This window comes from Myxocyprinus asiaticus, chromosome 3, assembly GCF_019703515.2.
Source record: "Myxocyprinus asiaticus isolate MX2 ecotype Aquarium Trade chromosome 3, UBuf_Myxa_2, whole genome shotgun sequence".
NCBI lineage: Eukaryota > Metazoa > Chordata > Actinopteri > Cypriniformes > Catostomidae > Myxocyprinus > Myxocyprinus asiaticus.
In genome coordinates this window covers 6,369,770-6,441,456 of record NC_059346.1, presented here as the reverse complement: position 1 = coordinate 6,441,456, position 71,687 = coordinate 6,369,770, and the positions used below count along the sequence as shown (strand labels likewise).

Genomic DNA, 71,687 nt, shown 5'->3' with positions numbered 1-71,687 from the left:
ACCGCGGCCGGGTGTCTGTCATTGCTCACACCTGGGTCTCGTTATGTTTCCCCATTTAGTCTCTCGTTTCATTCTGTCTTTGTGTCGGATTCTGTCAGTGCAGTTCTGAGGAATTCCCAGTTTAATCCTCTCTCTCTCTGCTATCCCGGTGTGTGTGCCTCTGATTGCCTCCTCCAGAGCACATGAATCCCGTGGTCCCTGCCCATTTCTCTTCTCACCTGAGTTGGAGCAGTATCCGACTCGCTGTCTCTTCTCTCATGGAGGGACGCCTTGCACCGTGAGCCCTCCACCGAGTTCCAGTGATCATCTGTCCTTTGTGTGTCTGTCTGCTTATTTCCCCCATACTGTGGATGCAGTGTTTTTTGAATGACTTTGCCTGCTTTTTCTGTCCTTCAATAAACCAGATTTTGAGTTCATCCAGCTTTTGGCTCCCGACTTGTGAATCCTGACATTTCAATCCAATCATTATGGATCCAGTGGATGAGAATCTTGTACGGACGGCACACTCCCAACAAGGAGCATTGCTGAGCAGGCATTCAGATCAATTGAAAGCCATAAGTCAAACACTGGAGGCTCTTGGAACTCAGATGGCAAATCTGTCCATGCAGGTTCAACAACTTCACCAGCCTCCAGAACCAACTGCACCAGAACCCCTGCCTCCGCCTCTGCTACCCATATCCATTTTTGAATCTGGCGATTAAACCTGCTATCTCCCTATGATGGTAACTCTGATACTTGTAGAGCCTTCCTATCACAGTGTTCACTAGTGCTGTCTCTCCAACCCTATTCTTATCTATCAGAGGAAGCCACAGTGACGTTCATCATTACGCTACTCACTGGGCGTGCCCGCGACTGGGGAACTGCAGGCTGGGAGAACAAACTACCCTTCTGTGCCACACTTCAGAACTTCTCCGCTGAGATGCGCAAGGTATTAGACTGCTTTGTGCAAGGACGGGAGGTGGCCCGTCTACTGTCAGAATTACACCAGGGCAGCAGAGCGGTGTCTGATTACGCCATAGACTTTCGCAACTTGGCTACTTCATGTGGATGGAACGAGCAGGCCATGTGGGATCACTTCTTCCACGGGTTATCCGAGGAGACTCTTGACGAAATCTATGCTCTGGACTTACACAAGGCATTCAACGCTCTGGTTGAGCTTTCCATTAAAGTGGATTACCCTTCGTCGATGGCCCAGACTAGTTCCCCGGGAATGCGGTGCAGATCACGCTGTTCCTGCTCCCCTGGTCCTGCTAGAGTATCTTTGGAGGAGGAGCCAGTGCAAGTCAATCGCACCCACTTGTCCAGATAGGAGAGAGAGAGAAGAATGCTTCAGGGACTTTGCTTGTACTGCAGTAGCACCGGACACTTACTGGCAACATGCCCAGTAAAAGAGCGGCGCTCATCGGTTAAGCGAAGACTGCTGATGAGTGCCACTAACCACACCAAGTCCTCCGCCATGGAAACAGGTCTCCCAGTTACCATCACCTGGGGAGAATTGGGGAGGATTTTCACCCATGTTGATTCAGGAGCTGAAGGTAGTATCATGGACTCGGAAGCGGCCGCTTTATGGGGCATCCAGCTGAGACCCATGGAACCTCCCATTCCCATCTTCTCTCTGATGGAGGACACTCTTTTCACCATCACTCAAGCCACAGTCCCGGTTAGTCTGAGGGTTTCAGGCAATCATGAGGAGAAGATTGTTTTTTTTTATTTTTCTTACCAAAAAAATTATTCATTTGATGTAATTACAGGACAGTTGTCCAGCATCTGTGAAGAGCATCAAAACTAGCATGGTTGCAATAACATGCAGTATTTTCACAAAGTTTAATTGCATAAGTTAAATTTAAATGTATAGGCTTATAATTGTAGATATAGGCTTATAAATATAGGCAATATTTTCATTTAGCAGGGAAATAAATTTACAGCGCAAATTATGATTACTTCAGGGATGCTTGTGCACCAGCAGATGCCGGAAATGTCCTGCCCCTTACTGAAATGGAAAATATGATTGGAATTATTCAATGGCATCTGAAATGAACGTTCTGATTGGTGGATCAGCTCATTTTTTTCCCACCTGTTTTCCGGCAACTCCAGCTATTGATATTATGTAATTAGACATCAAATGATTGGACGACAGTTGTCTATATGTCACCAGATTGACGATGCCTTCTGATTGGATGGTTATCTTATCCACCTTCAGGATAAGGCATTTGGGTGATTCTAACTTCTGACACTTTGCCATTCCGACAGTTGAAAAACTATTTGTGTTTTTTCATTTTATTAATAGTAAATGGCTGAATAAATGTACTGGAAAGAAAATAATTAGTTATATGTGACATCACTTTGTCCTGAAAATTAATGAGTGATATGAATGAGATTTTTTTTCCTATGACAAACCGATTTTGCCTGGCTCCCATATCTACAGTATGGTTTCACTTTATGCCAAATATTAGAATGTAAAATATCAAGGTAACTATCACTTCCCATGAGAGAATAGGCCTATGTATTTTTTTGTAATTAACTATTTCAGACTTTTCTAAGAATGCTGTGGAAAAGAAATACATTTTTATGTAGATATGGAATGTGAACAAATTCAGTTTTAGATAAAAAGAGTACAAGAAGAATACATGTATGGAAATTTTTATTTACTGAAATCAAATTAATTGTAATTGTAAATCAAATCAAATCAAATCAAATCAAATCAAATCAAATCATTATTGTATAGACCTACAGAGCTGAAATATTCTTCTATAAAAATCTTCATTTGTGTTCTGGTGAAGAAAGAAAGTCATACACATCTGGGATGACATGAGGGTGAGTAAATGATGAGAGAATTTTTATTTTTGGGTGAACTATTCCTTTGTTCTAATTGTTAATTTGAAATAATATTATTTTTAATAAAAAAAATAAAAAAAAAACGAATTGCAGAATTAATTAATGATAATAACTTATAGAAAAGAAGTGAAAAATTATGTCACATATCGTATATTTAGCTATATGGAATATACTGTATAGTAAATAGGTCTATCAGTTGTATAGGACAGAAGAGGTTAAAAACACACTCACGTTCATACACTGGAAGCTGCAATGTTACAAAGCAGTAAACAGCTGATTTAAATGCATGTGATAGTTTTGTCTTGTTTAATATTAACCATTTAAAATTCACACTGAACTTCAAACTTAGTGGCTGTTTGTTTGAAACGACTTCTCAGCTGCTCAATCGCAGACCGATTGTGAGTAGCTCTTAGTAGCCAATCCGAATACAGAAAATGGGTGGGGAAAATAATAACGCATCTGTCTTGCCTGTGCCATCTAGGGATGGGCGATACCACTTATTTTCTTTTCAATCCGATATCAATAATTTCAAGTCCAATATCGTCGATACCGATACCAATACCGATATCGATACTTCTATTAATATTTTTTTTTTTTAAATTCTCGTGATTTCTTGGGATAAAATGGGTCATAATTCAAGTCATTTTAAAAAGTCATTTTTTTTCATTTGTGAGCCTAAACAGAAAATTATTAGACTTCTGTTTTGTTTACCCCTACAAAATTGAACCATGGTTTTACTACAGTAACTATAGTTGAGTGGTGGTGGCGAGGTGGGCTAGAACACATAACTGGTAATCAGAAGGTTGTTGGTTCGATCCCCACAGCCATCAACATTGTGTCCTTGAGCAAGGCACTTAACTCCAGGTTGCTCCAGGGGGATTGTCCCTGTAATAAGTGCAATGTAAGTCGCTTTGGATAAAAGCATCTGCCAAATGCATAAATGTATAGTTTAACCAAGGTATTTAGTTAAAACATGGTTACCACACAATTAACTACAATATTACTGTAGTAATTACTTATTAACAACAATTACACACAATTATAAAATTATAACAAATAAGAAATGTTACCTTTAGATATGTTGTTATTTTAGTGTGAATTTACTCCAGAAGTTGTTTCTCTGATTTTCTATCATTACCTCTACATGGCACTGATCCCTCTTTTTTGAACGAGCATTGTGACGGCACAAGCACTTGTCTGTTTGTGTCTTTCAGCATGCATGTTAAGATGAGCGGAAGAAGAAATAGTTCCCATCCTGCATTTGCTAATATAGCCTAAACCTTTTATTTCACTTTGAAGCTTATGATTATTGTTCATGTTCATGGTAACCAAATAATAATATCCCTAGATTAAAAATGTTTTTTAGAATCAATATTTTTGTGTGAGATCGATTTTTTTGATACAACATCATTATCGTAAGTATCGATATTTTAGGATCGATCCACCCATCCCTAGCTGCGCTCCCACCTCCCGCAGCTAAGTGCGCGTTTAGAGAGAATCTCTGTACACTTAAAAACGAAAAACACAATTCACTCAGTGGTGCTCGCGTTAGTAGATTGAAAAAGTTCCGGGTCAAAATCCTACTCGTTGTTCTGGTGGCCATACGTATCATCACTTATTTTAGGTGGGCATACATAAAATTCTAAGAAAGATAGGTGGGCATACAGCATATAGAGGGCATACTAGACTACACTACTGAACCTGTTATGTCCACTAGAGGCAGCAAAGTATTGCTTACTGATCATGCATAATCAGAACTAGAGCACAATTATGGTTATTTTTAAGTTCTTAAAAGTAATATACAGCTGAATGTTCAGTCTCGTGTTTTAATCAAGCATGTAAAACTATTTAGCACACAGAATGTTCAAAGAAGAAAGAAGTCTAATCACTCTTTTTTGCTTTTATGCTTTGATCTAAAACAGCAACGCATTATGAAGTATTTACACATTTTATAGAAGATATAGAGGACTACAGTCACTATAGTGATGAGAAAAGCAAACACATCCAGACAGTGGTACTGGTACCAGGTAAGGTTATGGGCCTCCACACGCAGGTGTTTAGCACCCTTATTACGCATGACAAACTCTATCCAGAACACGGCCTCATCCAAAGGCTTAATTGGTCTGTCATGATGAATCCTGGACAAACGCATGGCATTCTTTTTATACCTGTGGAATAAAGAGCAAGAAAGATATTGTAATATGTCTGTGTACACATTGCTACCACATAATGCTAAGCATTAAACTTCATCTCATTCTCGGAGAGAACTCAAAATATCTATTGAAGTTCATAGTACTGTTGTACAATGATACCACAGTCAACTCACGAGGGGTCCTTAATGACAGCGTTGAGTCCGTCCACCAGGTCTTGAGTCTGCATGCTGTTGAAGTCCATGATAACAGCAGCCCCCTTGGCCTTCATATGGACCAAGTTATCTGGCTGGTCCGCAAACAAGGGAATCCCGACCATTGGAACACCATGATATATGGCCTCATAGATGCCATTTGTGCCACCGTGAGTGATGAAAGCTCTAGTTTTGGGGTGACCTGAATCAGGAAACAAACATGGATAAATAGAGAGCATTCTTTTGCTTGGGTAGAAAAAGCACCATCAAGACATTCGTTTATCTGAGACCTGAATCGTACTCTACTCAAGTACATAAAAGCAGGCACAAATGCTTGGTCAGCACGTAGTCTCATTAGTACACCCTAAGCATGTATTCTTGTGTACTCAAGGGGGCGATAGTTACTTTCAAATGCATTCTTGTGTTGTGATAAGAATGCCATTTCTGAGGGCAATGCTTGAAATTGAGTTTGCTTAGCTAGACGCATTTGCGTTCACATACTGTACTCACATAGATTATATTTTGATTCTGATACAGAATATTACAGTTATACTGTACAATATATATTTTAAATATAAAAATGTATATACTCTCATAAATTGAAACACAAACCCAATAAGTCATTCTGAGGGATCCAGTCATAGATTCTGGTGTTCTCACTAAGAGTCTCTGGCTTCTCTCCAGCGTATCTCCATAAGACCTGCACATGTACAGAGCCTCAATCTCAGCTGTTTAGCATACAGATGACAAGTGCATTTTAGAGAATTATTACCTGACTTAGGAGTTTTATTAAAGCACACCAAAATTAATCAAGATGATCTGTGAAATGTATTTGACTGGAGTGTTCCACTCTTACACATTACAATGAAATCATCAAGAAACAGGGTTCATTTGTTCATACAAAAATGGAAGGAAAAGAAGAAAGCATGTAAGAAGCCAAGTGACCTTTTGAGGTATCTGTGCCAGTGCAGAGGCGATTATATTGCTCCTCTCTTTGGTAATGTTGTTTATCATGGATCCAAGAGTGAACACCACTATCCCATCATCACCTGAACTCTGCACAAACACCTCCATATCCTATGCACATGAAAGAAAAAAAGAAAAAGAAAAAAGAAAGACTACTATTAAAATGCGCACAAATACATGATTACACACAGGACAGATAGGGGAATGATCATTTCTAATACATACACTTACCTATATGGAGCTTTTGAGGCATTTGCTTAAGACACTGAAACATTCTTAAAGGAATATTCCAGGTTCAATAGAAGTTAAGATCAATGGACAGCATTTGTGGCATAATATTAATTACAACAAAAAGTTTTTTGACTTGCTCCTCCTTTTCTTTAAAAAAAGCGAAAATATGGGTTACAGTAAGGCACTTACAATGGAAGTGAATAGGGCCAATCTGTAAACTTAAAAAATACTCACTGTTTCAAAGATATAGCCACAAGACAAACAATACATGTGCTAATATGATTTTTGTGTAATAAAATCACGTAATAAACTTTTCTTTGTAAAGTTATAGCCAGTTTTACAACTTCATTGCCATGATGATGTAATGTCAATGAATCCTAAAATGACTGTAAAAAATTACAATTTAAAACATTTTACAGCTCAAATAGTACATGAGTTTTAACAGAAGAATTAACGTAAGTGCATTTATATAATTATAAGCTTTACATTTCTGCCTTTAAAGCCTCCAAAAATTGGCCTAAGTCCTCGTGGTGGCATAGTGACTCGCCTCAATATGGGTGGCAGAGGACAAATCTCAGTTGCCTTCGCGTCTGAGACGTCAATCCAGCATTTTATCACGTGGCTTGTTGAGCGCGTTACCGCGGAGATGTAGCACGTGTGGAGGCTTCACGCTATTCTCCGCGGCATCCACGCACAACCCACCACGCGCCCCACCGAGAGCGAGAACCACATTATAGGGACCACGAGGAGGTTACCCCATGTGACTCTACCCTCCCTAGCAACCGGGCCAATTTGGTTGCTTAGGAGACCTGGCTGGAGTTACTCAGCACGCCCTGGATTCGAACTCACAACTCCAGGGGTGGTTACTCGCTGAGCTACCCAGGAACCTGATTTTTGCTTTTTTAAAGAAAAGATGGGACAAGTCGAAATTATTTTTTTGTGGTAATCATAATTATGCCACAAATGCTGTTGATTGAGCTTAACTTGCATTGAACCTGGAATATTCCTTTAATAAGCACTGACAAAAGTTGGATCTGACACAGGTTATACTACAACTCACTTTTTGAATAATTTTTGACTTGTGATTCAAAGCACGTAAATGTCGAAAATTCTAAGATTATGAAATTCATTTCTCTGGTGGGATTTTAACAGGACAGATGTACCTTGGGTAAAGGTTTGGCAGGGGTACAGTGAATCCCTCCAATGTATTTGAAGTTGGGCAAGAATGGCCGTGGAAACTCAAAGTCCCAGTAAGTTCTGATTAACCAGATATCGGCTTTCGCCATCATTTCACAATATGAAGTGGGTCGTCCTGGAATGATGATGATATAGATTTTAAACATAGTAAATTAAAATGATAGTATAGTATATTGTGCACCAATGTACATGTACACGATCATTTGTCTTTCAGAGTTTTGAACTCACCTAAATATTCAGTATAGTAGTTGTCAAATTTCTTCCACAGACTAATGGCCAAAGCATCTTGAGAAAGGTAGAAGAGCATGTTGATGATTCGCTCAGTAAAGCTCATCTTGTCCGTGAGTTTACTCATGGCTCCAGGAACAAATGATGGTGGAGCCGGTATCTGACCACACATCCGCTCTACAGTGTGAGCAATAAAGAATCGTAATGTGTACACCAAGGGAATGTTCAGCTGTTCAGCTAAAATCTCACTGCAAGCGTAGATTGGGTCAGCCAGCATGACGTCGAACTTCCCATGCTGCAATTTGTCCATCAAGCCTGAAGATTTCAAAATTCCATCGCAGTATAAAAGACAGATGTCCTGATCTTTGGAGAAAATCTCATAAAACTTGATATGAATCTGCAGAAGGTTTAACTGATCCATCTCGTACATGGTGAAGTGCAGAATCTTTTCAAAATGATCATGAAGTTCATTTGCAGACATGGACACATTAAAATGCTGGTAGGAAAAGCGATCCGTTTCTCTGACATCCATGTAAAGAGTGGCGTTTGGCATCAGTACTGTAACAATGTGTCCTTTGTCCATCAGTGTTTCCAACACAATTTTCAGATTAATCCAATGACTTGCCTCAGTAAACCAGACTAAAATATTCCCACATTTTGCAGGACCAAACACAGTTAGCAGGGAAAGGAGACAGGCTATGGACCTCATGGTTATCAGCGACAGAATGTGTGTTCACTCAGTCTGTCTCAACTATATACTATCAGGTATAATCATTAACGCGCATACAAATGAGAACAAGAGCAAAGTCATGTGGGGAAAAAATCTATAATTTGTTCAGGTAAACTGTAAAGGACAAAGAGAGAGGTAGAGCAGGTTCATGCTTTACTGAAATCTGTCTGTCTGTCTATCTATCTATTCCTATCTGCAATTGTTCAGAAAAACAGGTAGTCCCACCCCAAACTCACACCACTGGTTGATCCAATGTGGTTATGTAGGCGCCACAGAGGCACAGTGTTTAAACATTTATCAAGAAGTCAACCTAGAAATGGCTTACTGATAGTTATTGCTGCACATTAAAGGCCAAGTGTCTAATATCTGCACCAGTTGCAGGATCAAACAGAATTCCAAAAACAAAGACCGTTTCTAAATAGGTTGTAACAATCTGCCTCTTCGGCAAAGTCACACTAACTAAGGGGGTCTAAGATTTGCAGATAAAAGAATAAATAAACACTGGTGTAAGAACGCCACTCTCTTCTGTGTCCTTACAACAGTGAATACAACACATTCAGAAAGCAAAACTCACACACGACAATATACACAATAATGCTGTCCATAGAATAAAAGTGTCTTTTGTCTCGATATCCAACAGTCTAATGGTTGTGAGAGAGTGTCACCAAATCCTTAGATAGTTCTCACCGTTCCTATAATAAGTCCTTTTTCAAAGAGTATATCCCCAGTGTACAATGTCCTTGAGATGCATACTTTCCAGGGATACATCCACAAGTTAGACGAACAATCCAACGATCATTTGTTTGTAAGGAAATACCTCCCTAGAGTGTCTTGCTGGCCCCTTCCCACTTCCTGTTTTTGTGTCCTGTGAGGTCTGGTGACTGGAAAATCTTACTGCTGTTTCAAGTATAATAATCTGACCCATGCATACAGTAAGAGAAAGGATGAAAAAACAAGAGATGTACATAAGGCAACATTATTTACATCATATGGAGCCATTCACACCAAATGTGTCCTTGTGCTAAAAAATCTAAATGCAGCATAACGAATATAACAGAACACAGAAGATATGTTTTTAACAGCTGAAGCACTTCTTAACATGGCGCTTCAGAATGAGACCCTGAACGCCACGGTCAAAGATGTCCATCTAGCACATTTTTACATAGAAAAACGATTGAACAAAGCAAGGAGGAGCACAAAAGCGTGTTTTGCGTGAACAGCCAACAAAATTACAAAATTAATTGGTCTGTATATTTAAACGTATAACTGTTCTGACAAAAAGGCAGTCCCGCTCCAATCTCAGGGCACTGGATGAGCCAATGTCGGGCTGCTCAAACAGCCACCAATGTAGTAAGCGAACAATGTTTACAGTTTTTTTTTAGAAAGTCAATCCACGAATAGCTGGCTTACAATGTAGCCGTCTTTGGGCATTGAAGGTGAAGTGTCTTCTTGCTGTGGCACTAGCATCACAACACAAGAACTGCAAATATAATGATGACTGTTTTCAAACAGGTTTTCTAAACACTCCCCCATCATCCATTGGACAATTCAACAAATAGTCCTGTCCCAAAGCCACACCATTGCCTGATGTTACTGTGTGGGGTGCTTACATAAAGCGACGCTGAATGCGCAACAAAGCCACAGTGTTTACACTTTGGGAGAATTCATTCTAAGAGTGAATGTTTTACAGTTGTTTCTGCACATTAAACTGGGATAGGAGAAAGTATTTTAACATAGAAAAAATACACCCACTGATCCTACAGTTTGATTCTGTGCTTATAAAAAGCCAGATGTTTCAGACGGTTGCCACTTTTCTCCTTATCCAAAATGTCTTGCTTTTCTTCCTCTCTTTCTCAGTGAGTTACAGAATGTTGCTTTTTGAAGTATAGATTTGCCTAATCTGATTACAGATCATTGGATTGTCAGTGTGCCATGAAAAAGTGCTCTAGACGAGAGGGCCGCTGTCCAGCCAACAATGGGCATCCCTCCATCAAGCTATGCACCTGCCTGCTCTCTAACCAGCTCTCCTGTCTCGCACAGATAGCACTTTCTACCCTCTCTCTTTCCCTCAGCATCTCTCTCTCTCTTTTCCATCCTTTATTTTTTGAGGACAAATATAAGGATTTATGACCCCTCCAGCCATTTTTTGGAGACAGGGGCTCAAGACAGAGTGGGAAAATTTTAACATGCAGCATGTGAATTGGTTTAGACGTATAAAGAGATCAGGTCTAATCGGTTGGCAACAGAGACACTTCTGCATTCAGTCGCTTTTCGGGGAGGGCAATGGAGCGCAGGAGTGAATGCATGTGAGAAAGGGAGGGGGGGGAGAAGCCCATGATCTGCTCCATTGTGATAACAGATTTAGGCAGAGTGTGGGGCTCCGATAAGGAAAAGCACACTCAATAGAAGATTAGCCGCATACTTGGAGTAGAACAGTGCAGGAGAGGAGGACACTTGGAACGAAGAGGAGCATGATGTGCTAGTGAAGCTGAAATGTATTCTGTTTATTTATTGTTGATAATTATTCTGTTTATTTCATCATACTATCTTTTGCCTTAAAGAAGTTGCTGTTTATGCATAGAGCTTGAGTGTAATCTGAAAGCTTGTTTTTTTTTTTTTTTTTAGCAGATTTATCCATTAAAAGCAGGGCGCATCACAATATATCAATGGAGAAATTCTTAGATGCAGTGGAGAAATATATTAGGTAGTTGATGCATAACGTGTCCGTGCACTTAAAACATTTTAAGATTAGAATTTATATGAATGTACAGTATAAGGGATGACATATATTGTTTTGGTTAGTAACTACAGTAGTTACAACTTCATACCATTTTAATTACCATTTTGTCTTCACTAGTTCATATCAACTGGGCCTACAGTGTGACAAATTCATTTTTAAAAGTACAAATATTCCATGTAGTCTCTCAATTAATATGAGGACACAAATGCTAAACATTGTAAAATAGTTATTTCAACTACTCATATTCTTCTAATTTTAGCACAATATTTAGCAGATCTTGATTTGAGAGCGTATGGAGTGTATTTTCCATTTGCATTATGTAATTATCTTTACTGATACTTCTCGGAATATTGTAAGCCTACCAGTACTTCTGGGTTTTTGGGTGAAGTATTTAAATATTAATTTGAGGTATTTAAGGTCATGATGCATTATGAGTGTTTTTTGGAGAACTGAACTCAGAGGGTGAAGGGTACCAGTTTTCTAACTAAGCATTAGTAAACACTGACACATTCACCAGATAAGCTTTTGTTTTCTGTGTTTGGTTTAAGGATCAAAGTTGCCATGTTTGTGTTTGTGATTGTATGCTGTGTTAAATGGTGATTAGTACAGCGGGTGGTCAGCTGCAGATTTTAAAACGGAGGTAAAGTAGTATGAACAGCTGTCCACAAACCCTCTTTTCCTCTGTAATAATGACTCTAAAACAGCTATACGAGATTTAGATATAATTTTACACTTTATAAGCAGTAGCCTATGGACTAAGTTGATCTGAACACAAATGAGTGATATGTTCCTTTAGTTTTAAATACTGTATACTTAGCCCAAATCATGTCATATAATTTTTAGGATTGTGATATTTTCATGACATTTACCCCCAAAATGTGAATTACTGCAGTACAGTAATGAAAATGACCCTAAAATCATGCTAAATTGTCATGAAAATAATGTCACAGTGCTAAACATTTTAATTGCCTTAAAAAAATGCTTCTTTATGCCTTTGTTTTCTTTATGGGGTGAAAAATGTGTATCAACATCAACTGTGTATAAACCAATCGTTTTTTTTTTCTTTTTTCATTTTTTTATTATCTCAAACTAAAATCAGTTACAATAGATTTTCTATAGGCTACTGATGTTTGATCGTAACACAAACATACACACTCTCTCTTTGTTTGCCTGATTGGTCACTGGCGAGTGTGGATTTTGACTCCAAGATGACCTCTGGCATTAGACCAAAAGTTAAGCTGTGTCCACAATCCCCTCTCTCATGTAGCCTGGACACTACAGAGGTCACCGCTATGGTCACACTGCTCTTAAACAGTCTCTGCAGTGGACAATTCTCTGACCACTGCAGAATAGCCAATCAGAGAGCTTAGAATGGACCAATAGGCACATGGACCAATAAGCCATTTTGATTAATCTGACGAAGGCTGATTAAATATTCTAGTCAATTTTCAGAAGGTCTAAATTAGTTTTTTTTTATTAATAAATTAATACAATAAATAAAGATTTTCATGTAAAACAATGAATGAGGACAAACATTCTACAATTCTGAATAACGAATGCACAAAAACTATCTTTGGCAAAACGTTACTGAATGCAGAGTAGTTTAAAAGATAGTATTTTCCATCAAATAAATTAGAATATAGATTTTTTTAGGATTTACACATTTCAATTTCATAACAAAATTCATCAAATTAAACTGAGTAATCTTAAAAACTAAATATTTTAGGTTTCATTAATTTAATTTAGGTAAAAATTCCACAATTCCATTTAATGGAATTTTGTTATGACATTGATATGTGTAAACCTTAAAAAATGTTACAATATTTTTTGAGTGTAGCATAAATATTAAATAAAAAATAAAATTAAATACAATCAAATATATTTAAGTTTCAAATCTAGAGAGGTTTTTCAATCAGGAACATGTTCATTCAGACAAAGAAATTAAATTATATAAATACTAAAAAGTACTGGGGAGATGCTTATAAAGTGCATCCTTGACAATGCATATGTTGCTCAGGGTCTCCGCTCAATTACAAATGGCAACAGTTTTGAAGCATTGGCAAATAATGCCAATACATTTATATTTAAGTCTCTGGGTTTCCGCAAATCAATTGTTTCCAAACGACATTGAAGGAACGAGTGATTGTGATGTCACAATGATCTCTGCAGAGTCACAATGAACAATCCCAGAATCTGGAATGTCCTTCAGCTCTGTGTCTCCATGGAAATGGCACTTTGATTTCACCACATTGACAATGTCACAATCATAAAATCTTCCAATAAACATTCTATTAAGGAGGAATTACAATCCTTAAGTTCTATTCATGCAACCATCAATTTACACCAGTCTACCATGCTTCTGAACTGTCGCAGCTGGATCCAGGCGAGGGTGGGTCAGTGTCGCTGTGCCAGGTGCGGTCAGTGCGCAGGTTTTGCATGTTCCCCGTAAGCAGTGTGAGAAGTGCGGCTTGAGAGTGAGCTGATGTTTCTCCGTCCTGATTTCCCAACAGAGTTACCAGAAAATTGATGTAGCGCATTGCCAGCCGTAGAATCTCGTTCTTACTGAGTTTTTTCTCAGGTGGGTGAGTGGGTATGAGTTTCCGTAGCTCTGCAAAGGCAGTATTGACATTATGTTGGCGCCAGCGCTCACGAGTGTTGGTGAACACCTTCCTGGTCATGATACTGCGGCACTTCTGCAAAAACAGAGATATGGTCATATCACTGGTCTGAATATTACAAGCATGGGTCAAATTAAAAGCAAGATGCCTTAAACATTCTATTAATAATTTTTTTTTAATTAATTTTTTTAAAAGATTATTTAATAATGTAGTTAAATACATTTGAATTGGTATATAAATACATAAATACATATATATATATATATATATATATATATATATATATATATATATATAGATAGATAGATAGATAGATAGATAGAAAGAAAGATAGATAGATAGATAGATAGATAGAACAAAACAGAGAACAATCAAAAACCGAGCAAGAAATGCAACAAGATAGAAAAAAATGTATCTTACCACTTTCCGTTTTCTTTAATCTTTATGAGCGTTGGAGCATCGGGCAGGAAATTTAGAGGATGAAAATTCAAAAAAACAATCCTGGTCACAGGTGAAATCGGCAGTTTTTTTAATAATTAAAAAGTGCTGTAAGGTAATTATATTGATGAGAAGTAATATGCCAGTATGTATCCTCTCCCTCTCAGCTCTCTGACATTCGCTAAGCCCTTTAACAATCTCCTTAGACCGACACGAGGGTGAAAGAGATCGGATATGAGGGAGGGGTGGGGTTTGGCTTGTGCCTCTTATTTTTATAGTCATGCGGTTGTGTGACGTTGCAGTGGGAGGGCTGGGGGCTGAGTACCCCCTGAATTATTTTTACATCTGCCATTAATGCACTTAAATCGATTAACATAATAGATCATGTTGACATTCACAGCTACAGCATTTGGGGACTAAATACTAAGAAAATCCAGTTTGTAACAAACCACACATGTAAAACAAATTGTGGTGTAGTGTAGAAACCAAGTGAATTATATTAAATAGACTAGAAAGTGTATGTCTCATACATTAAGTCTTCAACTAAAGAATTAATTTAACATTTTTTCAACTATACTGTATATCCCAGTACCAACATTTTTATGTCTTGCTTTTAACAGGGATGCAAACTCATGAGGGATGAGCAAGTCATAGCAGGGATCCCAGTTGTAGATTTGATTGTTGTACTGTAAGTTATTTTGTTGTATTTAAAGCTTTTAAGTGTCTAAGCTTAAAGGAACCCTTTCAAGTGATTTTAATAGGAAAAATGTAGAAAATTTTACCAAATAATTTGGGCAAATTAGCTTCAGAAAAGGTGACTATAGTTGAGTAGTTTGCATCCCTGTTTTAAATAGTTTCAAACAGACACATATTTCCCTTTTTGATGTACTCATTCTAACCCATGATTTAGAATAGTATATTTTAATGCGTTTAATATATTTACCCCTTTCTTTAAATGTCAGCTTTTATTTTTTTCACATTACAGATATTTTCTGGCAAACTTTAATGCTGTCGATTTACTGAAAATAACGTTGACTGTAAAAACAGACCAAAAACACACATTGACAGAAATCCATTTACAAAGTGTAAGGGGTAATATGGGGTACTATAAAATATAAATGCATAACTCAAGACAAATTTTAGAGTCAAAATTATTTTGTGATAATCGACCGCATGCCACTGATGCTGCCAATCGAAGTCAGAGCATTCCTTTAATATGAATAAAGAAAACATATAAAGATGTTATTGTTATTATTGTGATTTATTCATTATTATTTTAATCTTAATAGCTTGCACAAATCCAAATTCACCCTATTGAGCAACAACACATATGACTAACTTTTTAAAGCAGACCTATTGTTTATGAACTCTAACAAAATGTGTTTCTTTCTTTTGTTGGGATGCTGGACATCCACCTGCTAACAGATCTATTACAGGGACTCTATCCAATAGCAAAGTGACATCATAATGAAAGCCATTTCTCTGATTGGACAACACAGTTAAAAAAGTCTCAGCATATTCACCCTGACAGAGTAATAATAAGGGTTTTGTCTGAACGATGGTAATCTTATTTAGCATGTCTTGAGGCTCCACATAAATTACACTAGGTTATGACAGAGGCAAGCTTGTGGATCAGCAAATTCTTTGGGGCCAAGGTCCCCGAGGTCCCCAAAGTCTCCTCGCTCTCTCACTCTCTCTACCCCCCTTGTTTCCCTCTTACACTTTCAACCTCCCTTCAGATCAAAGCTGGTGTCTCGCTGCAGCAATTGTTGCCGTTCTCCTCCAAACCTACGAGTGTTGTTTTAGAGACACGACGCTGCGTTAAAAGTCTCTCTGCGAATTGTGGGGGATTTGCATAATGGGATTATGTAGGGATTAGGAGTCAGGCAGAGGACAGACCAGCTCTGAAGGGTTCCATAGGACGAAGTTGAATTCACGACCCCATTCATACAGACCCGACTGCAAAACACACCCTGCACCTGCAGAACTGCCTTTCAGAGCTGCCAAAACTACAGCGGAGAAGACCTGCCCTAAACTAAACCAATCTAAACGCAAATATTTGACCTACCTGTGCTTGCACTCACCTTGCTTCCTGTATGAAAGACAATTAACAAATGAGATCTCTTTAATATCTTAATTTTTAAATCCCCTAGACAGCAATGAAGATAAATGGACACTTTTGCTCAAGTCTCCAGCTTCTCAGATTTTTCTTCGAAGCAATAAAACCCTTTAATATCACAAGTGTCTCCTTTAGAGTTTCAGACCGTCTCAAAATTTGCTAAGATACAAAAGTCTGCATTTAAAAGTGAGAGATTTTAATATAAAGATTTCTCATCAAATTCTTCAAAATCAGGGCCTTGCTATCCACATTACTATTATAGCTCAATTCTCTTCCTGTGTCAACAAATGTATCATTTGTGTCTAGTTTTATTTCTCCCAGGAAATTTTAGGAGAAACATCTGAAAAAAAGTTGACACCTAAGAACTAATTTAGTCTCCTGTAAATGATGAAACTTTTCTAGGATAATAAAACGGGGATTTTTCACCCATTTTAAGGTCCGCTCACAAAAGTAATAGCATATGCACTGAAGATTAACACTTAGAGTTAGAGGTTTGTTCAAATCCCTAACTCTAATTAGGAGTAATATTGCCTAAGCATGCACTACTAAGTATCACAAGCACCACCAAAAAATGTAATTAAATTAACAGTGAGAACCTTAGCAAATGGTTCCTTTTTGAGTATTTAATACATTGTTGACAGTCCAGTAAGGATGTTAGCAATAAGGTAAAAACTAAAAAAGGGTCAGATTTGAACAGCATGCTCTTTTCTCACATTTTTATCCACATCTGAAAGAGCGGTGTGATTATAGAGGCTATTACCTTCCCATTGCCAATGTGTTTATTTAAAGCAGTGTTTTACTGCCTTAGACTAGACACACGTCAACCCCTTCACGCCCTTAATTGTGTCCAAAAACTGCTGTTTTCAGTGCTATTGTTTGTGAAGGCAAACAGAGAGTTTAGCCAAGTGAATAGGGAGCGTGTTAAGAGTTATTTATGAAGGCTATTTGCCATTTTATGGAGGCTGATGCACACAGGGGTGCAGAGAGAGTGAAAGGGAGAGTGATGGAGAGAGGAAAATGCCCTATGGGAGCGTTTTTTCACGAGCTCATTCCAACGAGGGGCTGAAGTCAGACTGCTGGCGTGCTGAGATAAGCCCCTCCGACCCCCATTACTCTCCCTCTTTTCCTCTTCTCTCTGCTCTGACTATCAATGATAAGAAGATCGTTCTGTAATTGAATGACTATCTTTCTATCACACTCGTTTAAAAAAATAGCAAATGGCTAGAAATGTGCATCTGGGGTGGGAGATTAATAGCCACTGTTACTGTGGCATACCTCATCATCCACATCAGTAATTTGGAAAATATTTTTTACTGCTAATCAATTCAGCTTCATGTAACAAATGATTTATACACGGATAACACGGATGCACAGCCACATCTTGACTTCCTGTAAATGAGTAGTAACGTACAACTGTAAACGAACGCCTGTTTGTCAATACAGTGTTGTTGCATATGAATAGAAGTCTTTCATCAGCATTCAGATGCATTCTTTTCACCTGTTCCTGTTTGCATACTATAAAGCTAACGCACACACGTGTACACATGTTCCCTCTCAACTGTAGGACAGAGGTCATTTGATAAAGGAGCTGTAGGAAACTGCATGTTTTTACAATTAGTAGTGAAAAAACAACTCTGCACTAAATACATTTAAACAACCAAATATCAAACCCACTGCTGTGTTCTTAGAAGTACAGTACATTATAAAAACGTGTTAAATCTAGTGAACCTGTTATTCTAATAAAAAGATAAATATAATAAACTCATTCTAAAACACCTTTAATAAAAATCTGCAATACCAAAGACTCAATTCTAATAAAAATATTATTCTAAAAAGTCAAATGTAAAAGTGTTGAAACTAGTTAAATCTAATAAAAATCAGTAATTCTAATAGCAAGTTAAATCAACCTAAATCTAATAAAGCCTGTTATTTTAATAAAAAGAAATCTAGTTTATTGCTTTATAATCATGTTAATTTAATATGTACGTATACATATAATCAGTTACAGGGTTCCCACTCTTCTCAAGGCAGTTTTCCAGGACATTTTATGTGCCCAACGGGTGTAATATTTCAGCAAATACAAGAGAGCTTAATAAAATTTTATCATCAAAATGGTGTCTAATCAAAATAATTCATTAAAACTTTATTCAAATAAAATATAATTATCTAAAATATTTATTTTTTAATACAGCATTGCATTATTGTTTATAAATAATGATTTTGTAATGCAAAAAAATCTGAAACAGCATTGTAGATATTTTTGTCAAATGAAGTGCTGCACAACAGAACATCACAGATGTAAGATATTTCTTTAAAACTGTGTTGTTATTATTATTGTTATTTAATTACAGTAAACATTACATTACTATACAGTAGTAAAATATTTTTGTATACTTTTCCCCCATGTCACGCATCCATTTAAATCAAGATTTTATTTTGGTGTTTCTGTGTGTATTTGACGGTAGTTTCTCACCTCCATATAAGCAGTTCTCTACAGTACATGGCCAAGTGTGATTATTAAACCCCAAAAAGCTGAGATTTAATTAAACAAATATAGTCTGTATTTGCTGCTTGCTTCAGAGCACTCTGCTCTCTGTCATCTACTACACACACAGAGCCCACATGATGATCACGATGCAGTGTTTACAGTGTGTGAGCGACCGGCTTCACACATTCATTTTGAAGAGCACAGCACATGCAGATTATATATTTATTTCATTAAATCGTAGCCGTTTGTGGTTTAATGGACCTTTTTCACAGACTGTGATGACATGCTTTCAGCCTTATTTAGTAGTGTTCCAACCACTGTCATTATCTAACATTTACAATTTAAATGTTTTGTTTGTAGTTAACAGCCATCAAATCCAAAATAATCAGATTTTGCACTATATCGATACTTAAACTATTTAGTCGGAGCAAAGCAGAGATGACAGCAGATAAGCAGAGATGAGAGTAGATGAGCAGAGAATGTATGTAAGAGGGCTTTGTTTATTATAGTAAACCAATAATGTTGTTTTACAATGCGCAGCCGGTAACAGTGACAAAATGATAGGTATTTGTGTGTTTGACACCAATCCCGAATCTCGATCGCTACTATGTTTTTGTATATGTAACAAAAACCTTTTTAGCGACACAGTCAAACAGTTTTATTACACTAAAATATTTTCCAGGACAAATAATAATTTTCCAGGACAGTTAGGTATTTTTCTCATTTTCCATGACATTTCCATGACTGGAAAACTGCATTGCAAAATTCCAGGTTTTCCAGGATGCAAACTGACCAGATTTTTTTTCTTCTTTCCTTTATTGTAATTTCAATCAATTGTAAACTGAACAGAAAATATGGTTACTATTGAGTAGCTTAGGGGTGTTAGTTTAAACATTAATATGAACTGATTAATGAAATTATATCTATATCTATGAATATAAATATATATAAATATTTCATAGAACATTTAAATGAACTATATGAATATATACATCATATTACACTATACATGTATACATAAACTTGAGAAATATTAAGAATCAATCAACAGAAAACTTATGAGAGGGTGTGGATCAAAAACTTTATCAGAAAAATCTCAGTCTAGTCTGTCCGTCATTCCTGCCTGGAACTCTCTCACAAAGCAGTTTACCTCTCTTACACTGCGGAAGCACTGGGAATAGATAAATAGACACATTCCATTGGACCAATCTCACAAGTCAAACATCAGAAAATTTTGAAAATAGTATTGCTGGAGTCTCCTGGATCTCACTAATTATTTTGTGATTAATTTGTGAATCCATTGAATTAATAAATACTACTGTATGTAAAATGCACTGCAAATAATTCTTTAAAGAAAATGTGAGTGGTGCTTGCCCATGAAAAACGATGCTAGTGTGCTATGTGGTTGCAAGGCTGTTCTGGATGATTACTAGGTGGTTGCTTACTGGCCCACCCCCAAGTTTCTACAACATTCTGAATGCCCATGCTGAAGTTTAACACTTTTTTTTTTTGTTTTTTCCACCCAATTTGGAATCCCCAATTCCCAGTGCGCTTTTTTTTAAGTCCTTGTGATCGCGTAGTGATTCGCCTCAGTCCGGGTAGTGGAGGATGAATCCCAGTTGCCTCCGCGTCTGAGACCATCAACCCACGTATCTTATCACGTGGCTTGTTGAGCGTGTTGCCATGGAGTCATAGTGCCTGTGGAGGCTTCACGCCATCCACCGCGGCATCCGCGCTCAACTCACCACGCGCCCCACCGAGAACGAACCACATTATAGTGACCACGAGGAGGTTACCCCATGTGACTCTACCCTCCCTAGCAACCGGGCCAATTTGGTTGCTTAGGAGACCTGGCTGGAGTCACTCAGCACGCCCTGGGATTCGAACTAGCGAACTCCAGGTTGGTAGCCAGCGTCTTTTACCACTGAACAACCCAGGCCCCCAAAGTTTAACACTTTTTAGTTTCTTCAAATTTCTAACTCTCAGTATTAGCAAAAGTAATAGTGATGTTTTCTTTAGAAAACACCACTAAAACATACAATGAGGGTTTTTCTGTATGTTATGCATGGTCTGAAAGATCTGTAACTTTGTATGTTGCATGAAAATGTTTATCATTGCATACGTATGTGTGTACCACTGTGCAGGTCTTCTCCTTGTCTCTTCCTCTCCTCTCCTGTCTCTTGGGACAGACAGCTCTCAGGTGAGCTCCAGAGAGCCTGCAGTCCAGACCCGAACCCAAAGACACTGTTGCTGCAGCCCAGCACTTCAGGGGTAAGTAGAGGTTTCATGGATACTTGTGGAACAGCTTGCCCTAACACTGGATTTGGGTTTGAATTCATGTGTTCTTCACGCTGTGGCTGCCAGACACTCATTGTAGCTGAACTTTGGCTGAACTGACTTGATGTTAACAGGTTGCATGAGTGGGTTAAAGAATGATCTGGAAGAGATAATTTGTTTCTTTGCCATGATTCCTCTCCTCTTCTTCTAAAATGACCTGCTGTAATAAAGAAGTAATTTAAGCCAATGCTCTTTAAAAATATTTATACATTTTTATCTGTGAACAGGGTCCAAAACTGGAAATTGTGGGTGAAAGGAGAAAATGTTTACATGAATATAAATATTTATTTATTTCTTAAACACAATTATTTCTCACTGGCCATTATATTTGATATATTAAAAAAACTGTCCTTATGAGAATGTGTATGCGTGTCATTTTGTCACTCGCAGAATCATATACAAAATGAGACACATTGAAACTACACCGGTCACAAAAACATGAACACATTCTAAATTTGTTCCTAATATTATCTTTTTGGTGGATTCATTTGATCTGTCTAATAGGGCTGTATGATTTGGACAAAAAGCCACATTTCGATTATTTAAAAAAAAAAGTTTAAAAAAAAAAAAACTGCGATTGCAATTTGGACTGCAATATGATAAACAAAAAACTAGTGATTCCTTTTGACCAAAAATAGGTAGTGTTTTGCCCATGCTTTACTGCCAACAAAAAAACTTTGGCTGATTTTTAAAGGTTCACACACGAGTACTCTTAAAAAGTGCCAAACTCTTTTTAAGACTGTGACCTTTTCCATTGAGAAAACAATCACAGTCTTCTTCATATTCACATTGTACCTTTCCACTGTGTACCTGTTTTTGTCCACTTTGAGATGATTATATTACTGTAATATATTATTATTATTATTATGCAATTGTAATACACTCTTCGACCACTTTATTAGGTAGACCTGAACACCTACTTATTCATGTGATTTTCTAATCACTCAATCATGTGGCAGCAGTGCAATGCATAAAATCATGCAGATACAGGTTTAGGAGCATCAGAATGGGGAAAAATTTGATCTCAGTGATTTTATTCATTGCACTGCTGCAACACGATTGGCTGATTAGATAATCGCATGAATAAGTTGGTGTACAGTAGGCATGTAACAATAAAAAAAGTTTACTATACAATACGATACAAGCACCCACAAATGCTTAGCTCAAACTTATTCAAGATTTGACATAATCAGAATCAGAATGAGCTTTATTGCCAAGTGTGCTCACGTACACAAGGGATGTTTTTTTGTGATAGGAGAAACAAGCAAGTGCACACAGAACATTACAGTGAGACAAAGAATATAAAACAAAGTAAGAGTATAAATAGACACACTGGCAGCCAAAAGTTTGGAATAATGTACAGATTTTGCTGTTTCGGAAGGAAATTGGTACTTTAATTCACCAAAGTGGCATTCAGCTGATCACAAAATATAGTCAGGACATTACTGATGTAAAATACAGCACCATCACTATTTGAAAAAAGTCATTTTTGATCAAATCTAGACAGCAGCCATCACTCCAACACCTTATCCTTGAGTAATCATGCTAAATTGCTAATTTGGTTCTAGAAAATCACTTGCCATTATATCAAACACAGCTGAAAGCTATTTGGTTTGTTAAATGAAGCTTAACATTGTCTTTGTGTTTGTTTTTGAGTTGCCACAGTATGCAATAGACTGGCATGTCTTAAGGTCAATATTAGGTCAAAAATGGCAAAAAAGAAACTCTAGAAACTCGTCAGTCAATCATTGTTTTGAGGAATGAAGGCTATACAATGCTTGAAATTGCCAAAAAACTGAAGATTTCATACAAAGAGAAGACTCAGGGGTGCAGGCCTTATGGGAAGAATTGCAAAGAAAAAGCCACTTTTGAAACAGAAAAACAAAAAGAAAAGGTGCTACAGGAAGTGTGGGGTGAAATGTCACCTGAGTATCTGGACAAACTGACAACTAGAATGTCAAGGATCTGCAAAGCTGTCATTGCTGCACGTGGAGGATTTTTTTGATGAGAACTCTTTGAAGTAGTTTAAGAAGTTCTGAACATTTTTTTCAAATTTTAATAGTAATTTTTCACATTATTAATGTCCTGACTATACATTGTGATCAGTTGAATGCCACTTTAGTGAATAAAAGTACCAATTTCTTTCCATAAGTGCAAAATCTGTACATTATTCCAAACTGTTGGCTGCCAGTGTACAAAAAAATCTAAAAAATAAATAGGACATACAACATAGAATGGCGTATGTACGTGTGCAAGTGGTAATATATGTGCAAGGTAGGGGTGTGTACAGTCACTGAATTAAATATGAGTGAATTTACATATGTACATGACATATTTATACATTATTGCTCTATGGGAGTCCTGAAGGCAGTTTAATTGTTCATGTAGTAAATGGCCTGAGTTTAAAAACTGTTCTTGTGCCTGGTTGTCCTAACGCTGAGTGCTCTGTAGTGCCGGCCAGAGGGCAACAGTTCAAAAAGGGAGTGGGCAGGGTGTGTGGGGTCCAGAGTGAAATGTCTTTTAAATCATAAATGCCATAAAATTGTCTGACCATGGCAATAAAAAAACAGAGCTCTAAGTAACTTAAACAACAGCAGTGCATTTATTTGGATGATTGTTGAGAAAAACTAATATGAACTCACAATTTTCATGATTTTCTTGAGAAAATAAGCTTCTCTACACACTTGTAATTTATATTTGTATAGCACTTTTCACAATACATGTCGTTTCAAAGCAGCTTTATAGACAATTATGCCTTGTTGTGTGATAGCCCCCTGTGAACAAGCCGAAGTGACTGTAGTAATGAAAAAACTCCTTTCAATGTTATTTATAGGTGAAAAAACTTGACCTCTGGTTCTACGAAATATGGTCATAATCCAATATTATTTAGCGGCTTGAGCAAAAAATGATCGGCACACGTAATTTTTTTTGCCTCTTCGCCTTTTCACTTTGCTTGTAAACTTTATCATAGTTATTACCAGCTTATAACATATGCACAAGTGTTGTTCTCAAAGCTGTTTACATTTTGAATTCAAAAGCAGATAATAATATGTCTCATGTGATCACAGCTTTCTTGCATTGTCGGTTTTTTGAATAAGCTGTTTTTTGATAGTTATGACTCATAACTTATGAGCGTATTGCTTTGCATGTCATGCTCAGTGTTGGCTGGAAGAGGCAGCTGTAAAAAAAATCCACTGATTTGCGTGGTGATGTCGGTGTAAATAAAACAACATGTTTGATGTACTGTAGCACCAGGATATGACACTGTTATTTGGCAAATTCAACAAGCTGTACCACTACAGTACAATCTTGCCGTTTGCCATCGATCTTCTGGCCTATGTACTGGAAGTGTGCTGCTCTGTTTTCCTGTGAGCGCTCAGCACCGCCTCTCTGGGGAGGAGACTGTTCTGCAGCTCTCAATATTGCGCTGCTTGGTTTTAAATAAACTATAATGTGTTTGTTTATGTGTCGTATGATACATATGGCATTGTAAAGTGAGCGTCGTATCGTGTGATACAATACGATGCAATATTTTTTTTACACCCCTAGTGTAAAGGGGTACCTAATAAAGTGGTCGGTGTATAAAGATTTTAACTTTATTTCGGCTATGCAGCCCAACTGTCTAAATAATCTGTTTCTTCACATAGACTTTTGGATAAAAATAGGAAAATTTAGACATGCTAGATGCCTACTTATGATGATAAAAATTTCCACTGTGGTAAAAGTTGTTAGAAGACAGATTGTTTTCTGTATAGCTGGTTTGAATGTCTTTGATTTGAATTGTTCAAGTATCTTACATAAGTGAGGTGTAGACTATTACAGTTTCACTTAAAGATAGTTGCAGTAAAGTTTTTACGGTAACACTTTACAATAAGGTTCTATTTGTTAATATTAGTTAATGCATGAGGTATCGTGAACTAACAATTAACAATATTTTGGTCACATTTTATGTTACAGTGTTTGTGTTACTGTGTTTTTACATAGGTAGTTACTGAGTAATATTAATGAACTACATGAATACAACCTTATTGTAAAGTGTTACCAGTTTTATTTACTGGCCAAAGACAATTTTTTACTTGCACTCGCACAGTTTTTTACACTTGGTGTTTGGCATTTATTATGAATTGAACTTTATTGAGTTATTTGTCACCAACTTACCTGAAATGTTATCTTCATTTCTGTCTTCTCTAAAACACAGAGGCTGACCAATCGATTCTCTAAACAAGCTAGGAGGTGTCTTATTTTCCTTCTGTTCAGAGAGAGAGAGAGTGAACTGCATAGACTGCTGTGAGTGACAGGCCTGTGGGTCTGACTGAGGTGTACTGAAATCCTGAACTTTTGGAGGCAGATGAGGATGGGGAGGGTAAGCTGTGTTGTTTGTCAGTAAGGAGGGTTCATTCTCATTCTCTGGGCTAGCAGGTTTGAGTTTGGACTTAGCTGTAATATCACTGAAGAGCTGTAGAAAAAAAATCAAGCATATCTTAAAATCATCCAAGAAGAGTGTTTAGAAGTATAAATCCTTCTTAACTATGCTTACAAAGTTGTTCTAAGTTACATGAGGTCCACAACATAAACTAAATGATTTTTAGTTAAAACTTTAATAACTTTACATAATAGCTCTTTTCTTAGTATAATTCTTAAAAAAGCAAAACAAAAATGTATATACATTATCCTTCAAAAGTTTGGAAACACTAAGACATTTTTGTTTTTGAAAGAAATGTATGCTTCTCTTCACCTCACTGCATTAAACTGATTAAAAACATTACTTAAACATTATGTTGAAAAGTATTATTACTGTTTGAAATACATTTTTACCCTTGATGTCAAAGCCCATGGCCAAAAAGAAACACAATCTCTTGAAATAGTTATTCTGAGAGATGAAGAAGATATCAAACTGGATCTAACCAGGACAGAGAGGGAAGTGGACAGTGCAGATGCACAACAACAAGAAGACAAGTACATCAGAGTCTCTAGTTTGAGAAACAGACCTCTCACAGGTCCTAAAATGGCGACTTCAATGACCAGTGCATACCAAACACCAGTTTCACCTACAACAGCAAAGAGAAGTTTCTGGGATGTTGTCATTTTAGGCAAACTTTCACAGAAAAAATGACATCTGAAACTGGCAAATAGAAGAAAAGAGTAGAGTGTGCAAAATAACTTAAAAGATCGAGTGGTAAATGATTAGAAATGAGTATTATGGGGGGCCTGGGTAGCTCAGCGAGTATTGACTTGCATTTGAGTAATGCAAAATGGATAAGAATAATGTAAAATAGAGTAGAGTAAATAGTAGAGACTGATAAAGGGTGGAACTGCATTTTTGCAGCTGCACAAATAGTTAACACTGTAGAGCAGTGGGGGCCTGGGTAGCTCAGCGAGTAAAGACGCTGACTACCACCCCTGGAGTCGCGAGTTTGAATCCAGGGTGTGCTGAGTGACTCCAGCCAGGTCTCCTAAGCAACCAAATTGGCCCGGTTGCTAGGGAGGGTATAGTCACATGGGGTAACCTCCTCATGGTCGCTATAATGTGTGGTTCTCGCTCTCGGTGGGGTGCGTGGTGAGTTGTGTGTGGATGCCAAGGAGAATAGCGTGGGCCTCCACACGTGCTACGTCTCCGCGGTAACGTGCTCAACAAGCCATGTGATAAGATGTGCGGGCTGATGGTCTCAGAATCGGAGGCAACTGAGATTTGTCCTCCGCCACCTGGATTGAGGCGAGTCACTATGCCACCACGAGGACTTAGAGCGCATTGGGAATTGGGCATTCCAAATTGGGGAGAAAAGGGGAGAAAAAAAGAAGAAGAAAAAAATAAATGAGTATTATGGATGGATGAATAAAAGTTTGAGGTGTCGAGCTGTCTTTAAAAAAGCTTTGTTGGAAAATCAGAACAGAATTTTGGAAGAATACAGCATTTATTTAAATAAAAAAAAATCTAATTATGGCCTCTATTTTCGTGAGTGCACAACGTCTTATCCAATTTAAGTAAAAGCTTTTATACTAAGTGCAATTTTCACGCCAGCGCAAAGCGCAAGTGGGTGTTGGTGGGAGTGTTTGTGCTACTGTGGGTGTAGGTGCGCAAACTGTGGGTATATTGTATGTTAATGAAGTGGTGCAAAGCTCAATTTGCTATTTTTCTGATAAATATGTAATTGCGATAAGACATTTCAATACCACCTCTTATCTCAGCGCAAAGTCCAAATTCAGTTTCTGCATTTGCAGTTTGGAGATTTCACTAGCAGTAAGTAATAAAGTTCGTGTCCAAATTCTTAAAGTACAAAACATAAAATTATGTCCCTTCAATCGCTGTTGAAGCCATTTGTTGAAACAAAAAATTATGAGATATGTGTTAAACTTTCTAGAGGTCATGGTTTATTTTTTTCAATTATTATTATTATTTTTATTGTTATGTTTATATGCATTATTGTTCTTGTATATTTAAATTGTATTTATGATTTAATGTTGACTAGTAATTTTCCACCTGTTGTAGTAGAGTGATTTTTAAGTCAATGCAAAAGGGGCAGGTGGAAGAAGAGAGTAAAATGTTTGGATTTAGTATGGTTTATTTTGACCACTTTGTTAATTTTATTATATTTTTGTTTCGTTTGAAGTGTAATTAGAATTTAGAAATATTTTTGGTTTAATTTTTTAGTTTCAATAAATTAATGTAATTTTTCAAAATCAAAATTGACCCGTAGAAGTGCATGCTGATACAATCACTGTTTATACTAGCCATGATTTGTGTGTCAGTAGATGAAAATTATTAATAATAGTTACTTAATTTAAAGGAGTATACATCCAAATTCTGACGAAAATCAAATTTTCCATGCATATAAAAGGAGAGTGTTGCTGTTACAGAAATATGCCTGGCATTTATCAAGGTCGCAGTTAAAACACAAAAGAGCGTAATTTTCAATTCTTCTAATTCATTGCATACAGTCCATTTACACTACTAACTTCTTATGAATGTGCTGTCTTTGTTTAAATAGTTGGTGCTTGAGGGAATGGACTATATAACAGGACACAGATGCTGGAATAACCGGAGAAGAACCTCAGAATTAAATTGCACTTGGTCCAGGCCATAAAAGCCTTTTTGCACGTTGAACGCGATTTCGCCAAACCCATTTGCACCTAGACTTACCGAATGCTTATGCGAAAATACCAAAACTTCATGGCCATGCCTATTGACTTTGCACTAATGACTTAAGATGTTGTGCTGTGCTTAAGGCTTGCGCTCTTAAAAAAGGGGCCCTATAAATGTCGTTGCTGTAATTATTGATCAATATAAAGCATCTTTGGTGAATAAAATGATCGTATTCTTTATCAAACATAAAACTTTCAGTTTACAAACAGAGTTTACAAACTTTTGAAGGGTAGAGTAAATACATTCAAAAGTTCTATTCCTTATTCTTTGTTTTAATGAAGTTATGGCAGATTGTGTACAAGCTTTTACACACTTAACTGAATATACAGTATGTTACTAATTTGCTGTTAAATGCTTGAATTTAGCTTTGTATACAAATATAAGTAGTGTTTATGTTTGTTTTTTTTTGTTTTTTTATTATTGTACAAAACAAAGATTTTTGGGGCTGTACATACTGAGGTCACATCAGTACCTTGATGACTTTGTGAGAGATCTGTGGGAACATTTCCTGCAGCTCAGAGAAAGAAGCTTCTAGCAGCCACTGTAATGATGGAGCTCTCTTCAACATCATCTGAGCAACCAGTGGATTAATACAGGGAAACTGCAGCAGACAACTCTCTGCCTAACACACACACACACACACATGCTAGTGCGGCTATCCTCATGAGGACTCTCCATAGACATAATGATTTTTATACTGTACGAACTATAGATTCTATCCCCTAACCCTACCCCTAAACCTAACCCTCACAAAAAACTTTCTGCATTTTTACATTTTCAAAAAAACATAGTTTAGTATGTTTTCTAAGCGATTTGATTTATGGGGACACTAGAAATGTCCTCATAAACCACATTTATAGTATAATACCCTTGTAATTACCAGTTTGTAACCTAAAAAAACACCCTTGTAAACCACCCAAACCTGCCCACACACACACATACACACACTGATCAAGATTGAAATTAACTGTAAAAATGAGTGTTGAAATTAGTTTATTCTCATACAATTACTTTCCATGAGTGATTATGACAATTTTTCAGTTACAAGTAATTTCCTACAGTCCTTTTCTTTTCATTCACCTCTGTGGGCTGCAAACTGAGCCAGTCTCTATCCAACCAGCTCTTCCCATCTCTGTCTGAATTCATCAGCGTGTGTAGGGAAATCTGATAGATGTACCTGGCAATGTCTTTTTCTTCACATGCCCATAACACCTGAACATGAACACACAGTATGGTGTATAATGATGTAGTAGCGTATGACTGTTTTTTTTTTCTTTCAATAGAACAAATATCGTCACCCTTTATTGACACTGGATGTCAAACCTCCAAATTGTAAAACATTACCTTCACATCAAATTTCTCAGACTTGTGTCCAAACAGCACAAATGTAGAGTAGATGAAAATCAGATTGATATGGATGCTGTTGGAAAACCTTAACAGTGAAAGAATCGGGGGGAAAATAGATATTAACAATAATACCATAGCTTAATCAGTTGATGTGCAATGTTATGCAAATATAATTGATTGCTCAAAGCAATGATTGACCAATCAGAATTATTCCAGAGAGCTGAGTAATAATACTATAGTGAACGTGGAGTATGAGTATGTGGGGAGTACAGAGTAAAAGGGGAGTTGCAATAATTGAAGCGGTGTCCTTTTCTCTTGCTCCGATACCGCTTTATTTCAAGCTTAACACTGTAACAGGCTAATGTGTTTCAATAAAGCAAAAACCTTTTCTACAAGTACTGTTAATTTCTTACATAAATATTATTTATAATAAAAAATAATATATCTTGTGCTCAGCCATTTGTGATATTAAAATAACAAACATATTAAAAAAAGAGCTTTCTAGTGGATCGGTAAATGGGTCATAATTTTGCTACCAAGCGAACTCGGAGCGGAGCTGATCAAGCGAGGAGTGGGAAATGGAAACAGTAGTGGAACTGGAGCGGATCGATTTGAGCGGAAATTGATGTCGCTCCACTCCACTCGCATACCATAATAGTGAATGGTAAAAAGATCAGACAAGATGTGTAAATATCTCAAACTGACAGTGCACTGTAGCTCCCGGTGCAGTGCAGAATGACCCAACAGCGGTTGTACTGCAGAGAGAGAGCATAGAGTCTCATGAAAACATGTTCAGATGCTCTGTCCAACTCCAACTCACTCAGCGCCTAAAAATAGACACACACACACACACACACACACACACACACACACACAAAAGCATTTAGATGTATTTAGATGTATTTGTGATTCTGTGTCAATTCGGTGTTCTGGTGAGTGTGTTTGTCTATGGAGCTTCACCTGGATGAGCACAGCAGTGTTCTCATCCACAGTGATGACATCATACTGATGGGACCTTCCCAGTTTCTGTGCAGTCGGCGAGTGTTCCCTCTCCAATAGAGTCATGTCATACCTGTCAACAGCAATCTATTTCAGTATCAGTACTTAAGGGACAGTTCACCCAACAATAAAAATTCTACCATTATTAATTAACCCTCATGTTGTTCCAAACTCATATGACTTTCTTTCTTTCATAGAACACATAAGGACACGTTATAGGCAGAATGACAGCCTTAGTCATACTTCACTTTCATTGCATCTTTTTTCCACAAAATGAGTGAATGAAGACTGAGGCTGTAAGTCTCTAACATTCTGCCTAACATTTCCTTTTGAGCATCACAGCTCAATGTGGCAGAGCACATGTGTTAACAATGATGCCACAGGTCATTATGACATGCATAGAGACTACTAAGTAACTCACGTTGTCTCTAGAGTATGCTGAATCTCAGAGCGTTTCAGTAAACCATCAGTGATGAACAACACAAACGGAATTGTGTTCAGATATGATGCAGCGGTGGATTCCTCTGAGAAATTTGGTAATGAATGATTCTGATTACTAATACAAAAAAATACAATGTCATGCAACAAGTAAATATACTTATCATAGAAGCAATCATCCATAATTTGGATATTTTCCCAAGGCACTCAAAATTAGCAATCAAGTGTTGTATGTTGTGAAACAACGTTCCCTAACCAGGTGCAATGTGATAAAGTGACAAGCAATTAAAGAAATCTCTTCCGAGTTTTTGTCCTAAACAACCATGCCAAGCAACAGGACATTTTGTTGATCACTTGGTCTCATTGTAGTCTTGCAGATAGTGAAATCTCAAAGGTGTAAAATCCCTCTTCACATAATTGCATATTAAATATCAAATACGTTCTGACTGGTTAAGATTGTGTTGCGTCACACAGCATTTTCACTTTCAGTGCGGACAGTCAAACCATGTACAGTATCTGTAAAGTATCATGTAATTATAAAGGATTGTTGGACTGACTGGACTCGGGCACTGCTGTGGAGAAGGAGAAATAGTTGACGTTTCTCTCCGCACACACACTGCTGAAGGGCGAGTGACCCATACAGTGAAGCTCAAACACCACACTGAAACTCTGCCATGGGAAGTCAGAACCAACATGCTGACTGCACACGACAATAAAACTACTACAGGACAAGCTGTGGAGAGAGGAGACAGATTTGCTAAATAACAAAACAATTTACTGCAATGCAGGTTTTTGAAGTAGCTTGTTAATGTTAGATAGTTTTAAGATGTCAGACATAATTCCCATAATTCCATTTGTGTTATTTCATAGCTTTAGGATTTTACTACTAGGCTATACTAACATGTGGAAGATAATAATAAAGAATGACAATCTATGTTCAAACTTTTGACTCAGCCATGCTGGTCTTTTCAGCAGGGAAAGGATTTCACACACCTGTTCATTACTTCTCTTCTCTCTACTGTACTTTTTCCTTCATTGGGGACAACTTTAGATACAAAGTTTCCTAAACACACACAAACAGAATCATGCAGATTAGTCGCCACATTTTAATGAAACCTGAAAACTTCTTGAGAAAATAACTCACCTGATATCTGGCTGAAGGCTGCGAGAAGGTCTGTGTTCACTGTCAAAACTAGAACCTACTCACATTCAACAACATTCATTAAACATTCACATTTGATAATATCTCGGAAGAAGATATGTACTAATCAACATGCATGCACACATTTATCTGATGCATTAAACCAAAGGGATTTACAGTGCACATAATCCAGGGACAGTTTCCTTACTGCAGTTCATTAAATACCCCTTGCATGGACTGAATTATTTTTTAATGAAGCAATCAGTAAAGTAACAAGTATAGCTCACAATGTAACCTCGATTTTTGCTTTTTTTTAAAGGAAAGGAGGGATGAGTTGAAATAAATTTTTGTGGTAATCAACATTATGCCACAAATGCTGTCGATTAAGCTTAACTTGTATTGAACCCAGAACATTCCTTTAAAGCTTTTTGCAGTATTTAAAGCTTTTTTTAAGTGTTTAGGTTTAAAGTAACACTTTCAAGTCATTTTAATAAGCAAAATGTAGAAAATTTTACCAAACAATTTGGGCATAGTAGCTTCAGAAATGGTGACTTTAGCTGAAAGGTGAGTAGTTTGCATCCCTGATTAATAGTCTTTATTTAGAGGTTGGCTTATTGTAGATATGAAGATCTGAACTAAACTCAGATATTGAATCTCACTCTAGTGTTGTGGTTTGTGTGGGAGTTCATCCATGTGTTGATTTGTTCCTGGAGCTCCAGTAGTTTAGGGTCAGGCTCCTGCCTCTTCTGACACAGATACTGCAACACCTCAAACTTCCTCAAAAGTTCATTTAAACAGCTCAGACCACAGGAGTCCTTAGCCTGAGCCAGGTAATCTATTCAAAGACAGATTTTAGAGGTGTTTCAGTAAAGTTACACTCTACAGATTAAACCGGAAAAATCACAAATGAGATCTCTGAGAGACAGCAATGAGATTAAATAAACAGCAAACTGAGACTTCTGCTGAAGATCTCAAATTTACTTCTGAGACAAGACTCTAGCAATCTCCTAGTGTTTCAGGAGGGATCTCAAGAAATTTTCCACGGACCCCCTAGCACCCCCTTCCCCGGACCCCAATGTGAAGTGCCCTGGTGTAACAAATTACATTATAAATAATCGTAATCAGATTACAGCTACTGAGTTTCAATTAAGTGTATTACTTCTAAGTATGATACTTATTTATAATTTAACATTATTTATGTAGAATACATTTTAAATGTGAATTATGTAAATATGTTTGTCTAATATGTTTCTGAGGCAGTTGAAGGGCATGCTCCCCCTAACGAGTCATTGTAAAGGAAGAAACAAATAGAGGTCGCCTGAAATGGGTTTTTTAATGCCGATATCCAGAGAGCATGGTGGCCAATAGGCCGATATAATGCTGATATATCACACAATTTAATAAAATAGTCAATGACATATACATAAATTGGCTAAAACATTTATTAACCTTTATTTAGCATTGTATTTACTCAAATTGGTAAAAAAAAAGATTAGATTTTCTGTGTTTTAGATGGTAGATTCCCCTAGTTTCTGTTTAGTATTCCCATTGTATTAATTGTTTGCAAATAAAGAAATTGTAATACATTGGTAGAACAGTGCACACACTCCAGCAACCACAGACGGTATGTGCACATTAGCAATCACAAGTACATTGAACAGTGAATATAACATTTACTTTTAGAGCACGTGAAGCGCTTTTACTTTGAAGTTGCTCTATTGCTCTCATTCAAGAGTCAGAGGGACACAGTTTTTATCCAGGCTATTATAAAACGTGCTTCAGAAGAACATATATTAGCACTACACTGGAAGAAAACGGTTTGTGAATTAAATCTGATTTAAATGTGATATCAGCATATTTGCAGACCATATATGATCAAACTTTTATTGATGTTTGGCTTTGTATCATTGGACAAGACAGTAAACAGTTACAGGGAACTGTTGAAATGAAACGTGAGGTTTGTGAATTAAATCTGTTTAAATGAGATATTTACATATATGCTGACAGTATATGATAGAAGGCCGATGCAGATAATTAAAAAATTACGAATATCTGCCAATCTATCGGCCTCAGCGATATATATCGGTCGACCACTAGAAACGAGCGAATGACTTTCGTGCAACAATGAACAAGGAGGAAATATAGACATTATTTTAAATTTGTTGAGCAGAAGTTTTGTTTTGTTTTGTGAAAAGTGCTTTAGAAAGTCACTAAAAAATAGAGTAATTAATAAAGTAATTCCTTTTTCAATTAAGCAATCAGTAAAGTAATCTGATTATATAAAAATGTAATCAGTAATACGTAGTGGATTACTTTCTTTGAGTAACTTACCCAACACTGGCTATGAACAAGCAACTTTTGAGCAATATAATTTTCCTTTGGGTAAGATCAGGTAATTTCTGAGATGTGTGTGTGGTATTTACCAGTGGCTGTGTTAAGGTCACATGTGAACAGAAGTTCCTTTAGCGTGACCAGAATATGCAGCAGTGCCATCTCATTAAATGTGCTGTCCCCACCTACCACAAAAACAAAACATTAATTATGTTTCCAATTGAAAGATATAACAAATCAGTAAATCACCACAAGGCTTCCTTAGGATGCACTCTTTGCCGAAAGACGTTATCAGCACCCTGACTTGAATTCGAGGGGTCATGAATGACCCTGTAGGGGTTTATATTGCAATAATGACCATCTGACTGTATATTATCCTGCTTATTACATTGTAACTTACCAAATAAATAAGTTAATGGACATGAAATGGAAAAGCGATCTGTCTACAGAAGTCTGCAGTTGCGTGTAAGTGTGTGTTTATTTCATTGTTTCACTTTGTTTTAGAGTAGTATTTATTGCTAGACTTTTGCTGTTTGTTTATTGTGTTGTGTACTGTGTTGAACGCACGTCGCTTAAGCGTGTGTTTGCAACATTGTTTTGACTTGTCCTAGGGTACTCACTGCTAAGTTTAGAGATGTTTGTTTACTGTGTTTTTTAGTGTGTCTCTTACCAGTGTTTCACTTGTTTTAAAGTATTATTTTTTGCTAAGTTTAGCGTTGTTTGTTTAGAGTGTACAGATTTTTTCACTTAATGATGCTTCTCTAACTTTCTTCCCTCACAAAACTTATTTTACATCCAGGATGTAAACATTGCCACAGACACACTAGGCTCTACTTTAACAACCTGTCTAGAGAGCATCAGTCCTCTCTCTTCTATGCCAGCACGTATGACACCGCCCAGCCCCTGGCTACCTGACGTCCCCATGTGACTCTACCCTCCCTAGCAACCGGTCCAATTTGGTTGCTTAGGAGACCTGGCTGGAGTCACTCAACGTCAATACTTGCTAAGCTACCCAGGCCCTTTCCAATAATGTTAAATCTGCAAAAACTTCCTATTATCAGGAAAAGATCAACAGCACCACAGACACTTGCAGCCTATTTAGAACATCAACACACTCCTCTTTTCTCCCCCTCCACCACCTGACTCCTCACTGACAGCAGATGTATTTTTTTACTAATAAGTTTACAGCATAAGCAATACATTCTCTACACCACATCCTCTCAAACACCCACCTCCTGTATGCAGCTCTGCTATCTCTATGTTCTCTCCTCTGACTGACACTGAGGTCTCTAAACTCCTCCTCTCCAACCACCCCACCACCTGCCCCCTTGACCCTATTCCTTCCCACCTTCTCCAAGCCATCTCTCTGTCCATCCTACCTGCACTCACACAAATAATTAACACATCTCTACTTACAGGCATTTTTCCCACTACATGCAAGCAGGCTTCAGTAACCCCGCTGTTTAAAAAACCTGCACTTAACACCACACAAGTAAAACACTACAGACCAGTCTCTCTCATCCCATTCATGGCGAAAACAATTGAAAGGTTCGTTTTCAATCAGATCTCTGACTTTCTCTTGCAGAACAAGATGTTGGATGACAATCAGTCAGGCTTCAAAAGAGGACATTCCACTGAGACTGCCCTGCTGTCTGTCACTGAGTCGCTGAGACAGGTGAGAGCTGGATCCAGATCATCCGTCCTAATTTACTGGACCTTTCTGCAGCCTTTGACACAGTCAACCATCAGATCCTCCTGTCCACCCTCTCTACTCTGGGCATCACAGGAACTGTGCTTGGCTGGTAGGTCCTTCAAGGTAACCTGGAGAGGTGAGGTGTCCAAGTCACATCAGTTACTTACTGGGGTACCTCAGGCTCAGTGCTTGGGCCACTTCTCTTCTCTATATACACAACATCACTGGGACCCATCATTCAAGCACATGGTTTCTCTTACCACTGCTACGCCGATGACACACAGCTATACTTGTCTTTCCAGCCCAACGAAACCACGGTGCCTGCTTGAATCTCTGCCTGTTTGGCAGATATCTTGGCCTGGATGAAGGAACACCACTTGCAACTTAATTCAGCAAAGACTGAGCTCCTCGTCTTTCCAGCCAACCCTGCTGTTGAACACAACATCACTGTTCAGTTGGGTTCAACTACAATAACACCTTCCAAAATGGTCAGAAATCTAGGGGTAACCATTGTTAACCAACTCAATTTCAACTCAGGGGCCTCCAAAATACATGAGAACTTGGTAGTTAGCCAGAGCTGCACAGTGTGACAGTTTTACTCACATTTTATATTAAAAATTATAACGTGTGCGACAAGTTTAGTTTTTTAGCGCTTGGAATATCCACAAATGAAGCCTATTAAAAGCGTTGCAACAAAGAACATGTAAAAAGAGTCTGATGTCTGCTTTGCTATCGCAACATCGAGCACGTTAGCGCATGGCCATGGACGTGTTTTAAGGGTTGAGGTGCTGTTCCCTCCTGTGGACGCACTCAAAAGCCACAAACCTCAATTTTATGTGCTGTACGAAAAAAAAAAAAGAGCAGCAGAAAATGAGAGTCGATCAAGTGAGTACAGTATCTATATGCCTGACTTATAGTGAATGAGCTTAAAGATGGTGAGCTTTGATTCAGAAACACTGAATTCAGCATGTTTCTTAGAGAACATGTGATGCGTTCCTAATAGGCTATTCATACTGTATTAGTGGTCAACAGATAAGGGATTTTCAGTGGTCTATTCTTAAACCAGAAAAATGAAAGTTAATAAAAATATTTATTAAAATGGCTATATTTATTATATTAGTGTTTATTACAAAGCAGGGAATAAGAAAATGCACATTCTTTGGTGTGTTGGAGCTTTAGAAATGGCTATAATTTATCTTAACATTAATATTAATAGTATTAAAAGTATGTCATTATATCAAAATGTGTTATGGATATGGGATTGTTTATTTTGTACTCTCTTATGTTTTAGTTGCTGTTCTTGTAAAACACTAAACAATTAAGACAAAGAAGTTATTTATTTTCAAGCATGATGCATATTGCAGCAAAAATGGCAAAAGCTGGCAGAAAATCCATTTTGATTGGCTGGCAACACAGGTTTTTATCAGTTTACCAGGCTGCTACAATGAACACCTCAGAGAAAAAAACTATTTGATATGTTTTTTGTTTTTGACACTGAATTTTTTAATAAAATTAAAGAGTACTGCTTGAAGCAGATTTTGTGATTAAGTGATTATTTGCTATAAGTAACCACTTTGTTCCATGTCATACAACACAAAATAATAAAAATAATAAGTTAAAAAAAAACACTATAACTCTAAAATACATTTTGCATAGGACCTCCTAATGCCTAGAACCAGCCCTGGCTATGTAGTAAATCGTTTGCCTGGGACAGCAGTTAATTATAAAGTTTAGCATCATAGTCATTTCACAAAAATATATGAAGGCAGAATGCTGAGACTGACCAATCAGAAACAAGCATTCCAGAAAGTAGTATAATTTTTACACTTTACACCACCGTGTGATGATCCTTGGCTTTATTGACATTGATGCATAAGATATGTTGTGTGAGAAGGCATCTTTGCCAACCTTGTTCTGTGCAGAGTTTTCTCTCTTGCTGCTTTAGAAGAAATCCTGTGAGTTCAGTAGAGAGACTGCTGAAATCTCTGTTGCTCAAAGCAGCAAGGCCCGACTCTTGCATCTTGCTCATAGAAGGCACAGCCAACGCATGAAGCTCCCTGTATGCCTCTTTCTGACTCTCTACAGGAGAAAACAGAAATATAGAGATTATTGTCATTTCTTTAACAGAAAAAATGTAATCAGTCAACCTATTTTGTGCCTACAATAATGCAGCTTAACAAATTAAAAAATGTAATTCAAATCTTTAGGCTATGACTATATTGGCGGTACCTGTGGCTTGGATGTTTATGTTCTTGTTGATGGGTCTCTCTTCATGGAGAAAGCTTGTCTCAGTGGCAGTAACATTCTTTCCGGTATCTGAGACCTGATTTACTTCATTTACTCTGAAGGCAGGCAAGGTTTGTCCTGTAGAATTCTGTCTTACGTTCAATTCTAGAAGATTTTAGACATTATACATCACTTTTTTGTTTTTATAGTTTCTTGTAAAGTCTTCTTAATAGATAAAAAAAATAAAATAAGGTAACGTCACTGATTTTAGGATGCCGTAATTAAAAGTGTAACAAATGATAGACATTAATTATCACTACACAATAAACCATAAATATATTGACTTGCTTAAAGATCTCATTAAATCAAAATAGTTTCAAAATCTAAAATAGTTTTGTGGTCTTTAGTCTGTAAACTGAGTTTATGTATATTCTAGAGTACTCCAACATACTTTAACCTCTTCAACTCTGAGGCATTTTTGAACTGCTGCCTGCAATTTTTCAAACTCAAATTGAAAAGCTCACTGTTTACACATACAGTGGACTAATTGCCAAAACTTGGTTTCATTTTTCAGAACCCCCCCAGATAAAAAAAAAAAAAGACTCAGATTATTAATAAATAATATTGTATATGTTTACAATATTACGATGAATAGAAATGTAAATTTTTTTTTTTTGTCCTAATTTTGAAAGCATGTAATTCTGGTTCTGTTCACTATATTTCCTTCTAAAATAATTCTTTTATTCCACTACATGGACACAAGTACTAGAAAAAATACTTTTCATCTATCACCTTCCATCACAAAATGCCAATCTGAAATGTAGGTGGCAGTCTAATGCATTTTAGCCCACACATAGTGTTGAGTTGAAAGCTCACAGACAAGTAAAAAAATGGCTCATTTTGAAGAAAACTGCCTAAGGTAAGAGCAGATATAAAGTTTTTATCTATTTGGGGCTTACAGCAGCAGTGATTAGTGCATAAAAGAAATGTTTGTATTTGATGTCTTAAAGAAATCATATTTCACTTTGTGATTCTTTTGAAATTTTTTGAACTGTGGTATTAGGCCAACAAAAACTATACAGTCACATTCCTGAGAATTAGAGTTTTCATTTTATATGCGATTTGTCTAATTAAGTGCTATTTGAAAGACTTTTATATTGATATTAATATATCTACCACATGACCTCTAGGTGGCGCTGATTTGTGTCCCGGATGTTTTAAGGCTTTATTTAGTTATTTTATGTAACATGCAGAAGTGAAGGTGATGCAAAAGTGATGTTTATCTATGAAAAGTTTTGATTCTTAGCTTTCAAACCATACCATATATGACTGTCTTTTGTATCCAGAGATTTTAACATTTTAAGTGTAAACTTCTTTCGCAGATATTTGCATGGCTGTATTGTAAATTAAAGGATATTGGCTATTTTAAAAAAAGGACAAGCCCTTCAATATGACCTGCAACAACTTCTGAACGGTCATCAATAGACAAAACACTTTTTGTCTGGAAAATGATGTAGTTACATAATCAGCCAGCAGGGGCTAACTGCCGATGTTAACCAGCCAAACCCAGATCCCTTGGTCAAATCATTTCATGCTGTCTTTAAGCACATTGAAAAACTTTTTTACTACCTGCAGATTTTAGACTGCTCTGTTGAGGTTTTTGTATTGGACTTTTCTGCAAAGTTCTTAAGGTAAGGAAAAAAGACAAAGGGTCCAGGCTCTCATCGGTCTCCTGTATGCTTCTTAAACAATTGGATAATGTTGAGGATTTATACATTGTCCTTTTCCTTTTCTGATCAGGCTGCTCAGGACGTTTGTATGTAGTGGATATCACTTCCATATCTTTGACATTGCGCTTCAATGGAGATGACTTCGACAACTGAACCGCTACAGAAAAGTTGGGTTGCTCTCCAGAAGGACATGTAGTCTCTGAATTATTTGTCTGACTCATAGGACATCTTTCTGGTGTTGTCGGATGGAGAGAAAATGGAGTGCAGATGTGTTTCTGTATCTGTACTGCTTTACAGTCTATTTCACCAGTTTCTTTCATTGTAGAAACGTCTAATTGTTGAGACTTTTGCTCCATTATAATATACTTCACAGTCTGCCATCCCTCCACCTGGGCAGGTACTGCTATCTGTAGAGGGTTACTCTGGGCAGGGTGAACTGCAGTGGGATGGCCTGGAGGTGGTGAGGCTGAAAACAAACAGAAACATACTTATGTATCATTATTGCGTCCTGTACAAAGATTAAGGCTAATACTACAGATACTACAGAATAAATTTTTTTACACAATTTTCACATTTCCTGAAGAAAATGTTGCTTGCTGGTGCAAAACTCACCACCAATATGCAAAGGTGTTGTGGGTGGTTGCCAGGAAGTTATGTAGTTGCTAAGGTTTTCTGATTGGTTTCTAGGTGGTTGCTTATTGGTCCAAGTCTAAAGAGCCCACTCCCGTGTCTTTTTGATTTTTTCTTTCTACAGTAGAAATGGCTCGAGTCTCTCCTTTAATCAAAGTCTATTAGGCCAAGGTAAAAATAGCAATTTTCCAATTAATTGCGATCTTCACTTCAACATCACGATACTGATTCTTAAAATCCCAAGATCAATCTTTTACTTTCACTTTAAAGTCTAATTCATTTTTGGTCATGTTGATTATTATACCTGTTCAATAAATAGCATTTAAACTGCAGAGTTTGGGCCCTGTTGTTAATTTTCTAAATGGATATTTTCATAATGTACAAAGTTAGAAGGTTCAATTTGTAATTTTAAGCATTAGTTAAGAGAGAATTTCTTTCATATGTAAGAAAAACAGACATTATGACTGAAATACACCTAAATGAATCAGAATCAAATCGTAATTGAAACAAATCAGGAAATCTGTATTGATAGAAGTCCTAAGTCTGTTTTATCATCCAGCCAGCCAGCAAAAAAAAACAAAAAAAAAACACAAAAAAAACATAAGTCTGATAGTTTTGAAAAGTATTAGCACACCTCTACTAAACGAGCTGCATGATTTGAAGTGTCAGTCATATCAGTAGCACAAATGTCAAGGATGAGTTTTGCACCAAAATTTAATACTTTTTGGGTTTAGAACAAAACTCCTGATCTATGATTGTTTGAGCAATAATAATAGTGATGTTTTTCAATTCTGATGCTTTTCTTTTAAAAGTTGTGCTGATGAGATTTAGCACAGCTCATCCCCAGTAAACGAAACAATAAAAGAAACTGAAAAAACTCACCAGCATTAACAGCAAACTCACTCAGCAACTCTGTAAAAATACAAACATATCATACTTACTGTAAAAGTAATATTGCATTCTGTACTTTAGAATAGATTTTAACAGTGTAAACACTCTGTTCTAAAAGACAATCAGACCTTACCATCTATTTGAACAATGGAAAGTGGTAAAAATACTTCGCCCTTGTGTGGCTCTCTCATGGCTATCTTGCATGCTTCTATAGACATTTTCTCATGATCACAGATTTCACAGATGGAGAGTTCTCTGAACATGTTCTCAGGAGGAGTCACTGTACTACTGTCAGTGAGATGAAACTGGTCCATATTCTCTTTGGGTTCTACAGTCTCTTCTATCTCCACCCTCAGCAGTGCGAGAAGCTCTGGGAGCGACTGATTGTGGACCGAAGGTTTAGCCATCTTTGGTTCTATAAATACACAACACAATGGAGTTTTGTTCTCTGAATCATCTTCTTTAAAAAGGGCTAGGAATACATTCAATATTCACCTTCATCCTTAGTGTTGACTTAAGACTAGGGCTGAAACAATAAGCTGACGTTATCGACAACGAAAATGTTCTTTGTCGAATAGTCATTTGATCTCTTACTGTAACATTAGATCATATGAAACTCTAATGATGGCATGCGAGAGTAGCACTGCAGCTCGCGCCTGACTGAGGAGAGGAAGAAAACACAGCTCACAGTCCAGATGCACTCAAAACTTTCACAGCTTCAGGTGATATAGATCGCAAAGTATGAGGGAATTATACAAAAATACCAAATAAGTAAATACAGAAGCACTCTCGTTGTGGAATAAGCGGAGCTGGAGCTACCGCACTGTTTAAGCAAAACGTCTCGGTTACGTACGTAACCTTGGTTCACTGAGACAAAGGGAACGAGACATTGCATTCTGCTAACGCATATGGGGAGTGTCCTTCCACTAGACCTAGTTGAAACCTCTCTACAATAGCGCCAATATTCTAATATCAGCCACGGTGTTGGAGCCCCACCCTTTTAGGCGCGAAGCTGTTTGCTATAAAAGCAGGTGCGCAAACACCATTCCTCAGACCGAGGGACAAAGAGTGCATCGCTCGCACCTCAAAGAACTCCGAGTCTTGTAGTGTGGCCAGCATTCACAATGTCTCATTCCCTTCATCTCAGGAAACCGAGGTTACGTACATAACCAAGACGTTCCCTTACGACTCAGTACACTTGACATTGCGTTCTGCTAATGCATATGGGGAACAGAATCCCATCACGCCACACTACACGACATAACCTCCCAGAGAGGAAACATGACACTGCAGTCTCGTGGGATGGCGACCGACATGAGTATGACAGTGAGTGACACTCATGTGAATGGATATATGAACTATAGTCATATAGTTATATAGTATAGAATTAACCCCTTCACAAACCCAGTCGGGAAGGAAGTTTATTTATAATGAAAGTACTTGTGAATTTATGGTAAATTACAAGGGCCTGAATGCAGGCAGTTGTGTAAAATGATGGGGAGCCTGTACTTAAAGGGAGGGGCATAAGTATATGCTTGGCAAACGAAATAGCAAGCACTCTAAACAGAGAGGACTTGTAAAGAGAGACACGTTACGTCTAGGTTGTAAAACCTTGCGAATTTGTTTTAAGAAGACCATCCTGCTGCAAAACATATGTCTTGCCATGCCAGTAGTTGAGTGTGCTTTAACACCAATTGGGCAAATCCTACCCTGCAACTCGTAAGGCAGGGCAATCGCATCAACGATCCAGTGAGAAAGTCTTTGCTTGGAGACGGACATTCCTTTTGTGCATCCTCCATAGCACACAAAGAGCTGATCAGACAGTCTGAACTAGGCAGGTGCGCTAAATGTATGCGTGTAGCGCCCGCACAGGGCATAACAAATGCATGGATTGTTCCTCATCTGAATTAAATGGAGGAGGGAAGAAGGCTTGAAGGTGAACCACCAGCACTCTGAAGGGCTTGGTTAGTACCTTAGGCACATAGTCTATTCTGGGTTTGACAGTGGCTTTTGAAAGACTGGGGCCAAATTCCAGACATGAATTGTCAATTGACAGTGCATGTAAGTCACTGACCCGTTTTACTGAGGCCAGAGCCAGCAGTAGTGCGGTCTTATTAGAGAACATGCACAAATCAACAGAGTCCAAAGGCTCAAAGCGCTTTTAGGACCAAAGTTAGGTCCCATGTCGGGACTGTAGCCAGCCAAGGTGGATTTAATCATCTTGCTCCTCTAAGGAACTTTATGATTAAAGCATGTTTGCCTATAGTGGCGCCGCCTTCAGGTACGTGATACACAGATATTTTCACCACATAATCTTTGAGCGTTGACGGAGTGAGTCCTGCGTCTAATCACTCTTGAAGAAATATGAGACATTACACCAGATTTTCCATTTGGCAAAGCAGCAAGTCTCTGTGTTCACTCAGTATTGCCTCTGATTGGCTTGTAATAACCAATCGCTGTGGTAATTCAAAACACACACACCGTTAATTTTCAATGGGGCGAGCACCGCATCGATACATTTTGTGAATGTGCGAGGAGCAAGAGACAGACTGAAATGAAGGACTTTAAATTGATACGCAGTTCCCTCGAAAGCGAATCTAAAAAGCTGCCTGTAACGCGGTGAAATTGGTACATAAAGTACGCGTCCTTCACATCTATTGATGCAAATCAGTCCTGAGGATGGATGTACGATAACATCTGTTTCTGAGTTAACATTTTGAATGGGTGCGTCGCAAGCGCGCGATTCAAGCGTCTCAGAACTAGAATGGGCCGACGGCTGTAAGTCCCGCTGTGTGTGTCACAGTCTGTGCACGCAACACCGGAATATCATGTTGTTGGACCACAGATTGTGCTTGATCGTTGTAAACACCAGCTCTGACCCGTGAGGGTTTGCCATGCATTCACGCAGAGGCTGAAACAACCTCTATCGCGTTCTTCGGCGCATCTTCGGACGGAAACGTGGAAGACAGGACACCATTGAAATGGGGTGGCCGACGTGCAAATTGGATCGTATAACCATGTTTTTAGCACCCAGTCGGAATGCTAGTAAGAGCTCGCCATGCGTCCGTGTAACCGAACAGAGGGCAATTTGTTATGTTCATAACATGATATAATGCGCCGCTCACCATTGGGAAATTGTTGCGCATAATGTGAGGCTTTGAAGAGGGAAAGCTCTTTATTGAAAAAGTGTGAATGTCTCGTGCATGTGCAATGAGTCTTTTTGCAATCTTTGTAATTCATTACAAGATATAATGCGCCGCTCACCATTGGGAAGTGGTTGTGCAAAATATGTGGGCTTTGAAGTGGGAAAGCCCTTTATTGAAAAAGTGTGAACGTCTCGTGTGAGCGCTGTACTCTTTTTACAATCTTTGCATGTTCATACATGATATAATGCACCGTTCACCATTGGGAAGCAGTTGTGCATAATATGTGGGCTTTGGAGTGGGAAAGCCCCTCATTGAATTAGTGTGAGAATCTCGTGCAAGCACTGTACTCTTTTTGCAATCTTATTATGTTCATACATGATATAATGGGCCGCTCACCATTTTTGAAGCGGTTGTGCATAATGTGCAAACTTTATTGCGTGTGATTAATGTGAGACACAGAAAACAACATATTGAACAACATTTTGAACAAAAATATTCCTTTCCCAACAAACAGCAGTGGGGAAGAGGGGGAACTGTATTGTGTGTCAGGAGTTCTCTTCCCGAAAAACAGCATTGGGGAAGAGGGGAACATTATTGTGTGTCAGTAGTGCTTTGCTGCACGGGGGGGTTTCCTGTCGGCGCAGGGCTTGTGCTGAGACGGCTGTCTTCATTTGGGCCACAGCATGCGTGGCTTTACCAGTGGCTCGGCGGTGCTGAGGCAGCTGGTGTGGGGTATTTATCCAGCCGCTGGACCGAGACAGAGTGGGAGCGAGCTGGTTGTGATGTCATAAAATGTCTCATAGCCTGTGACTGTTGCTGAGTCGTGACGTAGCGCTCAGCAATTCTATCCACAGAGCCTCCAAAAAGGCCGGCTGGAGACACCGGAGCATCAAATAGAGCAGATTTTCCCATGTCACGCATTTCCGTGAGGGTCATACACGCTCCTCGCCCTCGCTGGGGGAAGTGGCGGTAGCGTCATCCACTGTATATATATATATATATATATATATATATATATATATATATATATATATATATATATGTACGTACATACATACACACACACACACAATATAACAATATGCAATTGCTTATAAGGATACACAACTCCTGCCGAAGCGCTACGGGGAATCAGGATGCTGAAGCGGCCCGTTCACCAGCGAAACGGTGTGGCCCGTTCACTCGTCAAACGGCGAGGCAAAGTGATGTTCGCCGGAGCACTGCAGGGGAGCAGAGAGTCTTCTCGTTGCCATGAAGATCCTGCCCACTGACTCGTGTAGTTGACGGCGAAGCAGTAGAGGGCTTCTAGACAACAGATGAATCGCTGTCTTGAAGGAAGAAAATTCTGAGGAATGGTGTTTGTGCGCCTGCTTTTATAGTGGACAGCTTCGCGCATAAAAGGGCTGGGCTCAAACACCATAGACAATATTAGAATATTGGTGTTATTGTAGAGAGGTTTCAACTAGGTCATGTGGAAGGACACTCCCTATATGCATTAGCGGAACGCAATGTCAAGTGTACTGAGTCGTAAGGAAACTTGCGTGTCAAGCATCTTTAAAGGAAACATCCTAGCGTTACATCTTTAATGCAGTTATATTGAATGCGTTATAGCTTTATTACATTTCAAATAATAAGGAAGCAGGTCATGTTAATAACTACAAACTCCGAAATTGGCATTTCTCTGTGCAGTCAGCGCCTCTTCTATGAGTTGCGCGACGTGTCCCGATCTAAGGGGGAGAGACTGAAACTGCATCCGGCTGATGCACACTATGTCGCGGGAACGCTCGTCCCTCGAGTGCACGCTTGCTGCAGCCAGATTATAACGTGATGGCTCGCGACTCATTGAATCATAATATATGTGTCACTGTGCATTTCTTATCATGAAGAAAATTGCCAATACGCAGCTTTATTAATAAGAGTTATATCAAGAATCATTTTTTCCCTCAGGCTATCCATCTCATGAACAGTTAAAACTGCCCCATTGAGCAATAATTACATGCAATAATCTTAGTCAGTTATATTTATTTAACATATCCTACCTCTTCTGCATTACATTGCCTTGCCTCTGTATATATCAGATTTGTATTTGTACATACGTGTATATATATATATATATATATATATATATATATATATATATATATATATATATATATTCTGTCTTACTGTGTATTTGTATTGTGTATATTTTATTATTATCTTTTTGTTGTATCGTTTGTGCACTGGAAGCTTCTGTCACCAAGAAAATTCCTTGTATGTGTAAGCATACTTGGCAATAAAGCTCATTCTGATTCTGAGTTACTTTTTTTGTGAGTTAAAGATGGATTAAAGTGAACAAAAATGTGAGAGAGGGTAGTCTTTGCCCCAATATACACTGCAAAAAAAAACATATAAGTCATTATATTGAATATAAGTATATTTTGTCTTTACTGCACTCACAGAAGTATAACCAAGTGAAAAAATACACTTATATACAAAATGCACTTATATTTAAGATACAATCTCTTAAAGCAAGTCTAAATATCTTATATGGTGCTACTCTTGTTTTAATAATTTTTAGACAATTTGAAATGGAAAACAAGACAAAAACACTTGATAACAATAGGATTTTTTGCAGTACAGTTTTTACTGAATTAAACTTAAAAAGTATTTTTTTCCTTTAATTCAGTGCATGTCATTTAGAGGTATTTTTAAAAGATGATTTTGTCCTCTTTATTGTTAGTAAGCACGTTTAATACAACCTTTTAAGTCGGGGCATAAGCGGAATAGTCGGTTAAGAGCTAATGATTAATCGTTGCAATAATCGCACGAATAGTCAAATAATCGTTCTAATAATCGTTAGATTAGTCAATTACATTAGTTGCAGCCCAACTTAAGACAAGACCGAAATGGTAAAAATACAAATTTATATTTTTCTATTAAATCAGTGTTTCCCAACCTTTTTTCTGCCACGGCAAACTTTTTATGACTTAAAAATTCTACGGCACACCACTATCCCACATAGGCTAACCATCGTCAACATTTTTCCTTTTCAAGAACTTGTCCATGTGTTCTGTCCGTCTTAGTAGCGTGTTTACTTGTAATGTTTGAAATTCGGCTATGCAAAAAAAACAAAAACAAGTCACAGGTAGGCTACACTGTGTGAGGTCACAGGTGGCAAGAGCGCTAAATGGGTAATGAAAAAACAACAAATTTCTTCTTTTCTAATTTGTAGATTTGTTCTTGCAATGCCACAACAAATTACAGGGATACAAACTCATGAGGGGCGAAAAAGGTAAGACAATCACTGGTCCACAAATTTTTTTTCTGGGGATATTTTTTTAAAGAATAAGCTAAAAGCACCAATTCCAGCTATTTTAGTGATTCAAATTTATTCAAGTTTACAATTGTGCAGAATTAGCTGCAAAATAAAGAGTATTTTGGTGAGACTTATTTCTGTTTCACAAATTTGTTCAATTTTATTAACTGATTAGTTCAGTGACCCCTTCTGTCACTAGGTGGCGACAAATGAGCGTCTTATGTGGTATGAGTGAGTCAGTGAATCATTTTGAGTCGTTCGTGACCGAAATCTACCAAGAGACTTTATAGTGTTTAAGCATTAAAAGTACAAAGCAGATCTATAGTCTTCCTTCAGTCTGAGCATTATTTTTCATCCAAAAAGACACAAAAAAACACAAAGCAGATCTACGGTATATATATTTTCCTACAGTAGCCTAATTAAACTGCTGAGCATGGCTTTTATCAGAAAAGACCACAATAATAGACAAATAATAATAATTTTGAGTTTCAATAATGTTCTTTCATCATTGTAAAGCGCATTTCACATGAGTTGAGTCGAGGCGTCAACGCTCCGTTCAACACCAGCGTCAAGCGCCGCATTGCCCTCCACATGACAAGAGTTGCAGAAAGCTTCACAGGGGGGCGATTTTACGAGTTTGCCACGTAAAAAAGCGGGAGGTGTGCACAATAAACATTGAAAACATGTATTTGGAAGAGAGAAAAAAAGCTTGCAGTTGCTTTGATTGCAGAAAGTAATAAAAGGACTCTTTATGTTTATGTTTAGGTCTAAGCGTTTTCCAGGGTGAATTTAAATTAGTTCAATAACTGGGGTCTCTGATATTCGTAAACGATAAGGTAATATTTAATTAAAAGAAAATATGAGACATTCAATGTCTCTTCACATATTTTGACAGTTTTTCAATATTTCTTGTTGCTTAGTACTCTCAAAGACATTATTGGTGAAGCAAAAACGTGTGTGTGAAAAACACTTTGGTGTAAAGTGGCATCACTTCATAGACTTCAGTGTATTCTGCAGCGCTGACGCGAGTCATGTGAAAGACCCTTAATGCGTATAAATATCAGTCACTTTTGCACATTAATCATTGCTCTTCACAATCACAAAAGTGACCGATTATGGTTTCAAAATGGCGAATTTCTCCGAAAGGTAAGGAATTTGGATCCCTGAAATTATTATTTTTTTTTTTTCATGCATATATTTATTTTGTGGAATTTGATCATTTTTCATGGCACACCTGACAATATTTCACGGCACACTAGTTGGGAAACACTGTATTAAATATACAAACTGCTGTCTGTCTGGGAACCAGTGCATATATTGTGCTCTTGTACTGCATTACCAGCAAGTAAAAATCCAGCCACACACTGGGGGTGTTTCTCTGCCATCCAAACTGCTTTTTCCATATTTTCACATTCACTGTCTGACATGAAACGTCTAGGAAAAATATTATATTAATTGTCATATGGATACTTTTCATGAGTATTATTTTCACCTTAAGAATCTTCAAGGAATAGTTCACCCAACAGCTCATGCCAGGTTTGGTGTCAAGCAACAAACTCACTGCTTATATACCGGTGACCGCTTCTCAGCTGACAGCTGTCCTTTAGACAGAAACAGGTCTGGCAGATATGGTGTATTATGACATGGTGAAAGAGGAAGGTCTAATTCCATTTCAGCATAAGACCTCAAAGCGACTGGAAGGAAAGAGTTTAGATGTGCCACATGTAGCAGGTACTCCTTGATTGTGACTGAATATGAATAGCTCAATCACCTACCTGGAGATTTTGGCTCCTTAAAGGTGCTGTTTGCAAAGTTGCTTTCTGGCATTTGCAGGACCTCCAACTCAGTTTTGTGTTTATCAGCAGAGGTGACTATTATTGAAGAACATGTACATTTAAAGTATTCATTCCTTTGCTGGGCCTCACTAGTGATGTGAATTACATTACAAGTATTCTAACCTTCCCTGTGAAGATCTGTTAAGAAGCTTTTCTCTTCCATTTGTTCTGAAGTGAAATTTAGAAAATCTTGCATTTTTGCAAAGGAAAAACTGGGCTCTTGCCTTTGAAGGGAGTCCAAATGGACTTCTACAAGTAACATCAGTGACTGTTGAGAAAACACAGCTGGTATTTAAAATACAAAATCTAGTTTATAAAATGTATGGAGCACTATCAGATGGAGATAATAATTTTATGTCTATTTTGTAAATTACCTCCTCATTCAGTACTGTCTCTTTTTTGAACTCCTCTGTAACATTTCCTCCAGTAACTGCAGCATCAGTTACTTTGTCTAAAACTGCATCGTATGAGGCACATTGTCTAGGTAGGATGAAATACTTTCTTCTCAGATCTTGCTTAAGGCTGTTGCAACGTCTTAAATAAGTGAAAGCCAAAAGAAAAACAAAATCTTGAAGTTTTTACCTAAAAATAGCATCTGAGAGTGTCACAGATGCACTGAGAAGAGGATCTGACACAGTCATGATTTTCAGCCTCTGTAGCATTGTTTGAAATGGAGGCAGGTGGCTTTTGAACCGCAAATGGTCAGAGAATATCACTTCCTCTCGCAGAGTGAGATCTGAGATGGAGGAGACAAAGAAAAATCATTAACATCTGAATTTTCCATTAAGGGGCCTTAAGAAGTTAAGATATCTTACAACATTTTAGTATTTTAGGGCAGTGTTTCCCAAACTTTTTTGCCTCAAGTAGCCCCATAGCATAATCAGTGACGCCCAAGTACCCCTTCATTAACACAAAACAAAGGATGTGTACCAAAGTCTAAATATTATTCAAAGCTATCATTAATATTGATTATTATTGATCAATCAGTATTGGTTTGATCTATTGGCATAACAATTTTGACATTTTGTTTTATTGGTTGAACATAGCAAAATACAAATATTTTCCTGTACCCCGTTGCGTACCCCCGTTTGGGAATCACTGTTTTAGAGCATATTCCCAAACATCTACCCTTTTTTAGAAAAAAACATCACAGCCAAAAATCTACTAAACTGATTAAAATTTAGTAAATTATAAAAGGTGCAATTACACAAAAATATATACAGTAAGAAAATTTAATTAGTACTAAATTCTCCAGTTCCCACCATCTCGGCTGAAGCAGTTTTGCAATGCATCTGGTGTGCATGGACTAAAACTCTCTTCCCAAGATGACCTGACTGCTCTGCTTTCAACTTCTTTTAAGAGACATAGGGCTTCTGCAGTACCAATACTGCACTGAGAGGCAGGGTTAGAGCTAGGAACTACTTCCTCTATTCCCCTTCCTGTCTGCAGCAGGAGTGTATTGAACCTAAACACAACACAGTATAAAAGAATCACTATTTAAACATGACTAAGAGAAAATTATAAGCAGCTGGGCATGAACATTTTATCTTCAGACACAAATTCTAATGCATTGAAGATGCACCGATGTATCGGACATTAAATCCGGCATCCGCCTATTGTTTAAAAAAGAAAATTATGAGTTTGTTAAAGCTAAAGTGGAAGCTACTTCAGCTAAAAAAGGGACAATCTTCATCAATCAGAATTCAGTTAATGTGAGTTAATAATGTGCTTTCTGTTTAAGTGTTTTGTTTATAACTGAGACCAGTTACTCTGAAATATGGAAGACATGTAGAGATATACTGGAGAGAAAACGGTTATTATTTAAATTTCTTTCGAAGTTGTATCATTAATCAAAACTATTGGCATCGGCGTTGGCAGATGTTCTAAATAATCAGTATGGGCACACAAAATTTTTATCGGTGCATCCTTTAAAAGCACATTTATAAATAGAGATGGATCATACTAAGAGAAAATTATTGAAACAGTTCAAACCTTTCCAAACAGTCACCAAAACACATGATAGCCTTCAGGTCATCCAATAAAGATCCAGTCACTTGTAGTTTACATGTGGAGATTTTGTTAGCTGTCATAAATGACATAAGACACTGCTTTAGAGTTGATGCATACTGTACCACAATATGTAAGGTATATTAAAATAAAAGTCAGCAGGAGGAAGTATGTGAACCCTTTGGAATTAGCTAGTTTTCTGCATTAATTGGTCATAAAATGTGATCTCATCTTCAACAAAGTCAGAGGTATAGACAAACACAGTGTGCTTAAACACACAAACAATTATAATCTTTCATGTTTGTATTGAACACATCCCATTAAACATTCGCACTGCTTTGGAAAAAGTAAGTGAACCCTTGGATTTATAGTAATAACTGGTCAATCCTCCTTTGACAGTAAGAACCTCAATGAAGCGTTTCCGGTAGCTGCGGATTAGACCTGCACAACGTTCAGAAGGACTACAGCTCAGCCATATTCTTAGGATGTCTGGTGTGAACGGCTCCCTTGAGGTCATTCCACAGCATCTCTATTGGGTTAAGGTCTGGGCTCTGACTGGGCCACTCCAATAGGTGAATTTTCTTTTCTTGAAGCCATTCTGTAGTGGATTTACTTAGATGTTTAGGGTAATTGTCCTGCTGCATCACCGAACTTCTACTGAGCTTCAGCTGGCGCACAGCAACCCTGACATTATCCTGTAGGATATGTTGATAAACTTGGGAATTTATTTTTCCCTCGACGATGGCAAGCAGTCCAGGGCCCGAAGCAGCAAAGCATCTCCAAACCATGATGCTCACTCCACCATACATTTACGCTGGGATGATGTTTTCATGTTGGTATTCATTGCCCTTATTATGCCATATGTAGTGCTGTTTTTTCTTCCCAAACAATTCAACCTTAGTTTCATCAGTCAACATATGAAGTTTCAGGGTGGTCTTTGGCTAAATTTAGGCACGCTGCAATGTTTCTGCTGGAAAGCAAAGGCTTCCTTCATGGTGTCCTGCCATGGACACCATGCTTGTTTAATGTTTTCCATATAGTAGACTCATGAACAGAGATGTTAACCAGTTCCAGTGACTTGTTCAAACCTTTAGCTGTCAATCTAGGGTTCTTTTTTACCTCAGTGAGCAAAGGTGAGCATTCTGCGGTGTGCCCTTTGAGTCATCTTGGTTGGGCAGCCACTTCTAGGGAGAGTAGCCACAGTACTAAATCATCTCCATTTATAGACAATTTGTCTAACTGTGGACAGATGTTCTTCAAGATAAATTTGTAATCCTTTCCATCTGTATGCAAAGCAACAATTCTTGATTGCAGGTCTTCCGAGATCTTTTTTATTTTTATATTTTTTGCGAGGCATGGTCCACATCAGCAGATGCTTCTTGTGAATAGTAAACTCAAAGTCAGGGTTCACATACTTTTTCCAAACTACACTGTGAATATTTGAATGATGTATTCAATATGTACAAGAACAATACAATAATTTGAGTGTTATTAGTTCAAACAGATTGTGTTTGTTCATTATTGTTACGTAAATGAAGATCAAACCAGATTTTGAGCAAACTTATACATAAATTCATGTAATTCTTGACACAGCTTTTTATGGCTTTGAAATGAGCACATATTTACAGCACTTTGATGGTGCTTTTTTCCATTTTTGGAGCTTGACGTTAAAAAATAACTTCAGCTACAGCTTGGATATTCAGCAAAAAAAATTATTTTGAGTTCCACAGAAGAAATAAAAATCATGTGGGTTTCAAACGTGGGTTTTCAAACATGTACTACCTATTTTCTTCCATGGAACACAAAAGATGTTAGGCAGAATGACAGCCTCACTAACCTTATCACATTTACGTAGGCATTCAGACCTTAACTCAGAACTTAGTTGAAGCACCTTTGGCAGCGATTACAGGCTCAAGTCTTTTTGATTATGATGCGACAAGCTTTGCACACCTGGATTTGGGGATTTTCTGCCATTCTACTCTGCAGATCCTCTCAGGTTCTGTCAGGTTGGATGGGGATCAATGGTGGACAGTCATTTTCAGATCTCTCCAGAGATGTTCGATTGGGTTCAAGTCCGGGCTCTGGCTGGGCCACTCAAGGACATTCACAGAGTTGTCCCTAAGCCACTCTAGTTCTGTTGGAAGGTGAACCTTTGGCCCAGTCTGAGATCCTGAGCACTCTGGACAAGGTTTTCATTAAGGATATCTCTAAGGAAGCTTTCCTTCAACCCTGACCAGTCCCCAAGTCCCTGCTGCTGAAAAACACCCCCACAGCATGATGCTACCACCACCATGCTTCACCGTTGGGATGGTATTGTGCAGGTGATGAGCAGTGCCTGGTTTCCTCCAGATATGATGCTTGGAATTGAGGCCAAACAGTTCAATCTTCGATTCATCAGACCAGAGAATCTTGTTTCTCACAGTCTGAGAGTCCTTTTAGTGTTTTTTTATGTGTCTTGCACTCAGGAGAGGCTTCCGTTTGGCCACTCTGTCATAAAGCCCAGATCAGTGGAGTGTTGCAGTGATGGTTGTCCTTCTGCAAGTTTCTCCCATCTCCACACATGATCTCTGGAGCTCAACCAGAGTGACTATCGGGTTCTTGGTCAACTCTCTTACCAAGGCCCTTCTCCCCTGATTGCTCAGTTTTGCCGGGTGGCCAGCTCTAGGAAGAGTCCTGGTTGTTCCAAACTTCTTCCATTTAAGAATTATGGAGGCCACTGTGCTCTTGGGAACCTTCAATGCAGCCAAAATTTTTTTGTAGCCTTCTCCAGATCTGTGCCTTGACACAATCCTGTCTCTGAGCTCTGCAGGCAGTTCCTTTGACCTCATGGCTTGTTTATTGCTCTTATATACATTTTCATCTGTGAGACCTTATATAGACAGGTGTGTGCCTTTCCAAATCAAGTCCAATCAATTTAATTTGCCACAGGTGGACTCCAATCAGTGTAGAAACATCTCAAAGATGATCCAAAGAAATGGGATGCACCTGAGCAAAATTTCAAGTGTAATAGCAAAGGGTCTGAACACTTATGTCAATGTGATATTTCAGTTTTTTCTTTTTAATAAATTTGCAAATTTAACAAAAATCTGGTTTTTGCTTTGTCATTATGGGGTATGGAGTGTAGATTGATGTGAAAAAAATAATAACAATTTAAAGCATTTTAGCATAAGGCTGCAACTTAACAAAATGTGAAAAAAAATGAAGGGGTCTGAATACTTTCTGAATGAACTGTATCTGTTAAGGGCGCAAAACTGGTTTGAACACACAACCTTTGCTTACCCAGCCCAAATCTTTAATCACAATACCATACAACCCGTAAATACACCCTAGATATACAAATGTGGCACACTAACTCCATGGTAATCTGTATGCGATGTCCTGTAGGTGTCCATTGTGAGCGTAGATGTTATTGACCAGCTGGAAAGGAACCGGAAGTTCAAGCAAGTTCATAATTAGTCTGCGTCTGGCTGAGGCCTAAAACAGACGAGGTCTTTAGAAAACTGTTCAATAAGCACAGATTTAAACTGAAATATCCTCCTGAGACCCAGCCATTCATTTTCTGTCTTTATATTTGTCTGAGGTCATTCATGGCACAGTTGTAAATCTTAGAGTACTGTTTTTTTTTTGTTTGTTTGTTTTTTAAGTAGACACCCTGAACATTCAGAAATACCAAATGTTTCTCTCCTTGGTCTTTAAAAATGTCTGACATCATAATTCAGCACATTCTGTGAAAGATGAACATTAGGTGTATTACTAATTTTCCATATTAGTAAGAGATATTCCTATGAAATGAGATTTCTGTTCTAGAGTACTGACAAAAACTCTTTTATAATTGAACCCCGATTTGAGCTATAGCTCACCCAAAAATGAAATTTCTCTAATCATTTACTCACCCTCATGCCATCCCAGATGTGTATAACTTTCTTTCTTCTGCAGACTACAAAGATTTTTAGAAGAATATTTCAGTTTGGTAGGTCCATACAATACAAGTGAATGGTGACCAGACCTTTCAAGCTCCAGAAATCACATAAAGGCAGCATAAAAGTAATCCATACGGCTCCAGTGGTTAAATCCTTGTCTTCAGAAGTGATATGATAGGTGTGGGTGAGAAACACATCAATATTTAAGTCCTATTTTAATATAAATTTCGAATTTTTTCTCTTTCACTGTCACATTCTGAAAGTGAAAGTGGAGATTTATAGTAAAAAAGGATTTAAATATTGATCTGTTTCTCACCCAAAGTGATTGCATCGCTTCAGAAGACATATATGAAACCACTGGAGCCTATGGATTACTTATACACTATATTGCCAAAAGTATTTGCTCATCTGTCTTTAGACGCATATGAACTTAAGTGACATCCCATTCTTAATCCATAGGGTTTAATATGACGTCGGCCCACCCTTTGCAGCTATAACAGCTTCAACTCTTCTGGGAAGGCTTTCCACAAGGTTTAGGAGTGTGTTTATGGGAATTTTTGACCATTCTTCCAGAAGCGCATTTGTGAGGTCAGACACTGATGTTGGACGAGAAGGCCTGGCTTGCAGTCTTTGCTCTAATTCATCCCAAAGGTGCTCTGTCGGGTTGAGGTCAGGACTCTGTGCAGGCCAGTCAAGTTCTTCCACACCAAACTTGCTCATCCATGTCTTTATGGACCTTGCTTTGTGCACTGGTGCGCAGTCACGTTGGAACAGGTAGGGGCCATCCCCAAACTGTTCCCACAATGTTGGGAGCATGGAATTGTCCAAAATCTCTTGGTATGCTGAAGCATTCAGAGTTCCTTTCACTGGAACTAAGGGGCCAAGCCCAGCTCCTGAAAAACAACCCCACACCATAATCCCCCCTCCACCAAACTTCACAGTTGGCACAATGCAGTCAGACAAGTACCGTTCTCCTGGCAACTGCCAAACCCAGACTCGTCCATCAGATTGTCAGATGGAGAAGCGTGATTCGTCACTCCAGAGAATGTGTCTCCACTGCTCTAGAGTCCAGTGGTGGCGTGCTTTACACCACTGCATCCGACGCTTTGCATTGCACTTGGTGATGTATGGCTTGGATGCAGCTGCTCGGCCATGGAAACCCATTCCATGAAGCTCTCTACACACTGTTCTTGAGCTAATCTGAAGGCCACATGAACTTTGGAGGTCTGTAGCGATTGACTCTGCAGAAAGTTGGCGACCTCTGCGCACTATGCGCCTCAGCATCCGCTGACCCCGCTCTGTCATTTTACGTGGCCTACCACTTCGTGGCTGAGTTGCTGTCATTCCCAATCGCTTCCACTTTGTTATAATACCACTGACAGTTGACTGTGGAATATTTAGTAGCGAGGAAATTTCACGACTGGACTTGTTGCAAAGGTGGCATCCTATCACAGTACCACACTAGAATTCACTGAGCTCCTGAGAGCGGCCCATTCTTTCACAAATGTTTGTAGAAGCAGTCTGCATGCCTAGGTGCTTCATTTTATACACCTGTGGCCATGGAAGTGATTGGAACACCTGAATTCAATTATGTGGATGGGTGAGCGAATACTTTTGGCAATATAGTGTATATACCTTTATGTGATTTTTGATCATCAAAGTTCTGGTCACCATTCACTTGGACATACAGAGTTGAAATATGCTTCTAAAAATCTTTATTTGTGTTCTGCACAAAGTCGTACACATTTGGGATGGCATGAGGGTGAGTAAATGATGTGAAAAAGTTCATATTCCTTTAAATGCCAGCTAATTCATATGTATACTAGATTGCATAAAAAATACAACCTTAACACTTATGTTATATATATATATATATATATATATATATATATATATATATAAATCTTATCAAAGATAAGTTGCAGGGTAGCCTATGTTTTAAAATTATTTCAAAACCTAAAACATTCCTTCATTTTCTTAGTAACTGGGTCCTGACATCGTCAAATTAAATATGTATGTATATATATATATTTATATATTTTATTTTATTTTAAACATATATTTTCATAAGTTTCTTGTGCCCCAGACACTATATTGATGTTAAAAAATACATAAAAAAAATAAAATAAAAAAAAAAACACACAAACAACAACAACAAAAAACAAAAACTCGTCTCAGGACGATAATAATTTCTCTGGAGTGTAGAAACTTACCTCAGAGATGTAATCAATACCTTTATACCTGATAGTCATGAAAATGGTGCTTTGTTGACTTTGACTACAAGCATATGACATGGTGTGATTATTCATGTTGAAATTACACCAAAAGATATTTTGGACAAATTTCTAAAAGTGGAAGTCCAATTTTGTACAGTTACGTGTAATTTACTCATTTAAAACTTAAAATTGCCTGTCAATTGAATGTGCTGGAGTTGCTTTCTCAGGCAGCCGCGCTGAACATATCGTGAAATCTCGAAACTTTTGAGATGACGAGTGAAAGACCGATCGATTTAAGGTATTCTATGACATATTATACAAAAACCAGTCGGATGTACACTTAAAAGTCGTCGTGAGAGGTAAATTTACAGTAAAATGTCTTAAGTGAGACATTTCATCCTAAGCATCAGTTCGCGCCTTCGCTCGCTGATTGACAGGACGGAGTGGACAGACCCCGCCCAAAACACGCCCTCAATCATTGATTGACAGGACGGAGTGGACAGGCCACGCCCAACACACGCCCTCAATCATTGATTGACAGGCTACAGCCCCAAAATCTTAGGACAGGTATAGTAAAAAAGAAAAAAGAAAAAGTGACAATCATTCTGGCTTTATTTGAAAGATTTTAGTCAGTCATTGTTCGTAACTATATTAACTTTTAATATTCGGATATTAAAAATACACAGAACAGAAACACCCTGAAAGATTATTATGCAATTTTTAAAGGAGATCCCATTTTAATGTATTATGTTTTTACAGTGCACAGTAGTAGCAATAGCTGTAGTAACTGTTTTTTGACAGAAAAGATGGTAAGCATGGTACATTTTTGTTACGGAAAGCTTATGTAGTGCTACTACAGAAATTATGTTATAGGCAAAACCTAAAGCTAAAACATTCTATTGAGTCTTTGGCTCCATCTGTTGGTAAACTTGTGAAAAAGTTCAATTGTTCCATTAAGTACATGTTCATAGAAAGTCTCTATTGTCTAAGCACCTGAATATGATCTAATAAAGTGCTAATATTTCAAATATTATGACATGCATCCAAAAAATATATTTGTGTCAATTTTGCTCATGATAAAAAAGGTGGTCCTAATATTTTCCTGTATAACAAAAGGTCCTAAATTAAAAACCTTGCTAACATTTAAAGTATTCTACCTTTAACTTGGACCTCGTTTATGTGAATACTATGGCAGGCTGGTCACTTCTAAAGATGACACTGTACTCATCAGTATAACAAACAGATCTGCTTTATTTCAGTACAAAGGAAGCAATAATTTAAGATCATCTATAATACTGGAGACCAAATTCTGTGGCTGGACATTTTACAGTACCTGTAACACAAGACAATAACTTCAGCAGATCATAAAATAATTTGATCCTGTCAATTAATGTAAATACATGACACTGTATCTCACCATCTGTAACAGTATCCCATGACAATGACTGAGCCAAAGACAGTTATGAATCCAATAGTTACAAGAGCAGATATCTTCATGATGTAGGATGTTCCTACAGACATAAAATAAAGTACATCTTATATTGGGCCCCTTTTAAAGATTTGATAAAAAGCTCTTTCGAAAGAATCTGTGACATGCTATAAATGACCACAGAAAATACATTCGTACAAACATTTTTGTACAGTAAATCCAGAGGGTTTACAAGCCGAAATGTAAAGCTTGTGTTTTTAAAGTAATACTTCACTATGACTTTCTTTCTTCTGCTAAACACAAAAGATTTTTTTTAAGAATATTTCAGCTCTGTAGGCCCATACAATGCAAGTCAACTGGGTCCAAAACTTTGAAGCTCAAAAAGCACATAAAGGCAGCATAGAAGTCATCCATAAGACTCCAGTGGTTAAATCCATGTCATCTGAAGTGATATGATAGGTGTGGGTGAGAAACAGATCAAAATTCAAGTCATTTTTTTTTTTTTTTTTACTATAAATCTTTACTTTAACTTTCAAATTCTTCTTCTTTTGTTTTTGGCGATTCACATTCTTCATGCATATCGCCACCTACTTGGCAGAGAAGAGAATTTATAGTAAAAAAGGACTTAAATAATGATCTGTTTCTCACCCACACCTATCATACTGATTCAGAAGACATGGATTTAACCACTGGAGTCGTATGGATTCCTTTTATGCTGCCTCTATGTGCTTTTTTGAGCTTCAAAGTTCTGGACCCTGTTGACTTGCATTGTATGGACCTACAGAGCTGAGATATTCTTCTAAAAATCTTTGTGTTCAGCAGAAGAAAGTCAGTTATACACATCTGGGATGGCATGAGGGTGAGGAAATGATGAGACAATTTTCATTTTTGGGTGAAGTATTCCTTTAAGTGCTTATATTAATTCGTCCATACAAAAATGTGTTATTTGAGCTGTAAAGTTGTTTCAATCCTTTAGTGGTGGGACTTTGTTGTAGGCAGATGTACTTCTGGTAATGTATTACCAATGTAATTCCTGTGGATGGATTTGTCTTCAAATTTCTCGCATTCTTGCATGTATTGTGTAAAGTTACTGTGTTTACTAGCTTCAAATGGTCATGGCAGGAGTCGAAAGTTTGTTTAGTAAGCTGTTTTATAACACCGATCCCATGTCAGCATGTATAATGTTTTAATTCTGTGGATTTACTTTCAAAACTGTGTATTTTAACATTTATTCCGATGCGATGCTTTGCCCCTGACTAAACTGAAAAGCATTATTGTAAATGTAAACTGAGGAAAGTGTCCATAAGATTTTCTCTGGTAATTGACAGCATGTCACACAGAGAACATTCCAGAGAACATTCCAGGGTATATATATATGTGGTTTTTACCTCTGGCTTTGGCCCAGATGACACAGGACTGTGTTCTCGACTACCAAAGAAAACAAAGAGATGGTAGAAAATTGTGATAAGGAATGACTTGATAAACTTCCATCCATCAAAATGAAAAACATTTAAAAAACTGTGTCAATCATAGTGCACTATGTATAAATATATCTAGTCTCACCTGTCCCCACTGGCAGACAGTGCGCAGAATAATGTAGTAGTCTCTTCCATTCTCAAGAGGAGCGTTAAAAAAGTCCCCATACTGCTGCTGGTCTCCTACAGAGAAGTTCATTTCTGTGCCCAGACCGCTGAGCTGTATCTGGGCTGTGACGTACCCCCTGTCGCACCTCTCCTGCGAGAAGAACCGCGGACTGAGAGATGAGCTGCAATCAAACAGCAACATGCCCTCAACAGGTAACACAAACACCTGGTACATACTGAACACCCAGACAAACACACACACACACACACACACACAAAAAGACATTGAAAGATTTGAATATAGATTTAACTACCAATGGCCGATGATTAATTCAGCCAATACATGCCCAGGACACATTAACTGTTGATGACAAACACAAGGGTTCTTACCATATTGAGTCAAGTGAGCTGGTCGTTCTCCGTAATTTGAGAATGAGCAATGGAGCGTCTACTTCACTGTACTTGACCTCTGGTGTGGGGGGGACTAGCAGAGGACAGGAACTGTGATTATGTACAGTAAATAAGCCAGTAGTAATCACTAGACATGCGTAGTGTTAAGACTCAAATTACAGTAGTTTTGCTTTGGTTTTCAATAAGCAACACAATGGCACTCATAAATCCTTCTACAATGGGAGTATTTGTGTCTTAAATGTTGTTCGCACAGTAACAACTGTTATGTTTTGTACCTGGCATGCTGGTATTTGCTGTAACAGTGGAGGTGGCTCGTGTCGATTCGGCTGTAATGGTTATGGTGTAGTTTGTAGCAGGCAAAAGATTTAAACACAGAACAGGCCACAGTGCCGTGGAACTGAATAGCTCTTTTTTCCTGTCGCTGAATGATCGGTCAAAGTCTCGTAGACCAATGAACATCACCTGCATAAGACATACAGCTGTGTTTATGATTGAGACAAAGGGATATACAAATATTTGAACACTTAGGTCACACAGTTTGTTAGGTTTTAAATAGTCTCGGCACTCACACGGACCGTCCACAGTCCGTGCACTAACCATCTGATACTTATAGCACACAAAACTGGAAACACTTTCTCAATCAAGTCAGCGCAAATCTGATTGGCTGGTTTGTTGGAACTTCCACAAGTAAATGCACACAGGATGTTTTATCAGTCCGCCTGGAAGCCGAGTCATGTTCACAAGGTTCCACATTGATAGAATGAGCGATTTTGAGGACGAAATAATAAAATAATTTGCCCAAGTTTGCTAGGTTAGTGACATCAAATCTTTTAAAGATATTCAGAGTTTCGTTTGAGGAACGTAGCAGAAAGTGAAGCAGATATCCACAAGCAAAGCTGCATATTTTGCTTTGTTTACTTAGTTATGTCTGTGAAAATCTATATAATGAGGTTTTTTTGTGCTGTACTTATGGCACTTTTCCACTGCACGTTACGGTTCGACTAGACTCGACTCTGCTCGGTTTACTTCTCCATTGCAGCTTAGTGCCGCCACAACGTGGGTGGGATTATAGGCTGATCGTCATAGTTGCGCCGCCTCTACTGCCGTGACATCATCTTAAACACGACACAAACGTTACTGACCATAAACAATAACACAACCGCTAGCCGTTAGCTACTAGCTCATTGTGCTGCATAAAGCAGTTGTTGCATGGTGATTTTACACAAGTATAACAGTTAAATTGGCCTGGTTGTTTTAGAAGTAAGCTTTCCAGTAGCTGGTCAACTAAATAAAGTGAAGCTTTCAAGCAGAATATAGAGTTAACGTAACAAAACGTACCATCCTCCATCGTGGACTCCAACAACGCCGAGTCCAGGGCACTCTCCCTCCCATTGCTTGCCGGTCTATTGCCACAGATAGCGTCCATTTGGTCGAACCACTTCCACTTTGTTCTGTTTGAACCACTCCGTCTGTTGTGGTCCTTGATGGTTCTGTAGTCACATTTAAGTTTTTTTTTAACTTTTCCCTACACTGTTGGTAGGTCCGGTGGTAGCCGTGTGCGGCCAACAGCTGAGACACTTCCTGAAAGACCTTTTCGTTTCATTCATCGCCTCAGAGAGGAACGTCTGCACCTCGTTTATTCACCACGGCATGGTCTTGCGCACAGCCATTTCTTTTTACAATTCGAAAGTCGTGTGAACAAATGATATTGCTGTCGCTAACTTAAAAACTAGAGGGTTGATGTCCCGTGTCGCAAATCCAGTGATGCTGTTAGTGACGATTCTCTCTGACCAATCAGTGATCTGCAGGGTTTTGACGTCACATTTAGTATCGGCTCGGCTCGCTTGGAACCTCGACCAAGGTGGTACTAAAAAAAGTATCAGGTACCAGGTACTATCCACAGTTGAAAACCCCCAAAAAGCGAGCAGAGTCAGTAGAGTTGAGCTGTACCGTGCAGTGGAAAAGCCCCATTAGACTGTCTACATATTTTATGCTCTTCTCCCTTGTTTTCAGTGCAATCGCTCGTGGAGACCCGCGCACTATTATATAAATATTTTTTTCCCCTTGTCAGTCTTTTATTATGGTATGATACATCTTAGATAACCCCAAGCTTAAACACCCTCTAATGACAAAACCGACTGTGATTGATCGATTTACATGTCAATTAGATGGCTTTTCCTGTCTAAATGGGCGGTTCTTGGCCAATTGAAGCGGCTATAGATACCAGACCTTTGCCGTAGTCAGGGCTTTAGGTTTAAGGTTATAAATGATAAAACAAAGGGGAACTGACTTCCTACAACCACTAAAAATCACCTTGACTCCAGTTAGAGTAATTTAGTCCAGTTCACACATTTTTAAGTTAAATGTCAAGAAACCTTTTGGGGCCACTGTAGCTAAAATCTCATTATCTGAAATCATTTAACCACTCAATCAAACCAGTTAAAATTAGTTAATGCTTTAATAAAATATTATTCATTGTTAGTTCATTATACCTAATGCATTAACAATGTTAACAAATATAACTTTTTTGTAAAGTATACAACTTTTTATATTTAAAATGTAATAGTATATGTTGAAATGAACATTAAGCAAGACAAATATGTTCTTAAAAGTATTGCATTGTATACCTGTAAAATTACTAATCATTGTTATGTCATGTTAAAGGAATATTCCAGGTTTAATACATGTTAAACTCATTCAACAGTATTTGTGGCATAAAGGTTGATTACTAAAAAGTATAGCCACAAGACATAAACAATATGTGTGTTAACATGATTTTTGTGTGATAAAATTACTTACAAACCTTTTCTGGGTAAAGTTATTTTACAATTTGATGATTTCGTGGCCATGACGACTTAAAGCCAAAAACCCTAAAACGGCCGTTTGCAGCTCAAATAATACACAAGTTTTAAAAAAAGAATTTATGTAAGTGCTTTAATAAAATTATAAGGTTCACATTTCTGCCTTTAAACCCTCCAAAAATTGGCCCCATTCACTTCCATTGTAAATGCCTCACTGTAACCTAGATTTGTTCTTCTTTTAAAGAAAAGGAAGGACGATTCAAAATTATTTTTCCTGGTAATCAACATTATGCCAAAAATGCTGTTGATTTAGCTTAACCTGTATTGAGATTATACCTTTAGTTAACTAAAGTTAACGAATACAACCTTATTGTAAAGTGTTACCATAAAATCTTGTGAGCTGATGCATTTATTGGGAACTTCATCAATAAAGGAAGGGACTAAAACCGAAACGTTCTTCATTTCAGATTATTCTGATCAAAAACTGTATTTTTCGTTCCGGTTCAGAATTTCCGCAGCCTCCTTTCCAAAAGGTTACCGGTTAGAACAAAATAAAAGCACGGTTAATAACGTTCTTTTCAAAATGACAGTACTCTGCGCTAAGGGGTGGGTGAAATACCAATTGCAGTGTTGCCAGATCTCACAATAGAAATAAGCAACATGGTGTGAAAATAAGCCACTTGACTCACCAAAATAAGCTAAATTTAGCAAATAATTTTTTCCCCTGTGTGGTGGATTTATCAGCACAGAAATCATAACAGCATACAGTTAATTAACAATAAAGTATCATTTTAATTACAGATCTGCTTCTCAGTCAAAACCCGGCAGCATCAAATATGTGTTAATGCATCATATCTAATAATAATTCAGTGAAGACTTGGTCACAACTGAAAAATGTACTTTTTACCTACTTTTACCTTTTTCTTGTATCTGGATTAGCCGTGCATGTATATGTAGTAATTATGCATATGTAACGGGAGCCCGCTGATAGATAGCTGTGCAATGTGTTAAAACCTCACTCTCCTGACCTCAAGAGGTGCACTAGCGACTGACACTAGAGCCTTTAGCCTCCTTGTTAGCACACCTGCCTCCCATGCTGTAGAGACCACGGTTCGAGTGTTGTACAGAGCAGGTAGAACAGGAGTGTCACAATGGTGCCGTGACCTGGATAGGAGTGAGGGTTTAGGGGGGGTGAGTGTAACGATGGCCAGCTGATAGACAGATGTGCAATGTGTATAAACCTCAAGATGCGCATAAACCTCAAGATGCGCACTAGCGACTGATGCTAGAGGCTGTAGCCTTTTAGCCTCCTTGTTAGCGCACCCGCCTCCCATGCCGGAGACGCCGGTTCGAGTCCTGTACGGAGCGGGTAGAACAGGAGCATCACACATAGTTGTTAAAAAGGTCTTCATTCACAGGATACTACATCCACAATGGACAATCAGGCAAACAAATGTGTGATACAGCAGTTTCCTTCAGGATTAAAGCACGTTTAATTTTTTCGGGCAACATGAAGTGGTGTAGTTACAAAAATTTACTGCGATAAACCTTTTGGCTTTTAGTTTCATGAAAAAAAATTAACAGAACAAAATTAACCAGTTATAACCGGTTAAAAATAAAGTTTTCACTCCGGAACAATTGAAAATCACTTTGTTCCAGTTTTCTGGTTACGTTCTCCTAAAACTTTAGTTCGTTTTCGGTTTTCGTTTTTGTTCTTTGAACCATTTTTACTCCCTAAGGAATACTCACAGTGTATTTCTCTCTATGTCCGTCATTTTCTGCATTCCAGCGTAGACATCTTTCATTAATCACCACCAGATCATTAATTGTCAGCCTCAGCTCTGAATCACACAAAATCACACTTTTTGTTACACTTAATCTTGGTTGCATTAGCAATGGACATGAGAGTATAACCTTGAATAAAAGAATCATTATTTTACAGATTTAGCACACTTCTTGTTTAATTGACCATATTGAAAAGCATTGGTGAGGATGTGTACCTCTGCAGTGCAGGGTAGCTATCTGCCACTTTCCCTTGATGTCACACATTGAAATGTCACTTCCTGTGTGGCTGTAGTATCCTTTAACACAGCGGTGGATGACTGCGGTACTGTTGTCCCACACTACCTCTGTGTGTGGCAGCTCTGGTGGAGGACCACAGTGTGCTACAGAGACACAGACACAAACATGCTGAATGTGTGGATCCAACAAGTTTGTTTGTGACATGGACTTAATTTGTTACTCTGTTATTCAATTTGACCTTAGAGTACATTACATCTGTGAAAATAAAGCGACCTTGCCATATACCTGTTTTAAGTATGACATTATATTTGCATCTTTAAAGCTGTAGGAATTCCGTTGTTTACCTGTACAAGTTACAGATACTTTTTCCCATGTTCCATCTGATGTACATGTTGACATGTGTTTGTTCCCCTCCCGTTTGAGCCCATATTTACAATTGTACTGAACCACACTGCCCAGTGTAGATGTTTTATTCCAGTTTATTTCTGTTAGTGGGAATACTGGGGGAGGTCCACAGTTTATCTCTGTTCATTGAGACCACCAATAAAAGCATGTTAAAAATAAATACCACTGTAGCATCATATGTAAGCTTTTTCCCCTATTTAAACTATGATGACTTAAAAGAGATTGTTTCACACGATATGTACCTTCACATCTCATGTATATTTGGCTCCACTTTGCATTTGAGTTACACACTGACACATTTCCTTCGCCCACACTGTGATATCCAGTTTCACACATATAGTGAGCCACTGAGCCCAGACTGGAGCTGTTGTTCCATAATACAAATGAGTGAGGCAGTGAAGGTGGCACGCCACAGTCTACTTCTAAACAAACATACATACACAAACACACTGTACATTTGTATACATATCATAATCATAAAAATACACAGGATTGGTAACAAGTATTTGGACACTTCAGTCACTCTTAAAAATTAATATCAAACCAAGTGACACAAGCACACTTTTCAAGCAAAACATTTCACAAAAGTACATTTGTTAGGTTTTAAATGTTTTCAGATGCTAATTGATATTTATCTATGTAATGCTATGACATTCATGGGTGTTTCCACCCAAATTTCAACTTTTTTCTTTTTGTTATATGAAGGTGACTTAGAAACTTTTTACCTGGCATTCATCATTTATTTTGGTACTTTGCAAATGTCTTATATGTATAGATTTGACTGTTTTAGCCATGTCCCAGACCCAGACTTTGAATACTAAACAATTCAAATCTATTATAAATATAAAAATTATTACATGTTTAAAACAATGATAATCTAAACAAAGAGTGAAATAAACATAAACCTTTTAAATTCTTACTGTGTAAAAATGATTTATATATATATTTTTTAAATTAATACATTTGTCATTGCCACCACACCAAACAATTTTGCCCCTAATAATATTTTTTTCAAAAGTTAGTGTACAGTGGTAAGACAAAGTATGTGAACCCTTTGGAATTACCTGCATTTATGTATAAATTTATCTTAAAATCTGGTTTGATGTAAGTTACAATAATGAACAAACACAATTTGTTTTAACTAATAACATGGACCATGTTTTGCAAAAAAGAGATCTAGAAAGGGTTACAAAGTTATCTTGAAGAGCTTATATATTAATCTATCCACAGTTAGACAAAACGTCTATAAATGGAGATGATTTAGTACTGTGGGTACTCTCCCTAGAAGTGGCTGCCCAACCAAGATGACTCAAAGGGCACATCGCAGAATGCTCAGTGAGGTAAAAAAGAACCCTAGAGTGACAGCTAAAGACTTGAAGGAATCACTGGAACTGGTTAACATCTCTGTTCATGAGTCTACTCTATGGAAAACATAAAACAGGCATGGTGTCCATGGCAAGACACCACGAAGGAAGCTGCTGCTTTCCAACAAAAACATTGCTTTGTGCCTGAAGTTTGCCAAAGATCATCTTGACACTCCACAACACTACAGGGAAAATGTTTTGTGGACTGATAAAACTAACGTTGAATTGTTTGGGAAGAACACGCAGCACTACATATGGCGTAAAAAGGACACCGGATACCAACATGAAAACCTCTTCTCAACGGTGAAGTACAGTGGAGGGAGCATCATGATTTGTGGCTGCTTTGCTGCTTCGGTGTCTGGACCCCTTGCTAGAGGGAAAAAAGAATTCCCAAGTTTTTCAACATATCCTACAGGATAATGTCAGGGTGGCTGTGCGCCAGCTGAAGCTCAGTAGAAGTTGGGTGAGGCAGCAGGACAATTACCCTAAACATTGAAGTAAATCCACTACAGAATGGCTTCAAAAAAAGAAAATCCACCTTTTGGAGTGGCCCAGTCAGATCCCAGACCTTAACCCAATAGAGATGCTGTGGAATGACCTCAAGAGAGCCGTTCACACCAGACATCCTAAGAATATGGCTGAGCTTTAGTAGTTCTGTAAGGAAGAATGGTCTAAAATTCCTTCTGAATGTTGCGCAGGTCTAATCTGCAGCTACTGGAAACACTTGGTTGAGGTTATTGCTGCCAAATGAGGATCGACCAGTTTTTAAATCCAAGGGTTCATTTATTTTTTCCACTGCACTGTGAATGTTTAATGGGATGTGTTCAATGAAGACATGAAAGATTATAATTGTTTGTGTGTTGTTAGCACATTGCTGTTTGTCTATATTTGTGACTGATGAAGATGAGATCACATTTTATGTCCAATTAATGCAGAAAACCAGCTAATTCCATAGGGTTTACACACTTTTTCTTGCCACTGTACTTGTTTACCAAGTTGACAAAAGTGTCAGTGAAGAGCATGTTTGAGATTAAATACGAGACAAGTGATGTTTGATGATGACAAATAAAATTCAAGGTAAATATCACATGAGCAGAATATTTGTATTGTAATAATTTCCAATCAAGCTCTAATTTTGCCAAATTGTGCAAAAAATGTACAAATATTATTTACTTGTGTGTATGCAGGATACATAAAATTCTAGCTATGAAATTAATATTGGCAAGACAAAGCGATCTGCTTTTTTCCATCGTGATGTCTTTCCATCAGCGTCATTTCCACCAAAAAAGTCTATCAAAAACAATAACGTTTTTTTTCTTTATCACAATAATTACATAAATCTATTGTGACCCATGTACATACACTGTTGGAAATTTTTAGCAGACAAATTAGAAAAACTAACGAATGTGTCAAAAAAGTTTTAATGTGAACTTACTTCCTAGAAATCCAGTTGAAGAAACACCCTCATAATTTTTGTTGCTTAAAGGAATATTCCGGGTTCAATACAGAGCCAAGCTCAATTGACAGCATTTGTGGCATAATGCTGATTGCCACAAAATATTATTTCAACTCGTCCCTTCTTTTCTTTAAAAAAAATAAATAAATAAAAAATAAAAAAAGCAAAAATTTAGGGTACAGTGAGGCACTTACAACAGAAGTGAATAGGGCTAATTTTTGGAGGGTTTAAAGGCAGAAATGTGATGCTTATAATTTTATACCGTTGTTTAAATCATAATTTTTTACAGTTTTAGCATTTGATAACTACATTTTCATGGCAACAAAGTTGTAAAATTGGCTGTTACTTTACATAGTTCAAAGGTTAGTAAGTGATTTTTTTCACACTAAAATCATGTTAACACATCTTGTTTATGTCTTGTGGCTATTCTTTTGAAACTGTGAGTATTTTAATGTTTACGGATTGGCCCCTATTCACTTCCATTATAAGGGCCTCACTGGAACTCAGATTTTTGCTTTTTTTTTTTAAAGAAAAGAGGGGCAAGTCAAAATTATTTTTTGTGGTGATCAGTATTATGCCACAAATGCTGTCCATTGAGCTTAACTTGTATTGAACTGGGTATATTCTTTTAACTAAGTCCAAATAGCTTTGGGAGCCACTGTTTATAATTTGAAGACAACATGTCAACAAGAGAAAAGTGCCACAGAAAAAGTATAAAAATATACCTTGACACAGAAAATCAGACTGACTCCAGATTCCCTCTGAACTGCAAATTGACACATCACTGTTCCTAACATTATGAAATCCATCAATGCATTTATGAACCACTCTAGATCCAACTTTACTGTCTCCTGTCCATATCATAACTGAGAGGGGGTGGGAAGGGGGCGCTCCACAGTCCACCTCTGAGAAACAACAAAAACCTCTCTTTAGCTTACCACACTAAAGAAAACATCAGTTGATTAATTTTGATAAAGATGAATTATACACTGATCAGCCACAACATTAAAACCACCTGCCTAATATTGTGCAGGTCCCCCTCGTGCTGCCAAAACAGCGCCAACCCGCATCTCAGAATAGTATTCTGAGATGATATTCTTCTCACCACAATTGTACAGAGTAGTTATCCGAGTTACCATAGACTTTGTCAGTTCAAACCAGTCTGGCCATTCTCTGATGACCTCTCTCATCAACAAGGCATTTCCATCCAACAATCATCAATGCAATTATCTAATCAGCCAATAGTGTGGCAGCAGTGCATAAAATCATGCAGATACGGGTCAGGAGCTTCAGTTAATGTTCATATCAACCATCAGAATGGGGAAAAAATGTGATCTCGGTGATTTAAACCGTGGCATGATTGTTGGTGCCAGATGGGCTGGTTTGAGTATTTCTGTAACTGCTGATCTCTTGGGATTTTCACACACAACAGTCTCTAGAATTTACTCCAAATGGTGCCAAAAACAAAAAACATCCAGTGAGCGGCAGTTCTTTGGATGGAAATGCCTTGTTGATGAGAGAGGTCAACAGAGAATGGCCAGACTGGTTCGAACTAACAAAGTCTACGGTAACTCAGATAACCGCTCTGTACAATTGTGGTGAGAAGAATATAATCTCAGAATGCCATTCTGAGATGCAGGTTTGCGCTGTTTTGGCAACACGAGGGGGACCTACACAATATTAGGCAGGTAGTTTTAATGTTGTGGCTCTTCGGTGTATATACACAATTACCTTCGCACAATAGAGTTGGTCTTGTCCAGTAACCATTCTCAGCGCATACAGATATATTATTTCCTTGTTTAGGATAGTAACCGTGTTTGCAGTGATATGTAACAGTGCTGTTAAACGTTACTTTGCCATTCCATATCTGTACAGTGAGTGGCAGTATAGCGGGCTCCCCACATACAATCTCTGTTGAGAAGGAAATGACATTTCAATGGTTATGTGCAAATCACT

General features: G+C 37.8%; 5 protein-coding genes across 15 annotated transcripts in view; all 5 read right to left on the bottom strand.

Moving 5' to 3' along the window:
• Positions 1-2,624: 2,624 nt before the first annotated feature.
• Positions 2,625-8,518, bottom strand: LOC127430305 (UDP-glucuronosyltransferase 2C1-like). Its single transcript, XM_051680030.1, has 6 exons — positions 7,802-8,518; positions 7,540-7,688; positions 6,125-6,256; positions 5,792-5,879; positions 5,162-5,381; positions 2,625-5,003 (listed from the first exon to the last, which is right to left on the bottom strand). Exons 1-6 carry the CDS (start codon positions 8,508-8,510, stop codon positions 4,721-4,723), a joined length of 1,581 nt encoding a protein of 526 aa, XP_051535990.1. The 5' UTR covers positions 8,511-8,518; the 3' UTR covers positions 2,625-4,720.
• Positions 8,519-9,310: 792 nt separating this feature from the next.
• On the bottom strand, positions 9,311-14,581 carry tal2 (T-cell acute lymphocytic leukemia 2). 2 transcript variants are annotated; one of them, XM_051680661.1, is made up of 3 exons: positions 14,310-14,581; positions 13,624-13,964; positions 9,311-9,447 (listed from the first exon to the last, which is right to left on the bottom strand). In XM_051680661.1, coding segments are annotated over exons 2-3 (327 nt in total). In that variant the 5' UTR covers positions 13,950-13,964; positions 14,310-14,581; the 3' UTR covers positions 9,311-9,446. The 2 variants fall into 2 exon arrangements, with proteins under 2 accessions (XP_051536621.1, XP_051536614.1); XM_051680654.1 differs by lacking the exon at positions 9,311-9,447 and having other exon boundaries at positions 11,120-13,964.
• Positions 14,582-19,527: 4,946 nt separating this feature from the next.
• Positions 19,528-29,103, bottom strand: LOC127430521 (uncharacterized). Its single transcript, XM_051680350.1, has 4 exons — positions 28,885-29,103; positions 25,430-25,727; positions 21,057-21,431; positions 19,528-20,105 (listed from the first exon to the last, which is right to left on the bottom strand). Exons 1-4 carry the CDS (start codon positions 28,981-28,983, stop codon positions 20,020-20,022), a joined length of 858 nt encoding a protein of 285 aa, XP_051536310.1. The 5' UTR covers positions 28,984-29,103; the 3' UTR covers positions 19,528-20,019.
• Positions 29,104-29,395: 292 nt separating this feature from the next.
• Positions 29,396-52,207, bottom strand: LOC127431078 (protein shortage in chiasmata 1 ortholog-like). The gene is made up of 23 exons (XM_051681327.1): positions 52,110-52,207; positions 51,380-51,582; positions 50,700-50,853; positions 50,492-50,597; positions 50,241-50,385; positions 50,058-50,153; positions 49,844-49,976; positions 49,622-49,716; positions 41,972-42,253; positions 41,830-41,859; positions 40,217-40,783; positions 38,591-38,752; positions 38,270-38,440; positions 34,761-34,853; positions 32,997-33,172; positions 32,341-32,395; positions 32,190-32,259; positions 31,754-31,929; positions 31,180-31,282; positions 30,720-30,831; positions 30,465-30,586; positions 29,757-29,844; positions 29,396-29,624 (listed from the first exon to the last, which is right to left on the bottom strand). The coding sequence occupies exons 1-23, from the start codon at positions 52,205-52,207 to the stop codon at positions 29,454-29,456; spliced, it is 3,408 nt and encodes a 1,135-aa protein (XP_051537287.1). The 3' UTR covers positions 29,396-29,453.
• Positions 52,208-58,854: 6,647 nt separating this feature from the next.
• The window catches only part of LOC127430142 (sushi domain-containing protein 1-like), a 23,053-nt gene continuing 10,220 nt past the window's right edge, over positions 58,855-71,687 (bottom strand). For 7 of the 10 annotated variants that reach the window (XM_051679683.1, XM_051679674.1, XM_051679726.1 and 4 more), the window contains 12 exons: positions 71,463-71,642; positions 70,457-70,636; positions 67,154-67,333; positions 66,851-67,030; positions 66,485-66,649; positions 66,234-66,325; positions 61,959-62,145; positions 61,663-61,756; positions 61,253-61,508; positions 61,078-61,117; positions 59,678-59,771; positions 58,855-59,593 (listed from right to left, as the gene is read on the bottom strand). In XM_051679683.1, the coding sequence (XP_051535643.1) occupies positions 59,548-59,593; positions 59,678-59,771; positions 61,078-61,117; positions 61,253-61,508; positions 61,663-61,756; positions 61,959-62,145; positions 66,234-66,325; positions 66,485-66,649; positions 66,851-67,030; positions 67,154-67,333; positions 70,457-70,636; positions 71,463-71,642 (1,694 nt within the window). In that variant the 3' untranslated portion in view covers positions 58,855-59,547. The remainder of the gene's footprint in view (positions 59,594-59,677; positions 59,772-61,077; positions 61,118-61,252; positions 61,509-61,662; positions 61,757-61,958; positions 62,146-66,233; positions 66,326-66,484; positions 66,650-66,850; positions 67,031-67,153; positions 67,334-70,456; positions 70,637-71,462; positions 71,643-71,687) is intronic. The other 3 variants (XM_051679706.1, XM_051679716.1, XM_051679744.1) reach the window with 3 other exon arrangements.

Excerpts from the sequence above, each read along its gene's own strand:
- LOC127430305 (XM_051680030.1), bottom strand. The coding sequence starts at position 8,510 with ATGAGGTCCATAGCCTGTCTCCTTTCCCTGCTAACTGTGTTTGGTCCT. Across the intron at positions 7,689-7,801 it reads CTACTATACTGAATATTTAG|GACGACCCACTTCATATTGT; the intron begins GTGAGTTCAAAA and ends TCATCATTCCAG. Across the intron at positions 5,880-6,124 it reads TGGCACAGATACCTCAAAAG|GTCTTATGGAGATACGCTGG; the intron begins GTCACTTGGCTT and ends GTACATGTGCAG.
- tal2 (XM_051680654.1), bottom strand. The coding sequence starts at position 13,949 with ATGACCAGGAAGGTGTTCACCAACACTCGTGAGCGCTGGCGCCAACAT.
- LOC127430521 (XM_051680350.1), bottom strand. The coding sequence starts at position 28,983 with ATGATGTTGAAGAGAGCTCCATCATTACAGTGGCTGCTAGAAGCTTCT. Across the intron at positions 21,432-25,429 it reads AAATGAAGATAACATTTCAG|CAGGTCATTTTAGAAGAAGA; the intron begins GTAAGTTGGTGA and ends TCTTTATTACAG. Across the intron at positions 20,106-21,056 it reads GCACAGTGGTACACACATAC|TGCTTCCGCAGTGTAAGAGA; the intron begins GTATGCAATGAT and ends ATCTATTCCCAG.
- LOC127431078 (XM_051681327.1), bottom strand. The coding sequence starts at position 52,207 with ATGACAGCTAACAAAATCTCCACATGTAAACTACAAGTGACTGGATCT. Across the intron at positions 38,753-40,216 it reads GAGCAGTCTAAAATCTGCAG|AATTGAACGTAAGACAGAAT; the intron begins GTAGTAAAAAAG and ends AAAATCTTCTAG. Across the intron at positions 34,854-38,269 it reads AAAACTCTGCACAGAACAAG|GTGGGGACAGCACATTTAAT; the intron begins GTTGGCAAAGAT and ends TTTTTGTGGTAG.